The 69179-nt window shown below is 34.4% G+C and overlaps 8 protein-coding genes and 1 long non-coding RNA gene across 32 annotated transcripts; 8 read left to right on the top strand and 1 right to left on the bottom strand.

The window, feature by feature from the left end:
- The first annotated feature begins 13734 nt into the window (after positions 1-13734).
- LOC130725649 (uncharacterized) lies at positions 13735-14696 on the top strand. Its single transcript, XM_057576861.1, has 3 exons — positions 13735-14214; positions 14280-14436; positions 14548-14696. The coding sequence occupies exons 1-3, from the start codon at positions 13735-13737 to the stop codon at positions 14694-14696; spliced, it is 786 nt and encodes a 261-aa protein (XP_057432844.1).
- Positions 14697-20203: 5507 nt separating this feature from the next.
- On the top strand, positions 20204-23345 carry LOC130723701 (uncharacterized). Of its 12 annotated transcripts, none has more exons than XM_057574821.1 (7): positions 20209-20916; positions 21805-21871; positions 21969-21999; positions 22088-22243; positions 22326-22389; positions 22775-22872; positions 22988-23345. In XM_057574821.1, exons 1-7 carry the CDS (start codon positions 20808-20810, stop codon positions 23048-23050), a joined length of 588 nt encoding a protein of 195 aa, XP_057430804.1. In that variant the 5' UTR covers positions 20209-20807; the 3' UTR covers positions 23051-23345. The 12 variants fall into 12 exon arrangements, 8 of the variants coding, with proteins under 8 accessions (XP_057430803.1, XP_057430808.1, XP_057430802.1 ...); XM_057574823.1 differs by lacking the exon at positions 21969-21999 and having other exon boundaries at positions 20213-20741; positions 20823-20916; XM_057574824.1 differs by lacking the exon at positions 21969-21999 and having other exon boundaries at positions 20218-20741; positions 20823-20916; positions 22088-22228.
- Positions 23346-25983: 2638 nt separating this feature from the next.
- LOC130723211 (uncharacterized) lies at positions 25984-30291 on the top strand. 2 transcript variants are annotated; one of them, XR_009014223.1, is made up of 6 exons: positions 25984-26234; positions 26311-26416; positions 26525-26721; positions 26813-26879; positions 26962-27055; positions 27168-30291. It is a non-coding gene; the product is annotated as an uncharacterized LOC130723211 (long non-coding RNA). The 2 variants fall into 2 exon arrangements; XR_009014224.1 differs by having other exon boundaries at positions 25996-26234; positions 26362-26416.
- A 6138-nt stretch (positions 30292-36429) lies between these two features.
- On the top strand, positions 36430-41449 carry LOC130722543 (LRR receptor-like serine/threonine-protein kinase GHR1). Of its 4 annotated transcripts, XM_057573296.1 has the most exons (6): positions 36430-36564; positions 36681-36744; positions 36851-36966; positions 37051-38411; positions 38548-40092; positions 40588-41449. In XM_057573296.1, the coding sequence occupies exons 4-6, from the start codon at positions 37349-37351 to the stop codon at positions 41166-41168; spliced, it is 3189 nt and encodes a 1062-aa protein (XP_057429279.1). In that variant the 5' UTR covers positions 36430-36564; positions 36681-36744; positions 36851-36966; positions 37051-37348; the 3' UTR covers positions 41169-41449. The 4 variants fall into 4 exon arrangements, with proteins under 4 accessions (XP_057429279.1, XP_057429281.1, XP_057429278.1 ...); XM_057573298.1 differs by lacking the exon at positions 36430-36564 and having other exon boundaries at positions 36577-36744; positions 36857-36966; XM_057573295.1 differs by lacking the exon at positions 36430-36564 and having other exon boundaries at positions 36577-36744.
- Positions 41450-44048: 2599 nt separating this feature from the next.
- LOC130723315 (uncharacterized) lies at positions 44049-47796 on the top strand. The gene is made up of 3 exons (XM_057574312.1): positions 44049-44186; positions 45179-47280; positions 47516-47796. The coding sequence occupies exon 2, from the start codon at positions 45242-45244 to the stop codon at positions 47267-47269; it is 2028 nt and encodes a 675-aa protein (XP_057430295.1). The 5' UTR covers positions 44049-44186; positions 45179-45241; the 3' UTR covers positions 47270-47280; positions 47516-47796.
- Positions 47797-49383: 1587 nt separating this feature from the next.
- On the top strand, positions 49384-50274 carry LOC130725648 (glutathione S-transferase T3-like). The gene has a single exon (XM_057576860.1). It carries the CDS (start codon positions 49384-49386, stop codon positions 50272-50274), a length of 891 nt encoding a protein of 296 aa, XP_057432843.1.
- Positions 50275-51804: 1530 nt separating this feature from the next.
- LOC130726830 (putative disease resistance RPP13-like protein 1) lies at positions 51805-59065 on the top strand. Of its 8 annotated transcripts, none has more exons than XM_057578135.1 (10): positions 51805-55674; positions 56091-56145; positions 56242-56297; positions 56540-56615; positions 56721-56773; positions 56954-57028; positions 57233-57340; positions 57982-58201; positions 58340-58494; positions 58589-59065. In XM_057578135.1, exon 1 carries the CDS (start codon positions 51933-51935, stop codon positions 55650-55652), a length of 3720 nt encoding a protein of 1239 aa, XP_057434118.1. In that variant the 5' UTR covers positions 51805-51932; the 3' UTR covers positions 55653-55674; positions 56091-56145; positions 56242-56297; positions 56540-56615; positions 56721-56773; positions 56954-57028; positions 57233-57340; positions 57982-58201; positions 58340-58494; positions 58589-59065. The 8 variants fall into 8 exon arrangements, with proteins under 8 accessions (XP_057434118.1, XP_057434120.1, XP_057434116.1 ...); XM_057578137.1 differs by having other exon boundaries at positions 56721-56787; positions 58612-59065; XM_057578133.1 differs by having other exon boundaries at positions 56721-56787.
- On the bottom strand, positions 58986-63761 carry LOC130726831 (probable 3-hydroxyisobutyrate dehydrogenase, mitochondrial). Of its 2 annotated transcripts, none has more exons than XM_057578141.1 (10): positions 63576-63761; positions 63089-63177; positions 62730-62844; positions 61990-62140; positions 61413-61495; positions 60920-61039; positions 60700-60842; positions 60118-60202; positions 59604-59683; positions 58986-59125 (listed from the first exon to the last, which is right to left on the bottom strand). In XM_057578141.1, the coding sequence occupies exons 1-10, from the start codon at positions 63681-63683 to the stop codon at positions 59029-59031; spliced, it is 1071 nt and encodes a 356-aa protein (XP_057434124.1). In that variant the 5' UTR covers positions 63684-63761; the 3' UTR covers positions 58986-59028. The 2 variants fall into 2 exon arrangements, with proteins under 2 accessions (XP_057434124.1, XP_057434125.1); XM_057578142.1 differs by having other exon boundaries at positions 60944-61039; positions 63576-63759.
- Positions 63762-66440: 2679 nt separating this feature from the next.
- On the top strand, positions 66441-67657 carry LOC130726447 (auxin-responsive protein SAUR36-like). Its single transcript, XM_057577706.1, has one exon. It carries the CDS (start codon positions 66962-66964, stop codon positions 67430-67432), a length of 471 nt encoding a protein of 156 aa, XP_057433689.1. The 5' UTR covers positions 66441-66961; the 3' UTR covers positions 67433-67657.
- Positions 67658-69179: the final 1522 nt, after the last annotated feature.

Here is a 69179-nt window from a genome sequence, read left to right as displayed (position 1 = left end):
AAAAAAAATAGTGGAGCAAACAATTGTAATTGTGTTGTAAAAATGCCTTGATGTCCCGGGCTCGAATGCTGGCAATGGAAAAAGAAGAAGAAGCTGGAACAATTAAAAATTGCCACAATTAGGACTAGAACATTGGACCTCAAAGTTAAAGCAGGCATATGTCAACGGTCAACACCAATGAGCCTACATTCACTTCGGATAATGTATTGGAGAATTAAATATATAACGTGTGACAATTCGCAGCATTTATTCCATTACTTAGAGTCTTAGACTATCTTTAATGGTGTTGAAAGGGGGTGTTTAGTGTTGAAAGAGGTAAATAATGGTGTTGAATTGAAGTGTTGAAAGTTGAAAGGGGGAGGAGAGAGGAGTTGAAAAAATTCAACATAGTTGAAACCTGCGTGTGGGACCCAGTGGAGAGAGAGAGGGGCTGCAGATCAACACGTGGCTCCGTTTGATTGGTCCGGGCGATTTTCGTTTATCCTAATCTTTCCAACTCAATTATTTCATTCAAAAAAAAATTTAAAAAATATAATTTTTTTACCAAAATTCATGATTTTTTTTTCTCTATAAATAAAGACTTGGTTCGTTTGATTTGGACAGAGAAAAAAAAACCAAGTTTTCCATCATCTTATTCATCTTATTATCTTTCTATTATCCTCTTTGCTTTGAAATAAAATATATTATTGTGTGCTTAGTTTCTTTTCTTCCATTTGAAGTTAATAAAATAAAATAAATTATTGTGTATATTTAAAAAAAAATTGTTAAGTGTTTTAATTTAATTTACGTTAAAAAAATATTACGTTAATTTAATTTAATTTTAAAAAAAAATTAAATTAAATCGATAATATTTTTTTAATTTAATTTTTATCGAAAATTTTAATTTTATGAAATCATAAAAAGAAAAATATAAAATTAAATCAAAATATGAAATAAAAAAAGTGGTGGGGTAGGGGGTAGGGTGTTGAATGAAAAACCATTGGAGTGGGTAAAAGTTGAATGAAGTGTTGAACTGGAAAGAGAAGGTGATGTGGAGTGTTGGGAAGAGAAAAAGTGGAGTGTTGAGGGTGTTGAATGTTGAAACCATTGGAGATGGTATTATGTTTAAGAATATTTAACAATTGTTTACGCCAATGCCATTTAAAAAAAAAACAAATTATAGAATTCTTAAATGGTTAGGTAAAAAAAATTAGTATGGGAGCACATGTTATGAAAAGCCTTTATGGAGCCTGTGAAAAATTTAAAAGGGCAACTACCACTAGGACAACATTAACTTTGTTTTACGTTCAAAATAACATTAACTTTGTTTTAAACATCGAAGCATTAAATATATACTTTTTACATTTCTTGAGATTTTTCGCGAATTTCACATATATGTCACCATGTTTGCGGTACTGTAAGTGAAAAACGCGTAATTCACAAATAATGCGAATTCCACCTATGTCCAACATATCATCATAATTTCTAATCAAAAGGTGCTTGAATCTCACATTAGTTCCCAACTATTTTTGCCAATTGTGAGTACCCCATCCACATCAGCTCCAACGTGTACAAAACTACCTGTTTTGCAAATTAAATTTTTTTTCACCCTTTTTTGCTAATTATTCTTTTTTACATGAAAAAAAAAATTTGAATAGCCTCACTTTATACCGTTAGTGTCTTTTTTTTAGAGGATCATTAGTGTCTAGAAATGTTTTTTTTATATATATTTACCTGACCACATAATTCTTTTTTATATAAACCATATATGTATGTTGGGGAGACATATCACTACTAAAAAAGTGCAAATTAGTGACGGATTAAAGTTCGTAACTAATAGTTACGACTTTAGTGACGGATTTGGTAAAAATGTGACGGAATTAATTTTCAGATATTTAGTAACGAACTTAGTGACAGAAATTTCAATCACTAAATATTTCATCACTAATCCTCAAAAAGTAGGATACTGGGCACCACTTATATACATAAATGTGTGCGTGCGTTCTACGTGCGTGTGCGTGCTATACCGCTTACAGGTATGTGTTCATTGTGGTGTTTATCTTGAACTATTTATGTGTTTGTTAATTTAATTCTTTCGGTTTTCAAATTAATTTTATAAAGACTCAGTTTTTAGAGTTCGCTTTAGGCCTCAGTTATTGTAGTGAGTATTGGTTAAACTTAATATTTTTCCCTACAAAATAAAAAATTGTATTTGCTTATTTTTTTTAAGAAATGTTTCGTATGCTCAAGTTATATATTTCACTATTCCTTAACTCCAAATTAAACTTATATTTCATATGCTTATGTAATTACTACAAATGATCATAAGTCAGTTTGAGAAAGAAAGTGAGATTGTTGAGTACTGACGTGCGCTCTTGTGCATTATATCTGGCATGAAAGTCTGATGGTAATAAATGAAGATTGAGAAATAGTTATATAACGTTTTGAGAAGTGTACCTGTAAGAAATGGTTGACAGCCTTTCGAACCACATAAGGTTCATGAGGTGTTAACTGAATTTTGAGAAAAAGAAAAAGGAAGCAGCAACTAAGAAAAGGTGAAGTTACATATATAGAATTGATAAAGTGGAAGATTATTGGAGTTTCAGGCAAAGCTGGTAGGGTGGCTAATCTGTTATGGATCGCTGTAGTGGTGGTTATCCTTTATTAGTCATGCTATTAATTCACTTTATTAGTCATACTATTAATTCATTTTTCTGCTTTCTAAAAATTTAATTCATTTTTCTTACTTAACCTCTTCATCTTTCTTAGGCTCATAGCCTTATAATGCATCAGAAAGAATGTTGGAGGAAAGTAAGTGTGGTAAGAATGAAGATGATTTGCAAGAGGTGAGAAAGTGCTGATATGTCAGAAGTGGGTTACATATATAATGCTATATATAATCTAAGTTCTGAGCTGCTGCCAATGGAAGGTCTGATATGTGAAGAAGGTATTTGCTTTGCTCCATTGTTTTATCTTCCAGGCGTGGGATTTTATACTACAGGCAGGGTGGATACTTTTGTGATTTTCAATTGGAATTTCGTTGAAGGTGTTGTAGTATGGTTAATTTAGAACTAGTCCTTTATCTTACATACTGTTTGTAGTTTAGTCCTTGTCCATTGTTTATTTAATAGGCCTCTATGGAGATTACATTTACATTTTGACTCTAGAGTTGGTAAATCCTTTATTAGTCATGCTATTAATTCACTTTATTAGTCATACTATTAATTCATTTTTCTGCTTTCTAAAAAATTAATTCATTTTTCTTACTTAACCTCTTCATTTTTCTTACAAACTTAAGAACTAAGACTACTGCAGTAAATAGAAACTAGAAGCAAAGGCTAGGAAAAGCACAAGCAATCAGAATCTGCAGGTGCAGTCCACGCAAATATCTATAACCTACTACAAAAGTAAAACTCAAACTAAAAGGGAGAAGACTACTACATATATCAATATATAGCCTAAAGCTATTAGAGATAATACTTTGAGCACAGCAGTCCACGCATTCAATCAATCTCCACTCTATTTTTTCTAATTCAATCATGAATCATGACTCATTTGAAGTAAAGATGACATCCTCTTTACTGATAATAATTTCACTGTGAGATGTAAGTAAGTGCAGCGTACCCATCAATATTGAATAAGACTCACAGGCCAGATCAAGTTCTTCTGATATGCAATTTATTGGTAACAAAACCAGTTATTGAACAATAAGTGGAATAAAGAGTTCATAGTAGATTGTTGTTTCTAAAAAAAGGCTTTAAAAAAATTATATTGGAAAGTTTTAACAATTAATCAAACTTATAAACACATTCATTTTTTCGAGTGCAGTGACTAATCTCTTTGTCCGCCGTAAAAGACCTTTTTTGGCGTAGTAATGATTAATTTTTGTAGAAATTAGCATAATTTAGTCCTTTTTTGTTTTGTTTAATTATTTCCTTGTTTTTAAACAGAAAAAAGGGCTACATAAATTGAGTAACCAGTGTATCATACTATCACTTAGCATATTGTCATCAGCCACCATTTGTCGATGTTAATCTCTTTATCAAATTATCACACATAGCATATTAAAAAAATTGAAAATAATCAATTTGTCAATGTTAATGCATTTTATTTCTTTTTTGATTATGTGAATTATTTTTTGTAAGTTTCTTTTAGACACTTAATTTTAGAACTTATTCATTTTATTTATCAATCAACAATCTAAAATAAAATAAAAATTATAAATCTAAGATGTGGGAGAAAAATTAAAAATAAAATTTTATTTTTAAAGAAACATCAAATTAACAAATGTGTGCGTGCGTGCTACACCGCTTACAAGTATGTGTTCATTGTGGTATTTATCTTGAACTATTTATGTGTTTGTTAATTTGATTCTTTCGGTTTTCAAATTAATTTTATAAAGGCCCAATTTTTAGAGTTCGCTTTAGACCTCAATATTGGTTGAGACAGCCCTGAGTTGGAGATGGAACTTTATTTGGAGAACGGAGATGTTTGATTGGGAAAATTAGATCTCTTGAATTCACAAGTTTATTTGCAAATTATAAAGAAACTTGCGTGTTTTCGAGGCTTCTTTTAAGGTTGACAAATACTTGAATTCATAATATTTTTTTTGCGAATTGCTGCCTGTATGGACATGACAACTTCCTAATTAGAGACTGTAAGACCCAAGATTTTAAGCTTAGAATAAGTGGAAGAGATTTCCATTTACGATTAGGGTTGATGTAATGTGAAGGGAAACCTGAACGAAAGTTTATTAAATGAAATAAATTTATGAAGGAGAAAGTTTAGGAAAAGTCAAAGGATTACACCATGATCGATAAAAGTTATAGTACGATCGTTGTACGCTTAAACCTAGGTCAGAAACCCTAGTATATAGCTAATTTTCACTTTTAGGCACGACGGAAGTTAATTCCAAAAATCTTCAGAGAAATGTTAGAACTTCTCTTTTTTCCATATATCACAATCGTTTCGAGGCGAAACTCTAGGATCTACGAACGTCCGATTCCAATCATCGGAAGTTTGCCGAAACCGAATCCCTGGTATTTCAAAACCCTAGAATTTCTCGACAATGAAGACTTTATCTATTCAGAGCTTCAAATGAATATTCCACACGCGTACACCCATTTCTCTTGATGATTTCAATCTTTCTTCCGAAGGAAGTTTTCTATTCCGACATTCGATGCAAAAAGCAACTTATCGGGTAAAATAGTTTTACACCGACTATGCATCTGTTGCCAAAAATATAAGGAGACTTCATTTTAGTTTTGGAATTCTTTCGCCAAAACATATCTTAGAATTCATGAAGAATGACGCCGGAAAAATCAGATTCGCGAAACTTTCATTTCGCCGCGAATTTCCATCTTCTACATATAGCAAGAAAGGTGAGAAAATTTACAAGAACTCCTCCATTTCTCTCCCAAACCCGCGAGCTCCATTGAAGAGGAAGGAAGAAGAGTTTTTCTTCATCTCTTGCTTGATCGTCGATTAATCAGTTGCTGCTTCAAGGTTTCGAGGTATAGTCGCTAATCCTTACCTCTGATCGCTTTTTCCATAGCTTTTCTGTAGAGTTTTCTGAGCGGATAGTTTATGGGTTTTTGCAAAACTATCCTGAATCTTTCATTTCTGATTCTAAACCTCTTCTATATGTGCCCAAGATCACTTCTGCCGGATTAGATTTTCCGTTATGTCGCCGGATTTTCCGTTATGTCGCCGGAATCAATTTTAGCCTTAAATACCCATTTTTGGAGTTTTTGAGGTAAAGCTTCAACCTTTAGGCTAAAAACTATCGCCTTAGCTTAGTGTTAGTAGGATTAGTTGTCATAAACGTCGTTAGTAACGGCCCTGCAAAATTTGGTTTTGGGATTTCAGTTTTGAAATTTCTAAGTTAAAAATCATGACCAAAATACCCCTGCGACAGTTTTTGATCCGATAATTTTTCCGAGTTCAGAATACCCTTAGTTACGGCTAATGAAAGCATAGGAACCAAGTTTGATCGAAGAAAAATCGAGCCCCACAATTGTGAAAAGTGGCCGAGCCCTATAGGGGAGGAGGGGTAAAATTCCTTTTCTGAAAACTTGTCCTTTCGCGCTAGATTATCGTACCTCGGAGTATGAACTACTTCGTGTAACCTTAGTGAGCATTGATAGCTTAGTTTCCGATAGATTTTGATAGAATTCTGTGGTTTTACTTTAAAGGTTCTTTTGAAGAATTTCCTGAAGATCAAGGAGCTCATTGTGAAGGAACGTTTGAGGAGAACGCTGGAATAACTAGAGGTAAGGGCAACTTACCTTACTAGCTAATGCTTTAGGTGTCGACGCATTCGACTTGATTTACTGTTTATGCACTTGTTTGTGTATGATTGGGAAAATGTTTTCTGAGGCTTCGGCTGACAATGTAGATGATTCATCTACTGAATGTTTTTGGAGATTGACTTACATGCTATGTGCTATGTGGGTAATCTAGGATGTGTGGTGCATGCCTTATATGCTAAGTGCTATGTGGTTATTGCTTATTATGCTGATATATGACATGTTGATTGATGGTGCTGAGTTATTTATGCTTTAGCAATGAAATCTGAGTTTCTGAATAGTGAGAATAGCGGGCAGGTCATGCCGATTTTATTTTGAGAGTTTTGGGGAAAGTTTGATAGGACGAATGAGATTCGGGCCTTGTTATGGTGTTTTATGGATCGAGACATTCTCTGGAGTCATTTGGGGATTTGGAGATCCCGAGAACTTATAAGAATTGCGATAAGGCTAAAAGGATATTATTTTGTGAAGAAAACTCATAAGACCTTAAACAACCTCTAAATCTTTAAGTAATGATAATAATCTCGAAGGAAGCTTAGGAGTCGAATCTTAGTTTTGGAAAAACGAGAAGTGTCGTCGGATCCAAGTGTTGAGATATTGAGAGGTTTTGAGTATGTTGATACTCTTGTGCTCTGGGAGCAGTTGTGTTGTTGGGCTATCTGAGAGATAAGCCGGGAAACGGGTAGTTTCCGAGCATGTTGATGCTCTTTGCTCGTTGAGCAGTGTTGACCATCGGATAGAGATGAGTCGGATGATTCGAGGAATCATCATGAGTTAAGTTTATACCTTCGGGTACAGTTTATGCCTTCGGGTACAGTTTATACCTTCGGGTACAGTTTATGCCTTCGGGTACAGTTTATGCCTTCGGGTACAGTTTATACCTTCGGGTACAGTTTATACCTTCGGGTACAGTTTATGCCTTCGGGTACAGTTTATACCTTCGGGTACAGTTTATGCCTTCGGGTACAGTTTATACCTTCGGGTACAGTTTATGCCTTCGGGTACAGTTTATACCTTCGGGTACAGTTTATACCTTCGGGTACCGTTTATGCCTTCGGGTACAGTTTATACCTTCGGGTACAGTTTATACCTTCGGGTACCGTTTATGCCTTCGGGTACAGTTTATACCTTCGGGTACCGTTTATGCCTTCGGGTACAGTTTATGCCTTCGGGTACAGTTTATACCTTCGGGTACAGTTTATACCTTCGGGTAATTCGGACATCGACAGGGGATATGATCGACCGTGAGGTTAGGATCGACCTGTTGATTGTCGGGCATAGCGGAGGGAAAAGTCGACCCGCAGGGTTAGGACTGATCCGGCTATGTCAAGGTTGTAAGTGACACTCCGGGGTTATGGTCGACACAATGCCAGTGTTAGGACCAACTCAAACGTGCCCAGCCTATTCTTTCTGGAACCGTCAAGAGTGACGTTGCATTGACATATCATGCACTCTAATTGTATCGTTATGTGTTTTGATAAGTTGATGTTGATAAACATCGTTATGTGTTTTGATGAGTTGATGTTGATAAACATCGTTATGTGTTTTGATGAGTAGATGTTGATAGATATCGTTATGTGCTTTGATGATGGAATTGTACTAGAGATTTGATAACATGCTATGTTTAAACCTTAGGGTAGACAATGCAGAACTTATATGTATGTAGACAACATATATATATATATATATACCCCTTATACTTTATCTGGTGTATTGTATTCTCTATCCTATATTCCGTAAGTTGACCCTTGCACGTGCTACCTGTGTTTGGGGGGCTATGTATGCCCTTTTTGTCAGATGTCGTTGGTGGATTCTTCCGTGATTCCTCGTCGTTCGGGGAAGACCCGGAGCGAAATGACTACTATTGAGCCTTCGACGTGGACCCGGACTTCATGCATGACCAGATGGGAGTCGATGATGGAAGTATGGGGGATGGGTGATTAGAGTCTATTAAGGTTGGGTGTTAGTGTCCTAGCTCTGACTTATTCTTATTTTTGAGGGCTTGTGTTGCTGACACTTGACCTAACATTTTGGGATTGTACATTTTGCCTACGGGCGTTACACTTTTCTACTTTCCGTCACTGGAGGTTACTCGTGACGAGGTCGCTACTTACAGCGGGGAATGTTATATGTATTGTGTATTAGTTCTGTTACCTTTCGCATTTGGGTTTTATTTAATTCAGTTTTGTCTTAGTTATTATCAAAAAAAAAATATATTCACGTTTTTCCGCATTAAGTTTACTTTCGGTTACTAAAGTGACGCCACCGAAATCGGGGTGTTACAGAGACTTTCAAAAAAGAAAAAAAAAAACTTCCTAATTAGAGGTGGCAGTGACTGTTAGTGGGGTTCGCAATAATTTCTGCGAATTGAAAAAAGTTATATATTTGTTTCTCCGCCAACATAAATTAAATGTATGGTTGCACAGTGGTATTAAAATACTTAACCAACTTGGAAGTCTCAGGTTCTATTCCAACAGGCATCCATAATATATACATTCAGGGGTTTTTCTAGGTCCAATCATCGCCTACATGACATCTCATGATTGGCTAATTCCATTAAAAATCATACATGGCAATCATTCCTCCTTTCCTCTTAATGTACATCATTCTCCTTAACCTACACCCCTCTCTATTTAAACGCTTATGTAAGACTCTTATTCTTCATTCATCTCTCCATTATTTGGATTTCTCCTAAACCTACACTGTTCCTTCACCATCTCGTGCGTTTTTTGTTTTTAGCCTTCCTACATGGCTTCAAGATCTCCTTTCGTTGTTCTTCATGACTTTACAAAGGTATCTACTTTTTCTCAAATCAAATCAATTTTTCATGTCTTTGGTGTGTGTTATTGTAATCTAATCTCAATCCTTCAATATTCATGTTTTATTAACCCTAATATTGTTTTTAGCCTTGATACTTGAAGGATATATTATTATTATTGATCCCGTGAGTGTTCATAGCACAATTGAATTTCACCATCAAAATGGTGAATGCCGCTTGACTAATGGTTGGATAGGTCTACGATGGCTATACAACTTTGATACCCTAAACTGTTGGTTTCTTTTCAAAAAAATGGAAAATGTTAACATTTTTTATGTTTCAATTTGGAAAGAAGATTTTACTCAGATCAAGTATCGATGTCTCTCTATGGTTACACATGAACACGGCCTTGAGTTCTCGCGGGTTTTGGTCCCGGTCATTGATACTAGGGATCGTCCATATTTTTGGAAAAATAGATTTGGATCTCAAGTGGTTGTTTTTTACGAACGGAAACATCCACAGTTGGTACTGGCCCTCACTGCATGTCAATGTGCACAATACGAATTGGTTAGTTTAATTTTCGTATTCCTTTATTTTTTTAACTCCAATGTGTTTTATTATGATTTTTACAATTTCATAATTGTTTTCACATTTTTTTTTCAGCTATTACCTTCTCAGATCGTTCCATTCTTTTTAAGTTTTGGAACATCTCCGGTACAACTTCATACTGGTGTAATAGATGACATCCCCTGCAACTTGCTTTCGTCAAAACCTACTGATGCGCGTATAGGATCTGGTTGGAGAAAATTCTGTAAATTAATGAAAATTAGAGGGGGTGAATGAGTTTGTTTTAGGTTTGAAAGAATAGCAAATATAATTATTGAAGTTAAGGTGGTGTATGAAAATATTTAGTAAGTTGTTATTCATTCCAAAATTTAATCAGTTGTTGTTTTTTCTTGGGTATCTTTTCGTTGTTTTGTTTTTCTCAATCTAAATGAGAGGATTGTTCTCATGATTTACTTTATTTATCAAATAAAAACCAAGATTAATTGTTATTTTTTCATTATGGAATTGTTCTCATGATTTACTTTTTTTTCCTTTGTTTTACACGTACAATTTTTTCCTTGCCTTCATCACTAAAATCATAAAAGACATTAAATGCTTTATGAAATAAATGTTATTTTTGTTTTTTTTTTAATAAGGAAATTTAAAATAATTTAATAAATTTTAATGCATTGACTATTTATTTATGGAAAATATTCTCGAAATTAATTATTTATTTCCTTCCATTTCCTTATATAAACCACTTAATTATATTAATTTCCTTATTTAAAATCATAAAAGACATTAAATGCTTTATGAAATAAATGTTATTTTCGTTTTTTAAATAGGAAATTTAAAATAATTTAATAAATTTTAATGTATTGACTATTTATTTATGGAAAATATTCTCGAAATTAATTATTTATTTCCTTCAATTTCCTTGTATAAACCACTTAATTATATTAATTTCCTTATTTAAAATCATAAAAGATATTAAATGCTTTATGAAATAAATGCTATTTTCATTTTTTTTTAAATACGAAATTTAAAATAATTTAATAAATTTTAATGCATTGACTATTTATATATGGAAAATATTCTAAAAATTAATTATTTATTTCCTTCAATTTCCTTATATAAACCACTTAATTATATTAATTTCCTTATTTAAAATCATAAAATACATTAAATGTTTTATGAAACAAATGATATTTTCGTTTTTTTTTAAATAGGAAATTTAAAATGATTTAATAAATTTTAATGCATCGACTATTTATTTATGGAAAATATTCTCAAAATTAATTAATTATTTCCTTCAATTTCCTTATATAAACCACTTAATTATATTAATTTCCTTATTTAAAATCATAAAATACATTAAATGCTTTATGAAATAAATGCTATTTTCGTTTTTTTTTTTGACAACTTAAAATAAATAAATAAATTTCAATGCATTGACTATTCATTTAAGGAAAATATTTTCGAAATTAATTGTTTATTTCCTTCAATTTCCTTATACAAACCACTTAATTATATTAATTTCCTTATTTAAAATCATAAAAGACAATAAATGCTTTATAAAATAAATGCTATTTTCGTTTTTTAAAATAAGGAAATTTAAAATAATTAAATAAATTTTAATGCATTAACTATTTATTTATGGAAATTATTTTCTAAATTAATTATGTATTTCCTTCAATTTCCTTATATAAACCACTTAATTATATTAATTTCCTTATTTAAAATCATAAAAGACATCAATTTTTTTATGAAATAAATGCTATTTTCGTTTTTTTAATAAAGAAAATAAAAATAATTAAATAAAATTTAATGCATAGAATATTTATTTGAGGAAAATATTTACTAAATTAATTATTTATTTCCTTTAATTTCCTTATATAAACCACTTAATTATATGCATTTCCTTATTTAAAATCATAAAAGACATTAAATGTTTTATGGAATAAATGTTATTTTCGTTTTTTTTTCAAATAAGGAAATTTAAAATAATTAAATAAATTTTAATGCATTGACTATTTATTTAAGGAAAATATTTTCGAAATTAATTGTTTATTTCCTTCAATTTCCTTATATAAACCACTAAATTATATTAATTTCCTTATTTAAAATCATAAAAGACATTAAATGCTTTTTGAAATAAATGTTATTTTCATTTTTTTAAATAAAGAAATTTAAAATAATAAAATAAATTTTAATGCATTAACTATTTATTTGGGGAAAATATTTTCGAAATTAACTATTAAATTCCTTCAATTTCCTTATATAAACCACTTAATTATATTAATTTTCTTATTTAAAATCATAAAAGACATTAAAGAACTTTATTCATGCTTTTCAAAAAAAAAGGAACTTTATTCATGTGTAATTAATTTAAAATGGTGTTTATAATTGATCGTTATTTAATGTTAGTAAAAACATTAATGTTAGTCAACGAAATTACGTATACATTAAATTAATTTGATTTACAACATTCAAATTTTAGTCAATGATAGAAAACATTAATACCACTATTTAATGCTTTTAACATTCCTTAATTATTAGTCAATGAACAATAAAAACATTAGCTAAAAAAAATATGTTCCTTAAATATAAATGTATTTTACACACCTATTTGACTTTTTAAAAAAACATTAATGTTAGTCAATGATCAAAAAATTAATTTCGATTATCCTGTTACGTTTTAAGAAAAAAAAAACGATTTTAAATATCATTTTTAATGATTTAAATTCAAAATTATAAATACAATATAACTCCTTTATTCATGTGTAATTAATTTAAAATGATGTTTATTGTCATTTAATGTTATTAAATACATTACTGTTAGTCAATGAAATTACATATACGTTACATTAATTTGATTTACAAGATTCTAATTTTTGTCAATGATAAAAAACATTAATACACTTATTTAATGGTTTTAAAAATATTAATTATTAGTCAATACATAATACTCCCTCCGTTGCTATATAACTGACATTTTAAGGTTGTTGCACAAGTATTAAGAAATAATAATTAATGTTTTTGTTTTATTAAAAGTATTATTTAACTTTCTATTATACCCTTTATCTCTCTTATTAATTATAACATTTCAATCTTCCTACCACCAATAAATGAAGGGCACAATTGGTAAAGTATAATTAATGCTCTCTTGAACTTTGTAAAGTGACAGATAATTAGGAACAAAATTCAGCTAAAAATAGTTTCAGTGATTTAGGAACAGAGGGAGTACAGACATTGACAACAAATTTTCGTTCATTAAAAAGAAACGTATTTTCCACACCTATTTATTGTGTTTAAAATACATTAATGTTAGGCAATGATCATAACTTTAATTTCGAATATTCTTTAACGCTTTGAAAAAAGGTTTTAAAACTCAAATTTTAATGATTTTAATTCAAAATTATTAATACATATATACTGTTATATTCTTTTCGTTTTAAAAAACCGCGTTATTTCCTTTTTTATAAATATTACCCTTTTTAATACTCACGTTCATGTCCTTTTTTTATAAATATTACCATATTTAAAACCTTAGGGACGGTCTTTTAAAAACTTTAATTTTTATTCATTGATTATTTTTAGACTGTGCAAAAAAGAGTAAAAACTATATCCTATTCATTACAAAATAACAATTTTAATTATACTATTAATTTTTTACTACATTACTTCTTACTGTACTAATATTTACACGCAGCTACTAATTTTAAAATGAATAAATGATAAATTTCAAATTTTATGGGGTATTAAAAATCAACTTTGATGATTTTTTCAGGACTAAATATTGAAGATGATCAGTTACAAAATTTGTGTTTGGCTGAGATAGAGAAAATACTTCAAAGAAATGGCAAATCTCTAAAGGAACATAGTTGTCTGCCCTATCCAATTTTTCATGATGTGAAACAGTTTCAAAACAAGTTCATAGTAGATGAGCTTAATTACAACAAAAAAGAAATGACAAATAAACATGCATCCTATCTAACAAAGATGACAGCAGAACAGAAGGGTGTATATGACAACATAATACAATCAGTGTTGTCTGATAGTGGCAGATTTTTCTTTTAGTATGGATTAGGAGGAACTGGCAAAAATTTTGTCTGGAATACATTATCTGCAGCCATCCGTTCAATGGGTATGATTGTTATGAATGTTGCTTCAAGTGGTATAGCTTCTTTGTTGTTGCCAGGTCGTAGAACAGCACATTCCAGATTTTGCATTCCATTGCAAACCGATGAAACAACTACTTGCAACATCAAACAAGGTAGTTTAAGGGAAAATTTACTGATCTGTGCCAAGATCTTATGGGATGAAGCTCCTATGTTAAATAAGAATTGTTTTCAGGCACTTGATAGGACTTTGCGCGATATCATGAGACAAGAAGATGAAAGCAACATGGACAAACCATTTGGCGGTAAAGTTGTAGTTCTTGGTGGTGACTTCAGACAAATTCTTCCAGTCATTCCAAAAGGTGGAAGACAAGGCATTGTATCTGTTACAGTAAATTCTTCTGATCTTTTGAAATACTGTAAATCTTTAAAGCTCACTAAAAACATGAGATTACGCACAACAAGTTCACCAGAGCTTGCAACAGAAGATCTTTTGATTATGGTGATTTCGAATCAAATGAGCGTGGTGAATCAGATATTGAAATTCTTGAAGATCTTTTGATACAGGATAGTGAAAATCCACTTCTTGACCTGGTTGATTTTGCATATCCCAATTTGGTGCAGAACATGAAGACTGAGAAGTTTTTTGAAGAACGATGCATATTGTGTCCTACATTGGAATGTGTTGATAAGGTTAATTATTTTATGCTTGATTTACTACCAGGTAATACAACAGAGTACTTAATCTCAGATAGCACTTGAAAATCTGACGAGGACACTGAACTACAATCAGAGTGGTTTACTACATAATTCTTAAATGATATTACATGCTCAGGAATACCAAATCACAAAATTATATTGAAGGAAGGTGCTCTGATAATGCTATTAAGAAATACAGATCAAGCAACCGGTTTATGCAATGGAACGCGGCTAATAGTGGCTGATCTTGGAACAAATGTTATAAAGGTCACTGTAATAACATGAACCAACATTGGAGAAGACATTTTCATTCCAAGAATGGACATGGTTCCATCTGTCTCAGGTTACCCGTTTAAGTTTGAAAGACGTCAATTTCCGATCAGTCTATCCAAAATAATTCTGAATTTTATGAAATTTGTATGACGGTAAAATTTATGAGGCATCAAAAATTTATTGGTTTTCTTTATACGTTTTGCTTCTTTACTAATTGTCCAAAAATATTGTTGAACAATCGTATTTAAACATATTACACTACGAATTTAATAATAAATAAATAAATTAAAGGAGTGATTAAAAATCATAAATTCTCACATTATAAATTAATAAACGCATTTTGATGACTTTTTCCTACATTCACTTTTATTCCTTAAATAGTCACACACATTTATGTGTTTTAGTCATGCATTTAATGATTTTTTTCTGCATTAACTTCAAGTCAATAAATAATCAAGCGCATTTATGATATTTAGCATTTAAAAAATTAAAATTTAAATAAAGGTCTTTTTCAACCTTTAATGCGTAAAAAAATTATATTTATTAAAAAATACCAAATTTATTGCATTAATAACGTGATAAAGTACATTAAATTCAAAATAACAAAATAGTCTAACTGCCTTAATTACATTAAATTATTTTTAACGAATATTCCTTAAAAATATCTTTCCTTAAATAACTTTCCTTGATAAAGTACATTTTTTAAGGAATATTTTTAACAAATATTCCTTAAAACCGTTGACTGCTATTTAGGAAAATCGAATTAAAATACTTTTAAATTATAATTAAAAAAACAAAATTAATAACATTGATTTAATTTCAAAATTCATCCATCACAATTAAGTACATTAATTACATCGATTTATTTTTAAAAAGTCAAACAACAACTTAGTAATAATTCCTTAATTACAATTACTTGATTATATACATTAATTATACAAAATTATGTGCGTTAATTAAGTAAATAAAACCTACATACATAAATTAAAAATTCGGATCAAGTAAAAAATTGAATAACGCATTAAATTTTTTAAAAAACTCAACTTAGACTAATAAAAATTCAAGCTTCAACAAAAAATAATAATAAATCAAAACAAAATCAATTAGGAATCACATAAGAGCAATAAGTCTATATATATATATATATATATATATATATATATATATATGTATAAGTATATATGAAAAATTATACTAAGTATAACTCAATATATATATATATATATATATTGAGTATATAGAATGAGTATAGAATATATATATAAAGAAATTAAAAAAATGATTATAGGATCTGCTTTCTTTTTCATTTTGAATCAAAGGAAAGAAAGCGTGGAGCTGAAATAACTCACTTAGAATCCCTTTTAAAGGATTACGTGGTACGATTGAATCAAACAAGCCCTTATGGAATAAATATTCTGCCGCCTGTGAACCTTCGGGTAGGCCCACTAAAGGCACAAAAATAGAAGGTAAGTTTGTCATAAAATGGGTGCCTCGGTTTAATATTTGTACCTGTTATTTTGAATAAATTTTTGTTAATGGAAAAAGAATGATAGGAGAGAACTCTGCTAGGGCTCCTGTTATCCACCGAGAGAAAAGCCCTGGACGGCGGTCTCAGATATGGGAGCGGCGGAGGGAGGCAACATTAGGATCTTTTTCTGTTTTTGTGGATGGCTTGAGTGACGGTGTCACAAGGTCTAAGGTTGTGGCTATTTTTGCAAAAGCGGGTGGACTGAGACATGTTTATGTTCAGAATCGTAAGAAGGTTGGAAGGCGCTTGAGGTTTGGTTTTCTTCGATATAACACCAATGTAGAGGCTGAGAGTGCTATTCGAATGTACAATGGTCTGAGATTAGAAGGAGCTTATCTGGTTGTGAAGAAAGCAAAATACCAAGCAATCGAGAGGAATGATGAGGCACCTAAGCTTCAACAACATGCAAGAAAGAACTATGTAGTACGAGGGAAGGTATGGAGACCAAAAAGAAAGGGAGAAGAGATGGTGAGAACCCCTGGAGATGATGAAATAAACACCAACTTGATGTATTCTATGACGGAGGAGGAGAAGCTATGGCTCGAGAAATGCGCCTGTGTGACTATGTACAATGTTCAAACCATGGAAGTTGTTCATGATGGCCTCATTATGCAGGGATTAACGAACTTCAAGATGAAACATATGGGTGCGCGGGATGTTCTGCTTGAGTTTGAGTCTAGAGAGGACATGATCTTTACTTTGAAAGAAGCTTCAGGCGTCTTAGACTTGTTCTTCGAGTGGTACAATCCGTGCACAAGTATATCAGTGGGCAGATCCTTCTTGGTTTGGGTGAGGGTGTTGAAGGTCCCGTTAGGAGCATGGAACACTAGCTTTTTTGCGGCCATTGGAAAATGTTTTGGGAAGTTTTGTCTGTGTTGATGGGATAACATCGCGAAAGGAACGGTTGGATTTTGCTCGTGTTTTGGTGGATACCACAAATCCGTTAATAGAGCAGCAAACCATGGACGTCAAGGTGGACGGAAGTATGTGCCGAGTGCTGATTGAGAAGGAATTCTCAGTATATCACGACTGGACGGGGCTCAAGCAAGATTCGAAAGCGCCAGTTAAGACTCAATCAGACGCAGATCCAGAAGAGGCACTGTATGAGGATGGGGAGATGGCCAAGGACGGGGAACAACACAAGCAATGACGGATGCACGTATATCATTATGGGGGCAAATGCCCACACGAAAATTTTGACATAGTAGTAGTAATATATACTAATATATCTAGAATTTGACCTCATTGCCCCATAGATAGTATAACTTCTCTTCTTTTACAGTTTTAATTGCCCCCACTGCCCCACACATAATCCACATATATCTATAGTAAGTTTATTGATTGATAGATAAAGTTTGTTTCACACTTCATTTCCACTTGCAGTCATAACAGATAAGAAAAAATGAAGAAACAAGAGATATAAAAAAGGAAAGAAAAGAAATATAAGAGAAAAGAGTAGGTAAAAATTAAATGAAAAGAAAATGTAGATGTGAATGAATCAAGAAACAAAGCATATTGCAAATGCAAGACCAGGAGTTTCAAAGCATATTGTTTCAAAGCATATTGCAAATGCAAGACCAGGAGTAGTTCTGATTCAAGAAACAAAGTTAGGATCAGATAGAGAGAAAATGATTGATTCGTGGGCAAAAGCATTGGGGATGCAGTATTGTTTGGTCCCTGCAACGGGGTCGGCTGGTGGTCTGCTTAATCTCTGGCGCGAAAATGTTCTGGAGGTAATTCAGGTGATCACAGAAGAATCCCACTCGGCAAAGCCTCGGTTCTAGGGTGCTTCCAGGAAGCTCACAATATGAGACTACTTGTCGCCACCATCTCCGTCGATCGTATGAGTTTGCTTCAGGCGGACGCCGCTGATTTGATCAAAGACGCTTCGCTTAACGACTGGGTCAGCCTTCAGGTCTTGTGAGATGTCGGAGCTAAGATCCGGGTCATGCATTTCGATTCTCCTGGTGTTCAGGTAATCTGTCTGTCTCTCTCTCAATCTTCATCTTTTTCAAATTAGGTCTTTCAAATTTTGGCCAAAAGATTAACGATGTTGAATTATTCAACTGTACAGGTCTCTATGGATTGTGCTATAGTGATCAGTCCAAGAAAGCAATCTCTCACTTACAAGCAGTGTGAATTCGCTTGATTGTTTAGCTCTACGCACCTTATCAGGAGTGTGACGTGTCAGCTTTGCGAGGTTTATGTCTCCTCAAAGTAATGCCTTAATGTACCTTGCTTTTAGTATTTCTTTACTAGTACGTAAGAGGAGATGTAACCATATCCATATGAGTTGTATGAGTTTATTAAAAAATAAATTTTAATTTCAATTATAATTTAGTAAACTGTATACAACAATGAAGTGTATAAATCTGTTGTGAATATATGCTATGGCTATGGCTCTTTAATGGGCTCTAGTTTATATTTTTCATCTTTTGAAATTTCTTTCTAATTTTAATATGAAAATGTTTGTATGGTATAGAAATATTATTAAGCCCGTGGCAAACTGTCGGCATCCCTGGTTGGCATGGCCATTGTGTTGAAACAATACCATTATACCATTATGGCCAGGGTTAAAATGCTGGCAAGAGCTAGGAAGAAGGGTACAGAATAATACAATGAGGTATTTTACAATACCTTTCTTTTTTTTTTGAAAAAAGACGAAATAGTAATTTTTAATTGTTCATATATAATTTATTATACGAAACTTTCAAAATCAAAATAAGAAAGTACAATTGAAAGTTGAGAGTCCTTGTGGAATGTGGATGATGTTTCCATGTCCAGGTTACATAACTTATTTTTGTAGTTGACGGACTCTAGCCAATTTGTGCCACCTCCAGCCAATGGTTCTACAGGTTCCTTCGGGACCTCCATCTTCCGCCTTTGGGCTACCTCTTCTGAAGATTTATAATACAAGTCACAATCATGAAAGTATGTTTTTATGAAGCGTGCTAGAAGAACTACGTCACGCTAGCCTCTCACCATTAAGGCAAAACAAGCAATATTGAAATGTGCTTGCGAGATGGAGTTCTTCATAGGCGTATGGTTTTATTGGTGGTTTATATGTTGTTTTCACTGCTCTTTTGACAAGTTTACTATGTTAGCTATATATAACATGCTCGCTGGGATTGTATTGTGCATCCGTCTGAATTTTGTCTTCTTTTTTAGTATCGTTTGCCTTTACTTTTTACCTTAATCTCACATACATTTGTGAGTGAGATTTATAGTGCCTTTGGGCATAAGTGATCGTTTGATTATTGATGCCTTAGCGGCATTCAAGTCCTATTATTATATGAAGAAGAAGATCATAGTAAGAGAGACCATGGCACTTAAATTAAATACGTCTAATTCCAACGATAGAGTGGAGTTTGACAATGTCTTCCGGATAATTTGATCAATTTGATCATGAAGTGTGTCAGAATAATTACCTTTTTTATCATGAAGAACGAGTAACTTTATTCCAATTTTGTCCGTCTCGAGGTTGAGACAAGATGATAATATGAATATTTTTCACGGTCTATGGTTGAATAAGCTACTATTATAAACTCTATTATAGACTTTATGAAGATGCTTCCGAACAAAAAGTCAATCTTAACAAGTCACAACTCTCTTTAAAGTATATAAGAGGTTTATCTTACTATTATCTGAATTTTCTTTCGTTTATAATGAGTGGTAAAGATATATTAATGCTTTAACAACAAAAATAAAATAATCATAAAATGTAAAAAATCCCACATGACTTATTTAAAATGAGAACAACTTAAAAAACACATCTATCTATAATCTATCTATCTATCTATAATCTATAATCTATCTATCTATCTATAATCTATCTATCTATCTATCTATCTATAATCTATCTATCTATAATCCATAATCTATAATCTATATAAAAGCAGAGTTTCTGCGGTCTTGAGGGCAAAAAAGTCGTTCAACAATTTATTTATTCTAAAAACTATGGAAGTTGGGCATGGATATTTTGGTAAAAAAAACATTTTATTTCCCATAGATTCAATCTCAGCCGTTTGATTGACAAAGATTTGGGTTTTTAATTCCATCCGTTTCACTTTTCCATTCCATCTGAAACACATTTCATTTCACCTCTCTCGCGTTATTCTTCCGTTTCTTTTCTCACCCCTTTTTCATTCGGATCCTTCTCCTTCTCTGAAGCTCCATAACAAAAAAACATACGACTAAGATTCACCAGAGCAGAGCCGTGCGAGAGAGAGAGAGGGTCCAACCGAAGAGATGAGGTCGTGCGGCACTGGGTGAGACAGCGGAGGAGCTCCGATCTGGTGCGACCCGCCGCTGTTTCGACGGCAAAAGTTGGTGTGCTTGGTATGTAGAAAAAGGAATGAACGAACGAAATGGAAGATAGGAATGCTCACACCTGCGATGAAGATGGCGTTGCTGTGAACAGTCTGCAGAGAGGGTGCGAAATTGAATGAGTGTGCAGAGAGGGTGAGAAACGTGAAAGACATAAATCAAATTGGAAATTGGAGAGTTCCTATGGTTTTTTGTTTCGGACGGTGCGTTTTGTTTTCCCCCAATCTCTGCAATGTCCCTTCTCTTCCTTTTTCTCAGTTCTGTCGCTTATGGTGCAATTTCAGTTCTGTCGCTTATGTTACGGGCACCACTGCTTCCGCCTTGGATTTTTTGCTCCTCCACTGTTGTGCGCCTTGGCTGGGTTCATCTGTGTGTTAGGTTTATTTCTCTTTAACTTTTTGATTGTTCTTCTGTGATTATCTTCTTCCTCCTGATACATATTTTCCTTAGTTTAGGAGCCTTAGGTGGACTTCTCATTTCCGCGGTGAAGGTTCATTTGTTCATCTCAAATTTGTTTATTTGATTCATCTGAACTGTCACCCATGCTTGCATTTTGGGTTTGAATTGAATGGATGTTTTATGCTTTTGTGTTTTTCTATTTTTGGGGTTTACTCAAGCTATAAACACAATTCGTTAGCTGATGCATAAGTTTGAAGGAAGAAATAATATGACCTGCATGTTTGATGGATTCTTTTGTTTCAAAAATTTCGATTCAAATCCCTTAATGTCCTCAATCAACCATCCTTTTCTCCAAACATTTTATTTTTTCCGCATAGATCAACTCACACTGTTGCCTTGATTTTTCTCTTCGCATCTATTAATTTCTTTCATTTATAATTATGTGGCTATGTTGGCTGAAAATATGGTTTGATTCCTTCATAGCAAAGCCAAGCTCTCCCAGGTCTGACAATGACCGGAAGTGGAAGGAGTAAGGTATAGGGGTTTTTGCCCGATGATGGGAGGTAGTTGCATGATTGAAAATTTTCTTCAAATTTTCTGAAGCAGTCAAGTTCACTTCTTCCTGTATTGGTTAAATTCAAGTTTTTTCATTTTTAATTTTATCTTTCTTCCCAATTCAATTTCTTATTTATTCTTGAATTTATTTGAAATCTGATCATGTGTGTGGAACAGGCATATATGTTAAACAACTTCTTATATTCTCAGTTCAATTTTTTTAATTGTGATTGTTGTTTCTTTCTCCTTTAAAATTGGATTTCATGTGTTAGAAAACCTCACACTAATTCGAGTGATTATTTCTTTTCGTAGTGTGTTCTGTGACAGCAACGCAAGAGGTATCACCACAGCTTTTCCTGTTAAGTGCCTCTTCTGTAAGGTTTGTTGTTGCAGACCAAGCTTCCTTTACAGTTTACATTTCTGATGGCATCCATTGCTTCTTGATTTGTCATTACCTTGAATAATTTAATATACAGATGTAAGAAGTGCAAAAATATGGTCCATAAGGTGTGTGCATAGTTCATTATTTGTCAAATCTTACCTTCCATAACCCATCACTGGCTAATATAACAAACTCTGCATCATCATCTATCAGCTCCACTACCATATATATGGTTCTGAGCTCAAGTGTTTCTTTAGGCTCAAGTGTGGTTTTGAGCTCAGTTTCAACATATGCTCTCTTCACTACATCTCCAAGTTCAGTCCAAGAGTCAGGCTACATTATGAAAAAAGAAAGGTACTAATACCTGAGGTATAGTTTTCTGCATTATTAATTCATCTTCACTTCAATTCTTTTTCCTGCAAGCAACACACTCATTTCAAAAGTTTCACAGATGAAGACTCAACAAACACCAGCAATTTATCCACCCATGTTAGCTTCGGGACTATTTAAGCAAGGTACTAATAGCTCTACCCATATTTGTTGTTATTATAGTTTCAGTTTTCTAATTGCCATTTTCAAATTTTGGAAAGTATGAAAAAGTATAAGTTGAAATTGTCTAACACTGTTCTGTCATCTTCTATGTCTCTGTAGCATTTTGATTAACTACAATTGAATCACTTTTGCTGGTCCGGGGTTGACCAAGTTCAAGTCATGGCTATTTGGGCCTACGGTTTATTTGGTGTTGAACTATTCTCATTGTAGTGTGGTTCTAAATATGTCTCAGATTTTTTTATAATGGCAAAGTTGTGAAGTTCTAAATATCTTTCTCTATTAATTATATTCCCTTTCAGCTATATTTAAAGACTTGATAGTATCATTTTCATTTTTATCTTATTCTAGGAAACCCAGTCGAGAAAGTGACTTTGAATCTGCTACTATACAGAGACAAGCCAGCAGTCGCCATTGTCATGAAAGAAAAGAAAAGGGATGCTTCTAAGGTAACATGAACTTGCCACTTCTTTCAAGTACAGTTGTTTATTGTATTTCATATTGGCTTAGGATGTGCTATTATTGGTTCTCCATTTAAATAGACTCAAACTTTCAATCAAATAGAGGTACTCAAACTTTCAATTAAGAATGGGAAGAACATGTGAATTTCGCCTCTGCATTGGCTAGCAATTCATTCCAAGAATAGCTTCCTTCAACTACTCTCAGAACCGAGGGAAGTGGAACTATTATGCTCAAAACTACCAGCAATCCAATAGCACTTTCTCATGATGGTGCAAATACTAAAGGGTTCAAAGTTTGATAACATTTCTTTGCTTTTTTCTGTCCCTCTTTTCTTTTTAAGTTGGGAGCTAGGTCTATGTAAATCACATTCCTTTTTCATTGCAAATGAATTGCACCTGATGCAGATTTCAGTTTGGATTTCTATTTGTTAGTTAGCTTATGAAGGAAATATTCTTTGTCATTTGTATATTTATTTTCTAGCCAATTTTGCATATTTCTATCCCTCCTTCTTCAATATATAAGTTGCCTTTCATTATTTCTTAGTTTTTATTATTTATTTGTCTTGATGCTAAAGATAAGTTTTTATTCATTGTTTTTCTTTATCAAATAATGGCTGAATTAAAAGTTATGTGCACATGTAAATTAATTTTTTATTGGTAACATAAATAATGCATTTAAAAGTTAGTGGTGAACCTTTTTCAATTCCTTAGCTTATATTAATTGCTATTAAAAACGGCTAATGGTTGAAATTTGAAATAAAATTGTAACTGAAAGTCAAATGTTAATTAGCCTACTTAACTTTTGTTTTGAGTAAGTGAAAAAATAATTAAGATTCTAATAAATTTTATATGAATGTCATTAACATTCAAATTCCTCAATGAGTAGTTTTTTTTCCTATTTTATTATTTAGAACACAATCCCCATAAGTTCAATCATTATAATATTTATGAACTTAATATGATTGATATACCCCAGTGTATTATTAACGGATCACAATCCAAGAAAATGAAAATATCAGGTGCACTTTGAGTGGATCAGTCTCTCTAAATCCCAATCTAAATTTCAATCTTGGAAATATCGAGTGCATTTTTTTTAAATATTTATAGTTCATTTTTATTTTTTAAATTAAATTTTTGTTGTATTTTATTTTCTTCAATTCACAAATGAAATGAAATAGGATGTTAAGATTTTTTATTTTATAAATTATAATCTATATAATAATAGAAAGTATATGTGAAAGGTTTTTATGTCATTATTAGGCACTCCAAAGTTGGTTTTATTTGTAATATTTAATGTTATAACTTTTTTTTTCCGAAAACTGTAACTATGACACCCTTTCATATGGGTAAACTATACAGCAAATAATATGTAACTAATATGCTTTTTAAAGACATTTTTATCAATTTATTTAGTTTAATACCTTACATTTTGATTTAACAGTTTAAGACCTCCCATTAATGTCCAGCTGCTACATCCTTATTCTATTTTAAACAAGGTTATTATTATTTAGTTCATATCAGTTATGAAATTCAATATGACACATATAAATTAGTTTGGATTTACATAATTATTAATTGAATAATAACTAATAATAATATTAGTCTTTAGCAACCCTTTCTCCTACTCTAAATTTTTTAATTCACTACCCATTAAATTAGAAATTTAATATTAATTATAGAACTCCACACGTCATGGTGAATTATTTTGGATTTATATTAATATTAATATTAATCATTAACATTACATTTGAGATATGAATGCTTAAATAAATATTGAACTTCTTTCCGATGTACAAAAAAAATATTGAACTAACCCTTTCACCTTCACCAAATTTTGTTTTTACGATCATAATTAATATTAGCTACACACTCAATAATGAGGTTAATATCAGTTACAGAATTTCATAGGACTTCATAAGTTACTTAGGAGTAATTAAAATCCATAGGACTTCATAAGTTACTTAGGAGTAATTAAAATCATGATTAATATTTTTTTTGACAGCAAACAGAGCAATTCCTTCATTAACAAGAGAACCTAGACAAATCATGAGCAAACAGAGCAATTTTTTTTGAGTACACATTGTTGAATACAAAATGAAGTGACACCCACCCAAATCCTATCTTCATGAACCAAAGAGAACCTAGACAAATCATGAGCTACCATGTTTGCACTCCTACCTACATGATTAAAAGAGAAAGATTGAAAACAAACACACCAGATAATGAGGTTACTATCAGTTACAAAATTACATTAGAAGTGATAAATTATTTTGGTTTTATATTTTTTGCTAATCAATTCTATATTTGATAGTTTAATACTTTCCATCAATATCATGCTACATGCGTCTTCTATTTTTTTTGGTACATCGGAAAGATAAATTGCACCTGCCAGGAATCGAACCTGGATCTCCCCCTACCCAACCATATGTCCTCAGCTCCTACCACACATGCGTCTTCTATTTTAAATGGGTTTAAATAATAATTTAATATTAATATTAATCTTTAAATGGTAAAGAGAGTGATTTTTTTTTCAAGAGAAAAGATATCATGTATTGAGAGAACGGGGATTGAAATCCCAGGATACAATTGTATGAAGGTTTACAATTGTAGCATGACTTACAGAAGTAACTACAAAACATAAAAGCAAGGAACAAACCTACAAAACAAGAACTACAGTGGGGTACAAGCAAACATGGTTCAATCTCTCAGAGAGTGATTTTATTATTACGCATGATATCAATGAAAAGATTGAAAACATTCTCACCGTCCCTTTTCCTTCAACTATATAAACATTAAATTAAATGGTTTTTAATTGTATTAATTTTTTTATTATTTACCTCAAAAAAAAAATTAAATGGACTTATTATTATCTATAATCTATAATCTATCTATCTATCTATCTATAATCTATCTATCTATCTATAATCTTCTATAATATATATAAAAGCAAAGTTTTGCAGCCTTAAGGGCAAAAAAGTCCTTCAGCAATTTATTCCAATATCTATGAGAGCTGGGTATGGATATTTTTGTAAAAAGTCATTTTATTTCACTCAGGTTTGATCTCAGCCGTTCATTCATATCAATTTCATTCCTTCTTTCATTCAATAGATTTATTAAATTAGTGAAATGCTTTTCAGTTTCAAAACTGTAAACAGACGCTTCCCCTTTCACCTTACCTTCTACCTTTTCTCCTTCTCTCAGCCGTTTCTAGGTTTCAAGTCGTTTAAAACCTTCTCTCAGACACACTGCTTTTCCGTGTTTGCCACTGATTTCAGCACCTCCTCGACACCCTCCCTCGCCCTTCCACCGCTGTCTGGAAAACCTTCATCATGGGCTTCATCTGCGACCAGGTGTGTATTTCATCTCTGGTGGTGTTGTGCTGTTAATTTAGAAAGAAATTATCTGATTTCGTTTGTGATATGGTAGGATTCAGAACTGATATCGTTTCCCTTTTTTTCTCTGATCGTGATGGAGAAGATTGTTGAGGTTTGGCAATCAGGTTAGAACTAGATTGCTGAGGTTTGGCAATCAGGTTAGAACTGTTTCTTCTCTTCACTAATTCGTATAGCTTTTGCTACAAACGCTCTCTGTGTTTCTTTTCCCTTCGTACACTGGAACTCATACTGCATTTCTTCTACAGGTTTGAACGATGATGTTTTCTGCTCTTTGTCAATTCATTTTCATTTTTTCCGTTCAGAACCTATTTGATTAGGTCTTCAAGGGCTTCCTTCCGATGAGAACGACGATCTGCACCCAAAAGTTATGAATTGTCGTTTTGCTTACCCATAGAGAGAGGGAGAGTGGGCGATAGAGCGACGGTGGCAACAGTCCACCAAGGTATTATCCCTTCTTTCTCTGGATCCCGACATGTCATCTCACTTTCTGAATTACACTTTTATTTTTTCTTTGCATTTAATCATGCTTGCAGACTCTGCTCTCACCGAAGGACGCCGTGGTTTGCTTGATTTGGCTTTTATTTTCATATTTAAGATTAGGTATCATCTCAATGAACTTTAATAATTACCTTTATTCCTTTTCTTCTATATAAGTTTATATGCTTTTCCTTTCACTTGGCAGTATGACCCAATTGGCAACCAGCAAGAAGAATTAAGAAGAAGCACCTAACTTTGTGTAACCATGCTTCACCTATACCTCAATGGTGATTATCAAGGTAGTTCTCTATTTAATAAACACAAATTTTCTACAAAGCTATCCTTAATGTGTTACGACCAATTTTAATAAATTGTATTAACTGAAATTCCAACTGTAACATTATTTTTCAGCCTCTGCCATGTACTTTTGTTGAATGTTGATACATAAACTACTTCTAAAAGTTCCAAAGTGGGTATGGTCCCTCAATTGAAAGTTGAAAGTGCATCTCCTACCACGGGTTGTTCAGTGCACATTGTATAGTTCCTTGGCATGCAGCGATGAATTGCAAGGAATGCCTCAAGTCTGAAAGGAAAGGTGAAAAAGATTCAAATAGAAGTGGTTGTTCTTGCTTCCTCTCCTACCACGGGCTGTTCAGTTTCTGTATTTTGCTAAAGGTAACATGTAATAATTAATGAAAATATGAGTGGTTGTTCTTGCTTCCTCCATTTTCTCTTTACAGGTTGGATGCAACTTCTGCTACAACAGTGGGAAGGATTGAAGGCATGGACATATATGTGACAAACCTTAGTCCACATTAGACTTCACATGTATCATTGGAAGTCCTACCATTCAGAATTAGATTTTATTTTGAATTACTCAATTGCATTGAGGTGAGGAGATTTAAAGTTTTCTTTTGGTATGAGTTTCCAATTATTCTACACATCTTATCTCTCATGTAAATGAAAAGAAATAAAGTGTTGTTTGTAAGGATAGATTGTATGCTTTATAATAGGGATTTCAAAATAATTTAGTTGTAGTAGTTTATTTCAGCTTACTTTCATGTATTTAAGCAGAAACACCTGAGAATAGGATGGAGTAACTTTAGGGATCAAAAGCTATTTTCAAAAGTTCAAATTGATTCCACAAAAATTAGTTGTTTGCATTTGCAGACCAGGTTCCAAGTTGTTTTCCCAGCCTCCTTCCCCATAGGCATGCTAGCCATTTGCACATGTGCTTGGATTTTGTTTGTCTTTGAAAGGATGCTGCCATGGGAAGAAAAATCTCTTCCATTCCAGCATCGGGGTGGTAATGAGGATAATGGAGTTAAGTTAGTGAAACACATTTCTTTGTTGTGCTAAAAATGTATAACAATGAACAAGCATGGGGAAATTCTTATCTAATGCATGGAATGGACTTGGGAAACAAGAGTGCATATGAGCAAAACCAGGGACAACAGAGATTCAGTTTACATTCTCTAAGTAAAACCAGAGACACAACATAGATTCAGTTTGCATCTATCTATAAACTATATAAAGGAAGAGCTTTTCAGCCTAGAGGGTAAGTTTGTAATTCAATATCCTATTGCACTACAATTTAATTTCCTTTATGGGTATTTTGGTAAAGGTAAACATTATTTTCCAAAAGATGCAATCCCAGCCGTTCTTTTGATCTCTGTTGAGTTTTTGCTTGAAAAAACCCTTTGACTTTCATTCTTCACAATTGTATTCGTAACCGAGAAAATGTTTTGAGCTCTCAACACCTGCAGAACGTTTTGAGTCTCCTCATCTGCTTATCATCTTGGTTAAATAGGACTGGCTTCGTCGATTTCTCTTTCACCCTGTTTCCCCTAATTTTTTTGTCATTCCTTCACAGGTGATCACTTTCCATTTTTGTTGTTTCATCATTTTACATTTTCAATGTTTGAGCTCTCTTAATTTGATTATTTTGCATATATATAATCAAAACGTTGACTATGTGTATGATGCCTTCTAACAGTTTTGTTTGTACCCAAAAATGCTCCAATGTTCAATTTCTTATGGCATGTTTCAGTTTTCCTCAATGCCACAGAATAGCAGCAAGATGGTGCCCCGACGACCACAATTTCAGCTGCTTTAGCGGCTGCGTGACTGGTGCACTAACCTGGGATGCTACACAGCAATTAGGAGCATTCAATTTCTTATGCTTTCTTTTCTTCTCTTTGTTACCCAAGATTTACATGTTTAGCCAGATGAAGAATTTGTAAAACCTTTTGTTCATGTATTGTTATGTAGGAGGTTTGCTGCACAAATCACCATCTCAAATGAAATTGCGCTGAGGTACATCCTCTTTCTCTTTCTCATTTGGTGAAATTGAGGTACATATCCTTTACTATTAGACTAAAATATTGAGCAGCCATATTTTTAATATATAACCAAGAAAGGGTATGGAGATTATTCCATGTCCATATGTTATGATTATAGTGCCACTATCTTAGGAGAAAACTGAAACGCTGCATAGTGATTCAGATCATATGGTATTAGTTTATGTATCTGTTCTCTTTTTTTTTTTCCTTATATCTATTTTAATGTTTTATTTGTGATCATGATCCTTTTGAAGCAGTTGAATACATTGAGGATCTTCATTCTTTGTATTGGAAACTGGAGGTATCTGATTGTTATAATTTACTTCAATTGGGAAATTGATAAAAGTTTCAGGAGGGCATTGACTTCAAATGTGGGGGTAGTTTCACCAAATGAACGAGATTTAAGGAAAGGACATGGGGAGTGACACATATTGTTGCTATCTCTTAAATTTTCTTGGTCTAATGAATCTTTGTTAGTCGAACTGAGCTTATTTTCTCAAGCCTTAAGAGCAAGTTTTCTAAATCTGATGCTTATTAGATGTTTTTCCTTTGTTGACTACCCTTGCTTTTATATCCTAATTTTAACAGATACATTTATTTCATTTGTTATAAAAATTGATGTGTCTTGCTTGCTGAAATGAACTAATATAACACAGGAGAGTTCTTATTGCTTACTGATTAGAATGTGAAGATAAATTTAATAATATAGAAGTTATATTATGTCTTCAGGTTATTTCAGAGGAAAATCAACGCGCTATTGTAGTTAACTGGTGGTACTAATTTACAACACATAAGATGGATGAGAGCTGAGGTGCACTGACACTAATTTAGAGCACTGAAAAATACCTTATCTTTTGATAGCTTTTTTCGCTTTGTTGCTATGAAAATTTGAATATGATTAGTTGTAGTGCTTACCTGCTTGCTCACAATCAAAGTGTTTAATTGGGTTTTGTGATTGAATATGTTTTGGCCTTGAAGTGAGATGAGTTTTTCATATTCATAAGAATTGGGATGTGTGATGGTTTAAATGTTACATTTTCTCCTTTTTATGGTCGTGTAAAGCTGGGGATGGGGAGTGAGGAGTTGTATGGTAACATTGTGTCTCTGTATATTTATTTTTGTAGCAAACAGATGATATGAATGTACCTTAAAATGCTAGCATTTATTTGAGTGATTCAATGTTTCCGTTATCATGTACTCCTCCGTTTCAATGTAAGTGTCCACTTAGGAAAGATGCACACATATTAAGGAATGCAATTAATTTTGTTAACTTTTTAAAACATAATAATTGTTTTTCTATTTTACCCTTTAAAGTGTACTATAACTATTATCTCTCATTTATTCTTCTTATGGGGCATTATATGGAAAAACATCAATCAATGGTTGATTGGAATTTTAAGTAGACACCTCTTATGAAACACATATATTCTCTCTAAATGGACAGTTATTTTGAAACGGAGGGAGTACTATTGTAACTAAGTTGTTTATGAAAAGCCAAATCTTATTTACATAGGATATAATTTTTTGATCATAGGATTTTCAAATGTGTAAAAATGCATCTCTCTTAAAGAGGAAAATTAAATACACTTTAAGTCAATTAATGTGAGAATTTGGTCTGACCAAGGTATCTCCACAGCCGATAAAGGTATCCCCACAGCCGACAGTCGTGAGACCAACCCCTCGCCCCACAGTCAGCGCACTAAGTGGTAGGGGGCTGGCCAATGAGTTTTCTCTATTCGCAAGAGTTGGGATTCGAAGTTCGAACCATTAATGTGAGAATTTAAAGGATTGGTATTATGATAATGAAAAAAACTAAATTTAATTAAAAGGATTGCTTCCTTCTAATAACAAATTCATGGAAACATAACACACACATTCATGACCATAATGACAGTTAAAAAATCTCTCTTCCTTAATTAATAGAAAAAAACCTTTGGGTGCTGTCAACTAATTTTGTTTTTGTTTTTTTGAAAAGAACTAATTTTGTTATATGTGGTTAATTTGTGTTCATTGAAAAAATTAGTGGATAATATCAATTAGGAATACCAAAAAAATTTATACTGTCGGTGCATGATAAACTCTTTTATAATTTATAAACCACACAACACATTCATGCACATAATGACAACATAAAATTAAATTGTCTTCCATAAAAATAAATTAATGGAAAAAATCTTTGCACTACCATTATTTCAATTACATGTGATTAATATGTGTTTATTAAAAAATTAGTGGTTAATATGCGATTAATATTAGTTAGGAATTCCAACAAACATAATTAATTAGTTATGATTTATAAAATATATAAATCCGAAAAAATGAAAGTTGATTTTTTTTAAAGTAAATTTTTATTTTAATGCTGGAAATTTATTATTGTTGACTTCCAAATTAAAAAAGTATTTCTAAATGTTTAAATAAAAAGCATGAAGCGTAAAATGATTGTGCTGACATAATTCAAATTGATAAAAAAATTTGTTCAAAATGACTTACAAAATATAAAATTTATAAATAGAAAAAAATTAAATAATGCAGCATTTAGTAAAATAGGGGTAAAAACCACAAATAAATAAAATTATTGTGCTTTTACATATTTTTTGATACATCGGAACATTAACAAGAAAGAAAACAAAACTAACCATAATAGAAAGTCCCTCAGAAGAAGAACTTCAAGCTCAGGAGATGGAACTTGAACTAAAGTACAGGCAGATGTAGTAAGAGTATAAATTCACACAATAAACTTAAATGAAAATCCTCCCTTGCATCGCACGGGTCAAAGTACTAATTAATCAAGACAAAAATAATATTAATCTACCATTTAAAACAATAAGTAAAAAGATAAAAAACAAAACAACAACACAAAAAGAACAAAAACAAACATTTAATAAAAACAACAGATTTAACAAACAAAAAAAAAAACCACAAAACCCAAAAGTGAATATCCCCGTGCATCGCACGGGTAAAAAGTACTAGTTTAGTTCATATGAGTTAGGAACCCCATATGACACAAGTAATTAGTTTTGACTTCTAAAATTATTAATTAGTTATAACCATTTCACTAACTCTTTCTCATTCATATATAAACTGAGTTATTTGCATTGATTTTACAAAGACTCAAACTTTAAGTCATTTTACGGGCACATATAAGTGGGTGTATCATTTGTATAATTTACTTCTAGCCAATTTTGCATGTTTCTATCCCTCCTTCTTCAATAAAGAGTTGCCTTTCATTATTTCTTAGTTTTTATTATTTATTTATTGTCTTGATTTTTTTTTTTTGAAATTATTGTCTTGATGCTAAAGATAGGTTTTGATCTATTGTTTTTCTGTATCTAATAATGGTTGAATTATTAAAAAAAATTATGTCCACATGTAAAATAATTTTTTATCGGTAACAAAAAAAATTCATTTAAAAGTTGGTGGTTTAAAAAAATTAATGTTTTTATTAATCTTTAAAAAGTTAATATCATTGATGAATTTTTATAGCCATAGGACATGATAAAATATTTCGAATTTATAAAATATATAAATATTAAATTAAGGATAAGATGCATATTGTGATTATGATTTTAGTAAGCCATTTAATTAAATTATACTAATGAGAATTTTATTATGATTTTATTTTCACAAAATTAGTTACAGAAAAAATAGTTTTCACTGCGAACTTGGGTTGACACAAATGGTCATAGGTTTTGAGTTTAACTCTCATCTTCACATAGGTCGAGGGATTGAATCTCCATGCGTCTAATAAAATCTCAATTTGTGGGCAACCCTCATCGGGGAGATTCCCAATGCCCCTACCCTAGAGTAAACCTCGGTTGGCCTTCCCAACATGCCGCTAGCGGCATGCAATGACGGATGCACGTATATCATTATGGGGGCAAATGCCCACACGAAAAATTTTGACATAGTAGTAGTAATATATACTAATATATCTAGAATTTGACCTCATTGCCCATAGATAGTATAACTTCTCTTCTTTTACAGTTTTAATTGCCCCCACTGCCCCACACATAATCCACATATATCTATAGTAAGTTAATTGATTGATAGATAAAGTTTGTTTCACACTTCATTTCCACTTGCAGTCATAACAGATAAGAAAAAATGAAGAAACAAGAGATATAAAAAGGGAAAGAAAAGAAATATAAGAGAAAAGAGTAGGTAAAAATTAAATGAAAAGAAAATGTAGATGTGAATGAATCAAAATTGTTTTGCTTCTAATCTTACTAGAATTCTAATAAAGTAACTCATAGTTTGGATAAATCAATTTAAAATTTTAAGAAAATCAAAAGAATGAGAAATATAATTTATTTTAATTATTGTTAGTTTTGAAATATTTTTTGAACAAATACTTTAGGGATGAAGAGAATTTAATAGATTAAGGGGTGTGTCGGTGTGAGATGAGAATTTTATGGAAGGGATTTTTAGAATTTTTTGTAAAAGGGTGAATTTTTAAATCTTTTATTTTGAGTTAGAAAAATGTCAACAACAAAAAAAAAATTATTGACATTTTAAAAAATCTCTTATTTAATAGTGAGCGAGAAAAATGCCAAAAAAACCATTTAATGCTCTATTGAAATTATAAGTGGATAAATGTGATGAAATGTTTTTTTCTCTAAGTGAACAATTATTTTAAAACATATAGTAACCTTTAACTTTTCATCATACATGTGTGTTGCCCCCACAATTTAAAAGTTCTGGATCCGTCACTGGCGGCATGCACGATAGTCTAAAGGTGATTTCTTTCCATTCTACCATGTTTTTAGACAAAAAAGATTGTAGTAACTTTCCCATATAATTATTATATTAAAAAAATCAATTAATAAAAATTAAGCAAATCCAAATAAATTTATCCCATTCTACTAATTATTGTCTTCTATTTTTTATCTTATATTTCAAGAAATCACAAGGGTCAATCATAATTTCAAGTTTGATTCTCAATATATGACCTATGAAGAAGATCTTTTACAAGAAATGTGCAACGCTACATTCTCAATGTGATTATTCCAATCGAAAAAAAATATTTCAGTATCTATTTTTAGCACGTTCATGTTACAATCAATCGAGCATTTAGGAAAACAACAAAAGATAGAAAAAAAATCATAACTAAAAAAAAACATTCAATAAAAAAAACTTACAAATTTATAATTTCTTATATCTAAAATAAATTTTATTCTTTTAATCCATAAAATATCTTTAAGAAAATAACACATAATTTAAACAAATCACAAAAAAAGAAGAGAATATCCCCGTGCATCGCACGGGTAAAAAGTACTAGTTCACACCTAAAACTAAAGAGTGAAATTTATTGCATAAAAATAGATATTCCATCATTGTGTTCTCTATAGATACTTCGGTTTGATTTTTTTTAAAAGATAAAGAAATTCTTAACATCATATGATTAAATGAGTCTTGATTCGTGTACATCTAAATAGTAATATATTCATACACCATTTTTTTTTATCCCTAATTTTCTTGTCATATCAGATGAAATATTACATGTATCATTTATATTTATGATCTTCATATATCACTCTGGTGTTCTGCATTTTAATGGTGCACACAAATCATTTTTGTGAGAAAATTAGAGTGCAATGAGTATCAGGTCAAAAGCTGTAAAATTTATGCATGCGGTGAACACCCAACCTGTTTGTTTTTTCTATTCATTTGCTTGGGGAGATCAATGACTTGTCGAGTTGTGTTTGGCTTGTGGTCCTCTAGATTTCATTTTCAAACAAGTCAATCCTACTAAAATAAAATTTCAAAAACTACACTAAGATATATACACAAAATACATTTTTTTGATTGACATAGTTATCTACATTATTATTTCAAAAAATCGAATATAATCTAGAAAATAGAAGTCCCACTACAACATGATTGGAAAGGGGGAATCAGGAACCAACTTGAGCTTTGATACGTGCTATCAATTGTTCCTAGTGAGAAGAAAGAGAATTTAAACTTTGACACCACATGTCAGATGAAGATACAAAGGTAGTAGATGCACAATAGTTTACTTTTGAGTTTTTTAATGACATCGTTTAGGACTTCCAAATCAAAGGCTCATATTAAAGTTTGAGGTTGCTATTTTGCTTCTTCGAAATAATTGATTTGTCAGTAGAATTATGTTGCGGCCCTCAGCTAATAATGTTTTATGCTTAGGATGAACTTAATACATTTTGAGTTCAAATTCAAATAAGGCAATTTCACATCACCTTATTATGCTTTGCAATGAGAATATCTCATGGGTGATTTGACTATATAGAAAGAATAAGAAAAGGAAAATAATTGAAATACAAAATTAACACATTCAAAAAGTCGAGAGTCCATGCTATAGATGGTGTCTCGAGGTCCAGGCTACCAGTTCAAGTGTTAAATCATACATAATGAAGTGCACATGTTTATTACAATTTGGTGTCCTTGTGCATTTAATACACAAAATTCATTTTTTTTTATTGACATGATTATCTCCATTATTATTATTTCAGAAAATCTAATAGACTAATACTATAGTCTAGAAAATATAAATCCTACTACAACATGAGTGGAAAGAGGAGGAACCAACTTTATGTGGGAAACAATGTGTCTGTATTGTGGTTAGCTAATAGGCCTTGTTTTTGGCAATTGGCCCCATCCCCTTAACCTCTCTTCATTACTCTCTCACCAACTTCACCTCTATGTGTCTCTATTGATCAAAACAAGAAACCCTAGTCAAAGGGGCAGTGGTGGGTCCCACTACTCCTACATGGCACTGTGCCTACACGCCTTCCAACCTCTAACCCTATAGAATCTTAAACTCCATTTGATAAAATCTTTTGACGTCCACTAGGAAAAGTAATAGATTCCCTCTCTCTCTCTTTTTTGGCGGGTAAATCCCTAATTTTTTGCTGATCAAATTTTCAGACACCCCATGAAGAAAATAATATAAAAGACCTAACCTTTTTCCCACCTTTTCCTTTTTTTCCACTGAAAACCTCAAAAGCATTGTTTTTTTTTTTTATAAACATCCGGTATTCAATCACCGTTTGAATGCTGCTAAATTCGGGATTTAATCACAGTTAAGACTCTTCATCCCTCCTCAAAGTGTATTATGTGAGGATCGAACCCAAGAGCTTTTCCCACACACTCACTCAATTTGCGTTGTCAACTTAGTTTCCACCCTAAAGTAAATAACTTTGTATTTACACCTTTAACCAATTTAACAATTAGGGTTTTGTTTCAAGGTCCTCTCTTGTCACATGCCTGCTAAAAGAGTCACTAGCTAAAAAGGACAAAGGTACTGTCTTTTTAAGGTTTTGTTGGTACCCTCCATTAAAGTAATTCATGGGGTTATTTACTGTTTTAGCAATTTCATTTCTTCATTTTGGGTTGTAAAAAGATCTCCACGCTTCAATCAAAGCTTTTAGGACCAAAAAATAATTTTCATGGGTCCCTTCACCTTTATTGCAGCATGGATGTCAAATTGGGTACTCATTTCCTTTTTCTCCATGAGTTGGTTGTAGCTAAAATGCTTCTGTTTTTCTTCAGTTCTGAAGTCTAAAGGTCTAATCTTTGTGCTAATTTCCACTGTCTGCTTCAAAAGGATGATACTTGAGGGTAGGGATTTCTTCTGCAGTCTACATTGTACCTAAAAGAATTTATTTTTGGTAAGAAACATTGTGTTTATTTTGTTCAGATCTCTAAAAAATGTCTCATTTTCATTTGTTTGTTTCATTTCACTGTCATTTATGTCTTAGCTTTACTCTGTGCCAGGTACAGCTAATGGTTGTTGCTTTTCAAGCTATACTGCATTTCAAGATTATGTTTTTTTAAGGACAAGGAATCTCTTGGAGCTTCTGGTTTCCCAATATTTGGCTGTGGTTTAGCATGTAAATGTGATGAGTTTTGATTTTTTTTTTCAAATCTAGTGCTGTGTTTATCATATCTCATGAAATGCTGTCTTTTGCTTGCAGAAGTTTAGGTCACTTGTGGTTTTGAAGACAGCTCTTAGGTTCTTTGGGTTTTGACTGTAAGTAAGTCCTTCACTTAGTGTAGATTGAGGAGCTTGAGGATCCAACTCTCTTCTTTTAGGGGATTGAACTTGCTTCTATTTTAAATTGGTGGTATCTTGGGAATCTAATTTGTACTATTTGTTGGCTGGTGTCAAAGGTAGTTGATGTCCTTCTGAAGTAGAAGAGTGAGAGCTCACTTTTTGTCTTCACTTGAGTGTGAACTACACATAAGTATACCTTAATTTGTTTATAGAAGACTATGAAGCTCTTTAGGCTTTTAGTGTTATCTTTATCTTTCTTATCAGTTGTGGGGCAGCTTCCTTCCCAGGACATTCTAACATTGCTGGAATTTAAGAAATGTATCAAGCATGACCCTACTGGTTATGTCCTCAATTCCTGGAATGAGGAATCCATTGACTTTGATGGATGCCCCTCTTCATGGAATGGAGTTTTGTGTAATGGTGGTAATGTTGCTGGGGTTGTCCTTGATAACATGGGTCTCTCCGCTGATGCTGACTTAAGTGTTTTTTCAAACCTCACAAAGCTTGTGAAACTCTCCATGTCGAACAATTTCATGTCAGGAAAACTACCTGACAATGCTGCTGATTTCAAAAGCCTTGAATTCCTGGATATCTCCAATAACCTCTTTTCCTCACCTTTACCACCGGAAATTGGTAACTTTGGTAGCTTGCAGAATCTGTCATTAGCCGGGAACAACTTCTCTGGCCGAATTCCTAACTCCATTTCAGACATGGCTTCTATCAAATCTCTCGACTTGAGCCGCAACTCCTTGTCTGGAGCCCTGCCAGCATCATTGACTAAGCTGAATAATCTTGTATCTCTTAACTTGTCTCATAATGGCTTCACTGGAAAAATTCCCAAAGGTTTTGACAAGATCTCTACCCTTGAAAAGCTTGACTTGCATGGGAATATGCTTGATGGTCCTTTAGATGTTGGATTTATGTTTTTATCAAGTGTCAGCTATGTTGATTTCAGTGATAACATGCTATCAAATTCTGATTCCCGGAAGCAGGAGTTTCTACCACGAATATCGGAAAGTATTAAGCATCTGAATTTAAGCCACAACCAGCTTACTGGGTCATTGGTTGGTGGAGCTGAGCAATCCATTTTCCAAAACTTGAAGGTTTTGGACCTCAGCTACAATCAGATGAATGGAGAGTTGCCTGGGTTTGATTTTGTTTATGATCTCCAGGTCTTAAAGCTTAGCAACAACAAGTTTTCAGGATTTATTCCCAATGGCCTGCTAAAAGGAGACTCTCTGGTTTTAACTGAACTGGATTTGAGTGCCAACAATCTCTCAGGTAGATTAGCAGTTCCAATTTTTCTTTTCCTCGAAATAAAACCTGTCTTATTTTACAATGGAATTGATTATTTGTGATATTACATGAGTCCTCAGTTTTTAATTGATATTAATCTTGTAATCATCTTGTCTTTCAGGGCCTTTAGGTATGATTACATCTACAACACTTGGTGTTCTTAATCTCTCGTCAAATGGGTTCACTGGTGAGCTGCCGCCTCTGACTGGAAGCTGTGCTGTACTTGATCTGTCAAATAACAAATTTGAAGGAAATCTATCCAGGATGTTGAAATGGGGGAATATAGAATTTCTTGATCTCAGCGGGAATCATTTGACAGGGGCCATCCCTGAGGTAACTCCTCAATTTCTGAGGTTAAATTATTTGAATCTATCCCATAATTCTATTAGCAGCTCCCTCCCAAGAGTCTTAGCACAGTATCCAAAGCTTAGCGTGCTTGATATCAGTTCCAACCAGTTAGATGGTCTACTTCTAGCTGATCTGCTCGCAATGCAGACATTGCAAGAGCTCCATCTTGAAAATAACATGATCTCTGGTGGCATCAACTTATCATCTTCTTCTGGCCAATCACATCTTCAAATTCTCGATCTTTCCCACAATCAGCTTAACAGTTATTTCCCTGATGAGTTTGGGTCATTGACTGACCTGAGAGTGCTCAATATTGCTGGAAATAATTTCTCCGGTTCTCTTCCAACAAGCATTTCTGACATGAGTTTTCTTGATTCTCTCGATATATCAGAGAATCATTTTACTGGTTCTCTACCAAATAACATGCCAAAGGGACTCAAGAACTTCAATGCTTCACAAAATGATCTGTCTGGAGTTGTCCCAGAAATTCTTAGAAACTTTTCTAGTTCTTCTTTCTTTCCTGGGAATACTAAGCTACGTTTTCCAAATGGTCCTCCTGGATCAACTATTTCACCTGCTGAAAGTTCCAAGAGAAAGTCTATGACCACTGTCGTCAAAGTAATAATTATAGTATCATGTGTGGTTGCTCTCATCATATTAATCTTGCTGGCTGTCTTCATACACTACATACGCATGTCAAGATCTCCACCAGAATATGATACAAGTAAGGATATCCGTGCGCGTCCCCAACCGGTTATCTCTGGCCCAATTCGCGCTTCGGACCGGGGAGGTGCTTTGGTTGTATCAGCTGAGGACCTTGTCAGTTCACGTAAAGGGTCACCGTCAGCGGAAATCAGCCCCGATGAAAAAACAGCAGCTGTAACCGGGTTCTCACCATCAAAACACAGCCACATTTCATGGTCACCAGAATCTGGTGATTCCTATACTGCTGATAGTCTTGCAAGGTTAGATACAAGATCACCAGATAGGTTGATTGGGGAGCTACATTTTCTGGATGATACGATATCATTGACGCCCAAGGAGCTCTCAAGGGCCCCAGCTGAAGTTTTGGGCAGAAGTAGTCATGGTACTTCTTACAAAGCAACTCTGGACAATGGTATATTGTTGAGAGTGAAGTGGTTGAGAGAAGGGGTGGCTAAACAGAGGAAAGAATTTGTTAAAGAGATCAAAAAATTTGCGAACATCAGGCATCCAAATGTCGTCGGATTGAGAGGATACTATTGGGGTCCTACACAGCATGAGAAGCTTATTCTTTCAGATTACATTTCACCAGGAAGTCTTGCAAGTTTTCTTTATGGTAATGTGTTGATGTTCTTTATGATTGACTAGACTGCCTTTCTTCAATTTCAAAGTTAAATAAAGGGAGACACTCCTGGAATGGAGGTGTTGGGTAGTGAGGAACTATGAACAAGATATATAGAGGATTTGAATGATGAGATAATATGAAAGACAATAATAGTAAAAATGTCTTGAACATAGTTGTTAATTTCCAATTTGTTAACCTATCTAAATGGTCTTTTGCAATGCTTGGAAGTCTACTTACCATGATATGTAGTACTTCACCAAACATATATCTAGCTTGAAGGTCTTGTATAAATTTTATTACCTAATTTTTTATTTTCAGCCTTATTCCTTCTAATTGTATCCTGAAAGTTTTCGTATTAATTCCAATGCATATCATGTTTTGCTTGTGCAGCTAGTAGATGTTTCGGAATTATCAGCTGTTATATATTATATCTTTTGTTTTTCTTCAACATTTGATGCTTGAACTTAACCATATTTGAATTTTCAGATCGACCAGGGAGGAAAGGCCCCCTAACCTGGGCCCAAAGGCTCAAATTAGCAGTTGATGTAGCACGTGGCCTGAACTATCTCCATTTCGATCGTGCTGTTCCCCATGGGAACCTTAAAGCCACCAATGTGTTGTTAGATACACCCGATATGAATGCACGTGTCTCTGATTACTGCCTTCACCGGCTCATGACTCAAGCTGGTACCATGGAGCAGATTCTTGATGCTGGGGTCTTGGGTTACCGCGCACCAGAGCTAGCTGCTTCCAAGAAGCCAATGCCCTCCTTCAAGTCTGATGTGTATGCTTTTGGGGTGATACTTTTGGAACTTCTAACTGGAAGATGTGCTGGTGATGTGGTATCCGGTGAAGACGGAGGTGTGGATCTTACAGATTGGATAAGGTTGCGCGTATCTGAAGGTCGAGGCTCAGAATGTTTTGATGCTATCTTGATGCCAGAAATGAGCAATTCAGTTGTAGAAAAGGGGATGAAGGAGGTCCTAGGAATAGCGATTCGATGCATTCGATCAGTTTCAGAAAGACCTGGCATCAAGACTATATATGAAGATCTTTCTTCTATATAGTTTGCTCTTGCTAACAACTTGAACTCTGACATGTTATGGGAATCAATGTCTCATTGGCAACCTGTGTTTGTTCAGAGCTTGGCTTTTTAACATGTTTGTAATTGTATTGACCATTTTTTTCATGTAAAAATGGGGCATATTGGAAAAGCAGATACATGGCTAGTACATGATGGTGATGACCATCTAATTTTGTCTTAAAGTAGTATGTGTTATGAAATCTGAATCATTTTGGTTGATTTCATTCATTGCTGTACTATGGCTAGCATTACTTGTTTGCCCTACTTTTTTTTATGCCCAAATGATAGAGCTAGTGCGAGGATGGAGAAATTAGAGCATTAGTGAGCACTATAAGTTAACTCATTCTTGAGCATTGTAGTGGTACTATTAGTTGATACGTGGTTTTCATCAAGTTGAATTTTGTCCCCATTGAGTTATGTCCTTCAGGCTTTATCCCAATTTTGGGGTCATAAATTATTGTTAATTTTGTGTTAAAACTAAAAATCTTTCAGTAATGTGAAAAACAATTTGGGGCACTTCGGACCTTTTTTTTTTAAAAAAAAAGAAAGAGTTAGCAAATTAAGATCATGCTAAAGCTCCCTCCACAACTATAGGCTTTTGATTTTTGTAATCAATGGTCGTGATTAATCTTAATGTTCCATATTAAGATCGCGTAACCATGGTGATCTGAAGGGGGTCTTAACCAAATCAACTACATGAGAGGAGTCGGAGTAGCACACTACTTTCTGATACCCCAATTCCAAGCAATATGAAGCCCATGGAAGACTTCTAAAAGTTCCATGTTTATATAAAGATTAATAATGAACTCCTAAACTACTTAAAAAATAATAATTGACTCCAAAACAAATAATAATAGTGATCATGAATATAATTGCATCATGGACTAGTTCATTTTTACAACTTGAAATATTCAGCAATATATCCAAAATAGTACACAGATGAATACAAGACACAAACAACTCACAGTTCATATTAAATGGTAAATCAAATTGACAAGACTTTTGCGTCACTGTCAGCCTATTAAATTTGTGATTGAATTGTAATCGAGCGAGAAGGATGATCAAATTAACGTGTTTAGGTCAATATCTATAACTATAATATTAATTTTAAAGTATTTTCATGAAAAAAGTAACATTACCTAGATTTTTTATTCTCTATTTATTCTAAAGTTTATCATAAAATTTCCAGGTTTAAAAAACGATATTATATCAAGTTAAACTTATTTTTTCCTTCGAAAAAAGGTAATCTATTTATTTTTTTTTGTTACAGGAGGAAAAGTAACAAGAAGACACTAAGGCTAGCTAACAGAATCCAAATACAAAGAAGTTATGCAAAGGGAGGTGGATCCCTCCATGCTTGCCAAGGAGAATTATCCTTCACCGCTTGACGAGCCAGACAATCCGGAGCATTGTTGCGATCACGAGGGACATATACAAACTGAACTCGTGTAAAACTATGAATGAGAAACCTGATTCTCAAAATGGCCTCCCTATCCCAATATGTCGAAAAATCCTCATTCTGTTGTAGTACATTCACAGCTGTAAGACAATCTGAGGCACACTCAACACGCAATAGCCCAAGACTGATAGCGTGGTCCATGCCTAATTCAATAGCCAAAAGCTCCGCCAGAAAAGCGCTCCCTCCATCATAACTCGACGACACACCTGCTAGCTAACCGCTATGCGAAGTACGCAACACCGCCCCACATCCCATACGGTGCAGCCCACTGGACCAGCTCTCATTCGACGCTAGATAAATATCAACTGCAGCTGCCTCTATAATTACATCTGTGGACGACATGCTCCCTGGCTACAGACCCGCAAGATTGTGGTATTTGTTCCACTTTGCTACATCACCCAGAAGAAGCCGTAGCACTTGGTTCATGTGCCACCTCTGTCCTCCAAATATTCCGTTGTTACGCCAACGCCAAGACCACCACAGTAATGCGATACCAAGGGTGCTACGTTCATGTTGCAACAACTATGTAAACCAAGTTTCGAACTCCATATGGACAGCCAATAGCGGTAAAATCGACGCAAAGCGAGCCCACAAGCAGCGCGACTCCGAGCAACAACGGAAGAGATAATCGACGTCTTCAGCATCAGCAGTGCAGCGCGAGCACGCTGCACTTTGTGCCAGATGACAACGGTGACGTTTAGCATTAGTGGGCAAAGCATCTTTCGCAATGAGCCAAAGGAAATACCTTATTTTTTTCCGGTACCTTAGTCTTCCAAATTCACCTCCAAAGGCTATTATCTCCCAGGTCTGCTTCTGTCACCAGATCATATGTTGAGTGAGTGGTATATGACCCATCAGGGAGTAAAAGCAATTTTAATTTATTTTTTTTATTCCTATGTATCAAAAAATTAATGTGGTCATATTTAAATTTAAACCGGTCATATTTCAAAAAAAAATAACTAAACCGGTTTGAATTAGCATGAAGCAATCATAAATTTTAGATGAATTACTTCATACATTTTCTTAACCTTCGACCACATGAATCCTAGACCTAAGTTAATTAGGGATTACTACATATGATTGCAGCAGATCTTCTTTGGATTGAGCTTTGGATCGGCGACCGTTCCCCCACCATAGCCACTGTTTCGCTACCCTAGGATAGCCAGGGTTTGGAGACCTTGAAGGCTTGGGTTTGTCTGACCCAATTTTTCATGGGCTCAATGCCATGGGCTTGATTCATTTTTTCTCAAAATTTTTACCAAAAATATATATTTAACGTAATTATATATCCATAGTTTATTTATTTATTTTTAAGTTGGATAAAAAAGAAATAAAAATAAAAAAAATGAAAAATTATTAAACGATGTCGTTTGTGTTAGAACAAGAGAAATAAACACACAAGAGAAGAGGAGCTTCTATTACGAGTGAAACCCTAGTCCTCACTCTGCCGTATCCCTCCCAGTCCGAGCCGATAGCTGCCATCACCGCCGTCGCCGCCCTTTGTCTGTACTACATCGCCGGCCACCTCCGTCGTCGCCGCCGGTGAGTGTTATTGACCTCTATCTCTGAGTCCTTAGCATTTGGTTAAAATTGAATAGAAACACAAAATAGTTGAAGGTAGATACATGAGCTTTGTATTATAGGTTTATTGTGCCATTGCTTTATAGTTTATAGGCTTAAAAATAGTTGCTTTATCACTTTTATAAATTGTTCAAGCATTTGGGGTTTTTTTTAGGGTTTACTCTGTTTTAGGGATTTTGTTTGCTGTGTTCTTCAATTTCATTATCAAATCTTGAACTACTTGCTTGAATTTAGTTTGCAAACAACATTGCTAGAGCTCATTTTTTGAAAATCAAAAGATTAGATTTTAACAATTTCATCGCCCAATACATAGATAATAGATTTAATATTTTGTTAAATGTTACAAACTCAACCTTAATTTTTTAATTGGTGGTTATATAACTTATAGTTCTGCACCTCACGTTAGAGGAGCTAAATTTCATTTTCTGAGGGTTGTTAATGGCGGATAGCGCAGCGTAGCAGTAAGCCCAAAAATATTTCGAGTGCTATTGCGGTGCTATAGCGGCAAATAGTGGTGAACCCCCAGGGCGCTACGCTATAGCGCTATTGCGCCATAGCGGCGCGCTATTAACAAGCCTGGTTTCACCAACAATGTATTTTTATGTTGTTTTCACTTGGGTACTCTACATTTTCTTTAAGCATCCTGTTGGTCATTCCTTCTGATCTCTGCATTGTAGCTTAGCTGTTGTATACTTGTAATAATGCTAGTTGTTATTCACTGAACAGAAATAAATTGTATTTGATCTTAAAAAATGGAAGAGTATGTATCTATGTGGCAGAATTCTTTTAAGAAAACTTGAAACAATGCACTGCAATGGGAGAATAGAGTTAGTTTTATATTTTTTTACAGGATATTGTTCTTTCTGATGAGTTCTGCTGCTTACATTTGGTAGATTTCCTTTATTAACCTAATAGTTACTCATTGAATATTTGTATATTTCATTTATATGCAGATATATCTTCAGGGAATCTGTGTTTCAGAAGATTAACTTATTGCAGTTAGCCTTGTCTAAGAAATGGCTCTACAACTTTTTGACGGCAGTGATTCAGAGAATGATGACATCTCAAAAATCAAGATAAATGAGGAATATGCTTGTAGGTTTGAGCACAACAAGAGGCGAGAAGACCTCCAACGTTTTGAGGAATTGAAAAAGAAGGGCGTTATTGATTCAGCTTCACCCTCTAAAGATGATGATGAATTTGATTCAGAGTCATCTGATGATGATGAAATTGAGAATCATCTCAATTCTAGGAGTGACAAGGAATTCTTTGATGCCTTAGTTAAGGTGAAGAAGCAAGATCCTGTTCTTAAGCAAAAAGATGTCAAGCTTTTTGAGTCTGATCATAGCAGTGAAGATGAAAGCGATGAAAACAAAAAAAGTAAATCGAAAGACATGAAGGATAAAAAGCCAAAGCCAATGTATTTAAAGGATGTGACGGCAAGGCATTTGATTGAAGATGGACCAGATTTTGATGATGAAGAGGAGGAAATAAATGAAGAAGAGAAAGGCAAATTAGAGATTAGTAAGGATAAGAAGGCAATTCGTTTGAAGGATAAAAAGACAAAGCATTTGGTCTTGGAGGGGTCAAGTTTTGTTAATGAAGATGGGAAGAAGACTTATGGTGAAGAGCAAGAGGAGTTGAAAAAGGCTCTTCAGGAAGCAGTAGAGGGTTTGGAAGATGATGAAGAGGATTTTTTCATTACGAAGGAGAATGCAGGTGAGGAAAAAGTAGAAAGTGGTGACAAGGAATTTGAGGAGAAATTGGGAGAGTATTTTGGTGAAGATGTACAGTTGGATGAAAATTCGAGATTTCTAAAAAGCTATTTCATGAACAAGATGTGGATGGATAAGAATGGGGAGAAGTCGAATGTTGGAGAGGAGGAGTTGCAAGAGATTTCAGAGGATGAGATGGAGATTGAAAGACAGGAAGAATATGAGTACAGGTTTCAGGAAAATCCGGGAGATAGGGTGTTGGGTCATGCTCGGAAGGTGGAGGGATCAGTGAGGAAGAAGACAAATACGAGGAAAGAGCAAAGAAAGAGCAAAGAGGAGAGAATGGCAATAGCACAAAAGGAGAGGGAGGAGGAGTTGAAGCATTTGAAGAATTTGAAGAAGCAGGAGATACAGGAGAAGGTTAAGAAGATAATGAAGACTGCTGGGATTGATGATAATGATATTATCCCATTGTCTGCTGCAGAATTAGAAGAGGAATTTGACCCAGAGGAGTATGATAGAATGATGAAGAAAGCATTTGACGAGAAATATTATCATGCAGAGGATGCTAACCCTGAATTTTGTAGTGATGATGATCACATGGAGAAGCCAGATTTTGAAAAGGAGGATGAACTGCTTGGGCTTCTTAAAGGCTGGGATGCATGTGGATCTGATGATGGGTTTTTGGCTGCACGAGAAAAATCATTGAAAGAAAAGATTGAGAATACTAGTGATGATGATATCATGGAGGAAAGTGAAGATGAAAAAGAAGAGAAGGTTCCCAAGGAAGGTACTCGTAAGAGGAAGCATAAAACAGCACTTTTGGAGAAAGCAAGACAGGCAATGATGGATGAGTACTATAAGTTAGATTATGAGGACACAATTGGAGACTTGAAGACAAGATTTAAGTATGCCAAAACAAAGCCACAGAGGTTTGGCATGAATGCTGCAGAGGTATTAGTGATGGATGACAATGAATTGAATCAATATATTTCCTTGAAAAAACTTGCTCCTTACCAGGAGGAGGAATGGAAGCTTAGCAAACAAAAAAGGTATATGCTGAAGATGAGGGCTAAGGAGCACATACGCACTGCAATATTAGCTAAGAAGCAAAATAAGAAGTCGAAGGTTGATTCTGGCAAGTTAACTTCATCAAATGGTACTGCAGAGAAAGAAAAAACAAGCACAGAAGAATCAAATAGCAGTAGGGATAATCTGTCAAGGAAAGCTAGGAGAAAGCAAAACATGGCTAATGTGAAGTTACCACCCTCGAGACTTCTAGCATATGGAAAGATACCCTCAAAATCTAAGCGTGGAGGCAAGCACTAGTGCCGCAGCAGGTAATTCCTTTACTGCAAGGTTGTCTACTGAACATTTTTAAATATGTCCGCAAAATTGGTTGGTTTAGTAAACTTTTTTTTCCTACCCAAGAAGGCAGTTTCTCTAAATTAATGCGATAATATTCTGTCACAGTTTTAAGTGATATTGTAGAAAGGCTTTTTCCTGAAAAATTGTTTTTCTTTTAATCTTTCTTCCAATCTGCTTGTAACATATTTAAGGTGTTATGCTTTGCAGAAGGAACCAGCTATAACCAAGGAACTTCAATTTAAGAAGAGTATTGGAACATGATATTCCAAAATACAATGTAGTGTGGATGTGTTGGCCCAAGTTTTTCATAGTGGGAAGTTTTGCTTGCCTTCGTAGTTTTGTCCATTGAATACATTATTCCTGTGGAATTTGTCAGTCATAGTGACCGGCAATTCAGTTTTGACCAAAATTTGTGCTTGTGTTTTCATTATTGCATTTCGATACACTTCTCATTAAAAAATAAAACTGAGAACCAAGTTTTTGCTTTTCATTGGGCCCAATTGATGGTCTTTTCATACAAGAGAATAATTATATTCAATATAGCCTAATAGGGAAGGGATCAAGTCATTGGAGTAGGTTTGTGAAGTTTTAATCTATGCTCGTCTCTCGTGACCTTCCGGATTTCCTTCCCAAAATTATTGTACTAGACGTTCACTTTCTAGAGGTTTGTAGCAGAAAAAATTCAAAGCCAATAATACTATTGTCAGAAAAAATAGGGTCACACTGTGTGTAAACGCTTCATTATTGATTAAAAAATCTGCTATTTTATCGATGAATCATATATATAATGTGATATAAATAAAGGTAAATTACTCAAAACTTGCACGAATCTTCAGCATCCTCCTATATTGAGACCATGGAGAGAGTGGAAAAGAGAGTCGTTATAATTAATACGACTTAATTATATTGCCCTTAGAGCAACTCCAACGGGAGTTGCTTAGCATGGTTGCTAAAACTAAGGAACGTTCTTTATTTTTCTGCTCCATTGGAGCTTGCTGAGGTGGCGTTGCTTAGAGCTCAAAGCTAAGCAACGCTCCTTAGCTAAGCAACGCTCCTTAGCTTGCTGAGGGCAGTAAAAAATGGTTTTTTCTCTTTCCATTCAGCAACAGAAAATCGTTAAAAGGGGAGGGAAGAACCGATCAATGGATAAGCAGAAGCAACAATACAAAGCAACCCAGAAAAGAGATGAACACAGATTAAACAATTAAAATAGAACAAGCAGAGATACAACAATACAAAGCAACCCAGAAAAGAGATGAACACAGATTAAACAATTAAAATACACATTTTTGAAACAAATCAAAAAATTACACAAGGATCTCCGATCTGTAACCTTGCATGTCCTCTGAACCTCTGAAACTTGCATGTCCTCCGATCTCAACCGCCGATCTCAACCGCATGTCCTCCGCATGTCCTCCGATTGTGTCTCTCACCGCATGTCCTCCGATCTGAAACTTGCACGGGCTTCGATTGAGAGTGAGAGAGAACGAGAGAGAGCGAGAGAGAGCAACATGGGTGATCTGGGTTTCAGCAACATCTGGGCTTCGATTGAGTGAGGGGAAGCTTCGATTGAGTGAGAGGAAGCTTCGATTGAGTGAGAGGGAGCAAGAAAGAAAGAGGGTTGAGTGTGTGAGGAAGCTTCGAGAAAGTGGGTCTGAGACGGCGGTGAGGGAGTGAGCTTCGAGGAAGAGGGTCTGAGACGGCGGTGAGAGAGTGAGAGAGAGAAAGAGGGTTTCAGAGAATTTGGGTTTCATGGTCAAGAGTGGAGAAGCTTCGAGAATGAGAGGGTGATGTCGTTTTGGCCTTTTGGGTGAGTGAGAATGAGAGGGTGATGTCGTTTCAGAGAAAGAGTGCTGTCGTTTTGGTCCTTTTTTTTATGGGTCGTCGTTTTGGTCCATAAAATGTGACCGTTGGGGCCCAAATGCAAGAATTTTTTAATTAATTGACATTTCTTTTTTAATTAATTCATTCTTAATTAAATGCCAATATATCTTGGTATAAATAAGATGTTTGTACCAGTTTTTTTTACTTGCATTTTTTCACTTTCACACAATTTCATTCTTCCCACATACTCCATGGATCCTTCTTTTCAAGCTTACTTTGAGTACTTGAAAAATCAATCTTCTTCTACTCTTGAAAATTCTTCAAATTCACAAACCTCAATGTATCAAACACCTCCATATCAAGTCTCACAACAACCTCCTTCAAACCAAGTCTCACAACAACCACCTCCATACCAAGTCTCACAACAACCACCTCCATACCAAGTCTCACAACAACCACCTCCAAACCAAGTCTCACAACAACCACCAATCTTTTACCAAAACCAACCACATTATGCCGGTAACAATTCTCCAAATCCACAATATGTAGTGTATCAACAACAACCATTCATTTACCAACCACATGCTGGAGATGGTTCCCAAAATCCAACTCATTTTGTGCATCCATCACCACCACCACCAAACTCCTATAGCCCTCAAATTAGTAGCAGTAGTGAAAAAGTACCTGAAACACAATTTGAAGGTATGCCCGATGAGCTTGATGAGACTACTTTCCCTGCTAAAGGAGATGGCCAGAAAACCAAACAACAACGCTTGAAATGGTGCGAAAACGACGATATAATTCTTCTCCAGACATGGCTCAACATTTCAAAGGATTCGGTAACAGGAACTGATCAAAAGGCTGAAGCTTTTTGGCGGAGGGTTGAACATCAATACAACAAGTACCGCAAAGTAGGTTCTCCTGAGAGGAAATGGTCTCAACTGAAGTCTCGCTATCATACATTGAGTAAAGCGGTCTCAATTTTTGTTGGTTGCTACAAGAAAGTTACCAACCCTCCGAAGAGCGGCTACTCTGAGAGAGATATCATGGCTGATGCATGTTCATTGTATAATGCAATGGAAAAGACTAAAACATTCAATTTTGAGCATGCATGGCGGGTGTTGAAAGATGAACCCAAGTGAAAAGGAGAAGCAATGCCAATCTATTCTCAGCAGTCTCAACATTCTACCGATGGGGTGCACACATCAATCGATGGTTCAGGACATGAGGCAGTACAAATATATTCCTGCCCACCGGGGCAGAAAGATATGAAGGCAAAGGCAAAGGCTAAGGCAAAGGCAAAGGCTACAACGACTTCCAACAATGAAGAAAGGATGGTAGATGCATAATCTCTTGCCAAGGGAAGAGAGGAAAGGATGGCAAGACTTGAGCGTTTAAAGAAGAATGACCAGCTGAAGATGTTAAATGATATCCTTCTCCAAGACACATCTAACATGAATGAGGAACAATTAGCAGATTTTAAGAACATATGTGTGTACACTAGGCGCCAATTAGAGGACTTGTTTAAGGAATAATTGTTATATTTCTATTTCTTATTTTGTTTTAGTTAATATTATAATGTAATGTTTCTAATTCTTATTGTATTTTAATTAGCCAATATTGTAGTGTTATGCTTTTTATTGTATTTTAATTATAATTGGAGTTACAATTACCCTGGGTTTTACAAAAAGTTAATTGCTGGCACCAGTTATTGTTACTCTTTTTATTGTATTTTAGCCAAGGAGTTACAATTGGTTCTAATATTTAATGAGCATGCATGTAATTGCTGGCACCAGTTATTTGAGTTCACCTTGCCTAGGGTAATTGTATTTTTAGTCAAGACTTGAGCGTTACAATAAGCCATGTATTGTTAAAAGCCAATTTTTATTATGTTTCTTATTATTGTTTTTAAAATGTAATCAGCTAACTTGCACGAGCAGGAACCAATGTTGATAGGAATGGAGTTATTGATTTTCATTAAATAGCATTTGTTGGCCAACAAGAAAAATAAATGTAGTTATCACTGCACAGATTGCAAGAAAAATAAATGTAGCAACCCAACAAGCAACCATGCATTCGAGATGCTCTTATGTGATATCTTTCAAGATCAAGATATGAGATGTATATATAACATCAAGTCACGGTGAGAGAAAGAAGATCACTTTGCATTTCTCTTTGTCATTGTTTAATGTTTATGAAACTTGGATTTAATTACTATTGTACGTTTGTCACTGAACAATAATGTTCATTTTTCTGTTGTTTAATGCCGCCACTAGACATTACTTTCATATTGTTCATTCTTCCATATTTTTGGATTTTTGTCCGTGTCTTTCTCGTTAAGTTATATACAAATTACAACTTAGCCTTAAATCTATAAGTTAGGAAGTTTCTGATATATAGTAAAATCTCATAGGAATAGAAAAATGTTATCCCATACGGAAGAAGACAAGAAGCCATTTTCGAAAATCGAGTTGTGAAGGTGGTTGGCCGGCCATGAAGAGTTAGTTTAAACATTTTGATTAAGGTGCTAGGTGAGCTGTCATTTATATATAATTATCGATGAGAAGAAGTCTTTCATATGCATTTAGTCATTGTTTAATATTTATTGACTGACTTGGATGAAATTAAATTCTAACTGTGACTCAATAATGCCAGTATCTTATTGTGTAAACGAATGGTGGGGTTTTGAAAGATATATACTTAACTGTGTACTCACAAACTTAACTTGAAATTCCTTATCTTTCTTACTGAATTTCTCTCTACTCATCTATCCTATTCCTACACTTCCTGTGTTGAGATCATGGCGGCAGTTGTGGGTGAAGCTTTTCTCTCTGCTTTTATTGAAGTTGTTATAGACAAGCTTGCTTCTCCTGAGTTTGTTAACTTCATCCGAGGGAAGAAGCTTGATGATAATTTGCTCCAACGGCTGAAGAACACTCTGTATGCTGTTGAAGCAGTGCTGAATGATGCTGAGCAGAAACAGATCAAGGACTCTGCAGTGAACAAGTGGCTCGATGACCTCAAAGATGCTGTCTATGTTGCTGATGACTTTCTGGATCATGTTGCTACTAAAGCTGCCACTCAAAAGAAGGAGGTAAGCAACTTCTTCTCTCGCTACTTCAATTTTCAAGACAGGGACATGGTTAATAAGTTGGAAGACATAGTTGAAAGACTGGAATCTATTTTCAAACTCAAAGACATTCTTGGTCTTAAAGAGGTTGCCAAGGAGAATTATTCATGGAGACTCCCATCTTCCCCTCTTGAAGACGGATCTAATATCTATGGCAGGGATCAAGACAAAGAAGCTATCCTCAAATTATTGCTAGATGATGATATGAGTGATGGTAAAGTAGGTGTGATCCCTATTGTTGGTATGGGTGGAGTGGGAAAAACAACTTTAACCCAAGTGGTCTATAATGATGAAAATTTAAAGCAGGAATTTGATTTGCAAGCATGGGTTTGTGTTTCTGATGAGTTTGATATTCTCAAGGTTACTAAGACTATCACACAGGCAATTACCAAAAGTAATTGTGGTCTGAACGATATAAGTTTACTCCATCTTGAATTGAAAGAGAAGTTGATGGGGAGGAAATTCTTAATAGTTTTGGATGACGTTTGGTTGGAGGATTATGTTACTTGGAATTTTCTTATAAAACCTCTTCAATTTGGGACTAAGGGAAGCAAGATTCTCGTGACGACACGTAGCGAAAAAGTTGCTTCCCTAATCCAAACTTCCCAAGGTTATCGTCTAAAGCAATTGTTGGATGAAGATTGTTGGTTAGTCTTTGCGAACCATGCATGTTTTTCATCAGCATCTAATGGGAACACAACTCTTGAAAAAATTGGCAGACAAATTGTTAAAAAGTGTGATGGGTCACCTTTAGCAGCGCAATCACTTGGAGGCTTATTGCGAGGTAAAAATGATATAAAAGACTGGAATAATATATTGAACTCCAACATTTGGGAACTTTCTGAAAATGAGAGCAAGATTATTCCAGCACTGAGAATTAGTTATCATTATTTACCTCCATTTTTGAAACGTTGCTTTGTTTATTGTTCATTGTATCCTAAGGATTATGAATTTGAAAAAGATGAGTTAATCTTGTTGTGGATGGCGGAAGATCTTTTACCGCCTTCAAAAAGTGGAAAGACTTTAGAAGAAGTCGGTTGTGAGTATTTTGATGATTTGGTAGCGAGATCATTTTTTCTTCGATGTCGCCGCGGTAGTTATTTTATGATGCATGATCTTGTGCATGATTTAGCGATCCTACTCGGTGGAGAATTCTACTTCAGATCCGAAGAACTTGGGAAAGAATCTAAAATTTGTATGAAGACTCGTCATTTGTCATTAAGTGGGTTCAGTGGTATAATCTCTGAAAATTTTGATTTCTTTGGCAGAGTTAAATACTTGAGGACACTCTTACCAATTTATTTCAAATATTCTCCATTCAACCGTGAAAAAGCAGCATGCGTCATTATGTCCAATCTGAAGTACTTAAGAGTCCTGTCATTTAGTATGTTTCCGGATGTTGAAGCATTACCAGATTCAATTGGTGAGTTGATTCATTTGAGATATTTGGACCTCTCTCACACAAGCATAAAGACATTACCAGAGTCATTGTGTAATTTATACAATCTACAAACGTTGAAATTGTTTTGGTGTTCATTGCTGACTATGTTACCTGATGGCATGCAAAATCTTGTAAATTTGCGTCATCTTGATATTCGTCTTACTAAAATAAAAGAGATGCCCAAAGGATTGACTGGATTAAAAAATTTGCAATATTTAAGTGACTTTATTGTGGGCGAGCATGAAGGGCAGAGGATCAAAGAATTGGGAAAGCTTTCAAATTTACATGGATCACTTGCAATTTTCAATTTGCAGAATGTTGCCAATGGTTATGAAGCGTTGGAGGCAAAGGTAGCGGATAAGAAAAACCTCGATGAGTTACACCTGCTTTGGTCTCTTGAGAGCAATTTTACAGATTCTGTAACTGAAATGGACATTCTTGACAAGTTACAACCTCACCAAGACCTGAAGCGTATATGGATATCTGGGTACAGGGGCACTAAATTTCCAGAATGGGTTGGACATTCTTCCTACCACAACATGACTTTGCTATCTCTATCTGATTGTATGAATTGTTGTATGCTTCCTTCACTTGGACAACTGCCCTCTCTCAGGGAACTATCTATTATCCGATTGAAGGGGTTGGAGACTGTTGGTGTTGAATTTTTGAAGAGCGACGATTCCTTTTCAGGGACACCTTTTCCCTCCCTTCAATCTCTGTATTTCCGTGACATGCCATGTTGGGAGGTGTGGCGTCCCTTTGAATCAAATGCCTTTCCTCAACTAAAGCAGCTCAAAATAATCAGCTGTCCCAGATTAAGGGGAGATTTGCCAAATAACCTTCCAGCTTTGGAATCACTTGAAATTAGCAGATGTGAGCAGCTTGCTTCCTCTCTTCCAAGGGCTCCTGCCATCCGCCGTTTAGAGATATATGAAAGCAATAAAGTATCATTGCGGGAGATACCCCTTTCGGTGGAAGATCTACGAATCGAAGGAAGCGAGGTGGTGGAGTCCATGTTTGAGGCAATCACCATCACCCAACCAACTTCTCTTCAATTTTTAGAAATAAAGAATTGTTCATCTGTCAGATCATTCCCGGGAGATTGTTTACCTGCATCACTGAAGAACTTGCGTATCCAGGATTTCAGGAAGCTAGAATTTCCAAAGCAGCAGCACGAGTTACTTCAGTCGCTGTATATAAATAGTAGCTGTGATTCTCTCACATCCCTCCTGTTGGAGACCTTTCCAAATCTCCATTCTCTCACGATCAAAAACCTTGAAAATCTGGAAAGTCTTTCTCTTTCAGTACAGGACGCTGCTCTCACAGATTTCGTCATAGATGGCTGCCCCAAATTTGTATCATTCCCAAATGAAGGATTGTCTGCGCCTGCAATGACTAAATTCTCTGTCTCTGATTGCAACAAGTTAAAGTCATTACCTTATCACATGAGTACTCTTCTCCCAAAGTTAGAATCTCTCGTGATAGACAATTGCCCAGAAGTTGAGTTATTTCCTAGTATGCCGCCTAGCTTGAGATCACTTGTGATCAAGAACTGTGAGAAATTGATGAGGAGTCCATTCCTAGCTTCGGTGGACATGCTCACGCATCTTACCATTGGAGGTCCATGTGACGGTGTCAAGTCCTTCCCGGAAGTGGGTTTGGTGTTGCTGCCTCCCTCCCTTACTTCCCTGGAGTTGGTGAAATTGACAAATATGGAGATGTTGGAGTGCAAGGGGCTTCTCCATCTCACCTCCCTGCAACAATTAACAATTAAGTGCTGTCCGAAGCTGGAGAATGTGGCGGGAGAAAGGCTGCCTGCCTCTCTAATTAAACTTGAAATCACTGAGTGTCCTCTATTGGAAGAACGGTGCAAAATGAAGCACCCGGAAATTTGGCCCAAAATTTCCCACATCCGAGGAATTAAGATTAATGGTAGATGGATTCCTTGAGCTAAACTAGGATTATCAACAGGTAATTACTCAATCTCAAGTAATCACCACTTGCCCAATTTCATTCACTTTCTTCACCAACTTTTTCCATTACTCTTTCAACTGGAAAAGAATTATCTTCTACCAACCCATTTATTTAACTCATTGCAAAAGAAAAACATTTCAAGATTTTGAATCAAGGATGAATTTCGTTTCTATTCTATTGTGTTATAGATTTCCTTTCATAATCACATAGATCACACTCCAATTTTTACAGTTAAATTGATATTTTTGACAAATTGTGAATAGTTCGCAATTTTTTTTTTCTATGAAGCATTTTTGTATTGTAGGCCAGTAATAAAAATTAGTACAAGAAAAGAATCTCACTATAGAAGATATAGTTACAACTTAAAAGGATGATAAGAAAGTTAAGTTAATGTTTTTTCCCATGTATTACAGATATTGAAGCGGCTAACTCCCTCGGTCAATATATTTGGAATATCAGTACAATCATGTGAGTTCGTAAACTTCCTTTCTAACATAATAGTTTTACTGACACATATCATGGAAGGGATGTTTGCTTTGCTAAACTTGTTAAGGTTGCTCGCAGATTGATTTCTTGAGCTAAACTAGGATTATCAACAGGAAATGGTTCTGCTCTATCTAGTAAATGACACTTGCCCAACTTCATTCATTTTCTGCACCAACTTTTTCCATTACTCTCTTAATTGTGAAAAAATTATCATCTACCATCCCATTTATTTAACCTACTGCAAAAGAAAAATGTTTCATGATTTCTGAGTCATGTACATGTTTCCTTTCTTCTGCTTAATTCATTTAATTTTTTTATGCCAGTGATCCCAGTCTTACTATGAAAAGAACTTAAAGTCTTTTCCTGTCATTTTCAGTTTGTTGTTCTGGTCCGCGCACCGTTAAACTTCCCTGTCACAAGACTTACAGCAAATCTTTAATTTAACATTTGAGGTAAAGATTATCCAAGCTGAGATCTCTTAATACTTTTGAGCAGAAGTTAGAGTGATAAGTATGATAAAAAGAAGTCTTAAAAAGTTGGTGTTTTCTGTTTTACAGACATTGGAGTGGATAGTTCCTTTCTTGTTGATCATGATGGGAATGTCAGTCATGTTAGTACAATCATGTTAGTGGCTTTGATTATCCAATGGTGGCTTTGATTTTTACAATCATAGTTCTTAAACTTCCCTTCTGATGTAATTTGAATATTTATTGTCCACTTCATGGACGAGGATGGTGCTTTCACTAAATGGATTATTTGCATCTTACTTGTTGTCAATTTTTTGTTGTAGAGTTGAAAGATTAATAGAGAAGGAGTTGGCATCAAAAATCAAAATTTTAACTGAGAAGGCTGCAATTATTGTGTGGTTAGTTCCTTTTTTCCATGGTTAAAATCTTCAATTTTTAGGACCAATTAAAGAAAGGGATGTTGTAGATGCCTGAAAGTAATTTTTTGTAGAATGGTTTGGTAGTTGGTCTTTCGTTTCAGCTCCTTTTTAATAAAAAAGAGTTGTTTTAATTTCACAAATTTTACTACTTAAGTGTGTGATTATATGTTCTTTGACTTACAGTGTAGCCTCTTAGACTTCAGAGCTGATATATGAGGTGCTCCTTCGGCTAACTTCCTTGTTGACTGTGCTTGGAGTGTCAATCATGCTGAATTTCGTTTGCACAATCATGTGAGTACTTAAACCTCCCTTCTAATGTTATAGATAGTTTTACTGGCACAGTTCTTCAGGGAGGGAATGGTTCTTTCACTATACTGAAGAGTGGGACTGTTCATGGTTCTCTGAGAACCGAAGCTAACCAAGAACCGAACCGAAAACCGAACCGTTTAAGAACCGAACCGAACTCGAACCTAAATTGAAAAACCGGTTCGGTAACCGAACCAAAATATCAACTACCAATTCAGGTTCGGTTCGGTTCGAACCATAGTATATCGGTTCGGTTCGGTTCGGTTCGAACCATCTATAAATATGCATATTTTACCGAACTGGTTAACCAAAATTTGTAACCGGTTCGGTTCGGTTCGAACCATACTATATCGGTTCGGTTCGGTTCTCTCGAACCAAAATTTTGGTTCAGGTTCGGTTCGGATCGGTTCAAGCAAAGAACCGAACCATGAACAGTCCTACTAGTGAAGAGATGGATTTCTTCAATAGGTAATTATTCTGCTGTACCTGAAGTAGCAGAATGTCAATAACAGCAAATTTGTGTTATAAATTTTTGTAACTGCTTTCTTTACAGTAAACATTTGTGTATATTTAATTCAAGCAAAACTTCTGAGAAATTAACTTATGGTCTTTTCTGTTGTATACAGTTTGGTGTACATCGTTATATGGTCTCACTCCCACCATTAAACTGAGCAGTCATAGTAAATGTGTTTTAACATTTTGAATAAAGATTATTCAAGCAGAGATCTCATTGTGTTAAGGAGATATGTGGACTTTAAAAAAAACCTGTTTAACAAACATTGAAGTGGCTCCTTTGTTGATTATGCTGGGAATATCAATCATGCTTGCTTTGGTTACTACAATCACGTGAGTTCTTTAAAATCCTTCTAATGTTATAGATGTAGCTAATTCGCTGGCATATTTCTTCATAGAGGGGATATTGCTTTCACTAAACTGATTATTTCCTTCTAATGCTATACACTTTGTTATCATTTTTTTTTGTAGAGTTGAAAGATTTCTGGAGAAGGAAGTGGGTATCAAATGTCCAAACTTCAACCGTAAAGGCTCTGGTTATTGTGCTTTTACTTCCAGATTTCACTGCCTGCCCCAGATTTGCTTGAAAGATTGAAACAACTACTAATCTGAAAATCCAATGGAAGGTTTGTTGGCATTGTTAATTCAGCAACCAAAATTCTCTGGTTTGTAGTCTTCTATGAAGTTTATATTAAAGATAAATTCTACTTGTTAATGCAGTTAAACCATGGCTTATTTGACAGTCTTGTAGACATCAGAATGCTTTTGATGATCTTTACTACTTGAGGCACCATAATTTTGGTTCTCAAAGAATCAATAGCTCAAGCCAGCAGAGAATGAGGCTACCAGATTTCTAAATCAGAAAACTTAATCTTGTGAACTTTTACAGGAAGATCAACAAGTACATTCAAAAAAAAAATCTTGTGAAACAAGCAAAAGTATTGCTGAAGATCAACAAGTACATAATCTTGTGAAAGGCACCCCTTCATCTCCAACAATTTGTTTTTGATTCTCGAGATTTTACCAATTTATGAAAATGAAGGTGATATATTATGGAAGCTCATGACTATTATTATATGACAAATTATTACAATGCTTGTTATTACAATGTCTACAATTTACAATGATTGTAACCATATATATGGCACCAACATTTTAATTTAGTGGTCAACAATCTCATCTGTTCCTGAGTAGTAATGACGAAATGCGCATGAAAAGTCTTTGGCTTCATGGCCACCATTGCATAGCTCTGTGTATCTGCGCAAAACAAAGTTCATTGGTAAACAATCTTGAAGTACTCTGTATAATGAGGACAGCCAAAATATGACACATAACCAAAGAAAATCCTTTCCCTTGTTTTTCTTAAAGGAGTTCAAGCTATTAGTAAAGTTCTTGTAGGATATTATGTATTACCAAAGAGGCGCATCACCCGAATCAAAATTGCCAACCTTCTTGCAAAGATAAGAAAAAATGATACAAGAAAAATAAAGTATAATTTGACTGTTTAAAAGTTAATCCTAAATCAAGTGAAACTATTTTTTTATACCAACTTGCTGATAAGACATGACATGAAACAAGTATTTTTGCAACTTAAATGTCATGCCATTACAAGCATGTGTAATGTAATTATAGTTTCAAGTATTATGGTCCAGAAGCAAAACAGTTTTCACAATGGATTAATAATAGCAAGAGACTTGTCATGACATTAATAGGTTTTGCAAGAAGAGGCACTTACATCTTTTGTGCTTCCGATGTTAGTGGGTATTTACATCCAGCCAGCTCAGCTGATTCTACTGCTAAGTTTAAGTCTTTAGCCTGGAGGAAACATGCAATTAATTTAGCTTATTCTTAACAACCTAAAATTCAATTGTTAACAAAAATATATTAGAGAAAAATATACTTCACAGTTCACATTCAATGTAGACACAACTTTGTTTTTGAAAGAAAAAAAAAATCCTACACTTCTTATTGTAAGTTTTGTATATTTTTGTGGAAATAGAGTCCAACAATAAGTTTCAAAAAAAAGACACATGAAATATGCAATGGACAACTAGGAACAAAGTGAAAATGGTAAACAAATGGAGATGAACAGCAAGTAAATTGGAGATTGCAAAAGCTCTTAAGAAGAAATTGTGCACCAATGAAAAAAGATCTTGCACTTCCCAGGCTTTAGCTCAATAAGATAGATGAGAAAGTACAACCCTTTTAAGGCAGACATATGTGAGTTGAGTTAAAGCTCAGTTAGTTACCATAAGCTTGGATGCAAATCCTCCATTATAATCCCTTGAAGATGGCACCCCTTCCATCAGCCCAGGAACCGGGTTGTAAGCATCACTGTAATAATGAAATATTGCCCGTTAATTTTATGTGTAAATACCACAACTTTAAACTTCTGCAAAATTCCTTAAAGATTGTGTAAGTTATACAGAAGCTGAAAAAGAAGTCTTGTTTTTGTTATCAGATGATAACTAAAAGGGTCTCGGAATATTATAAGACAGCAGATAAGGACAGTAATTTTTTAGGAAAAACTAATGAATGAATAAGGATTTAATGACTTTTTGGAATGCCACTTGCAGTGGAAGCAGTTTAGGCAACTAGTTATGTGTCGGACACAATGTACTTTAACATTATGGCATTTGAAACTTAATGGTAGTTTGTACCGTATTAGCGAGAAAATATACTCCTATTGTCCTACCTGTTCCACTATAGCCACTATTAGTTCTAAGACTTCAGATGAATCCTTGGCACCACATTTTGTTAAAGATGCAGACAAAATCCACTATAGCCCTGAAGCTTATTTCATGATGAATTGAGAGAGAAGAACCACATACCTACTCCAACAGCGAGCACTGGAGCAGTTAAATACCTTTGTCAAGGTGCTGGGAGAAACACCTAGAGATTGGCCCAGAGCAAGGGCTTCTGATATTCCCAGCATGCTAACAGCCAAAGCCAAATTATTACAGATTTTTGCTGCCTAATAACAAAACCCAAGACAAAATATAATTATGTGACCTACAGTTACATAGGCTACGGGGGTACTAGTAACCCTACCCAAATTATAAGTATGAAACTTACAGAACCACTTCCTGCTCCACCACAATATATTGTACTTTTACCCATTGAAGAGAATAAGGGTTTTGCAGCAAGATATGCTTCCTCAGAGCCACCTACCTGGGAAATTTCATGTTTTGTTCATTAAATTAATTTAGTCCTCCAATGTCTATTTTTCGACATCAAAATAGTCCAAAAGTAACTGAAAGCTGGGATCAGATTGATATCATTCAATGACCATAGATAATTGAGAGCCAATATGATCTCACTTGTTTTTCAACTACCATATTGATGCTCCAAAAATCTTTCTAGGGCCAAATCGGGAGTTTATTCTAAAAAGTACTATTCCCAATAAGAATCGAAAGGAATAGTTATACAGAGTTCTTCTGGTTTTCAGAATAAAATGCACGGCCTTTAAACCTAAAATTATCACCAAAGGCATATTCTAATTTGGGTGTGCTTTCAATAGGCTAGAATAAAAGAGAAGAAATACCATAAAAGTAAGTGTACCAGCTTCTGCTGCAATCACACTTCCAGATACAGGAGCATCCAACTTGACAGGTATTTCCCAATCACCTGCATATTGTATGATCATTCAGTAACACAACATTTTTTTTTTCAGTAACACAACATTGAAAAGAGTAAATCAGTCATCATACTAAATAATTAGAAGCAATTGATAGACCAGCAGGATTTTATGATGGCTCCTCTACCCATCCATAAAGAAAAATAGAATAAAACAACTTTATTGAAATATTTGAAGGGTAGTTAATATATAAATTGCAGAATTGAGTTGACTACTTTGTGATTTTCACAAATAAGCATGACAAGTGTTAAAGATATCTCATGAAGATAGTGCAAGTTGCCCTTATGTTTTATACAAAGTACAAACTATCAATCCGTGAATTGCATACTGCATAGAATTCCCAGGGAATTTCCCATGCACAGCAATTTAGTTATGAATGAATATGAAAAAAAAAATTCTAAGGTGATGGAAAGAATAACAAATTCATAGACGGCAATTCAAGTTAAAATATAGTTTACTTGGCTAACATTTTACTTTATGTTACCTTTCTTTTCTTTTAGAATATAATTAGATATTGTAGCAGAAAGGTTTCTTGATGTTTGTGGATCAATAGTGGATGCATCTATCAATAACCATGGCCTTAGGAGTTTTCCACCATGAAGCAAACCATTTGGTCCAGTGTAAACATCAATCACCTACTTAAATTAAATAAGGATGTTATCCTGACATCAAACATGGTCATATTATAATATTTGAAGCAGTAACACAAGGCATTCAAACCTGTAAAATGCTAGATGAGCTATTTAAGTACACATCTTAGTGAACTGTAAAGCTAAATACGGGTTTACAGTTTTGGGCCAGTTAAATATAGATGTGACAAGATACATAACCACAATCATAATTTGATATAACCCTTGACTATTAAACAAGTTCATTTCCATGTCTCCAACCATAGATAATAAATCTTTGTAAGGTAACATGTTACCTATTTCAAATAGGAAGAATTTATGAGCATGAAAAATATGTCAGGTTTCATCATGTTACAGAATTAGAAGCCTTTATTTTTGTATAAGAGAGAGAAGAACAGGTCAATCTAACATTTTTATGTCCTTTTTCTTAACCATATGCAAAGTCAACAATAATACTATTATCTTAGCTGGTTAACCAAAAATTGAAATCATAGCGCAAAGATTAAGTAGTTGCTGCAGGGCTATAGAGTTAACTAAAGCAGATGATGTAATCCATTCACAAGAAAGAAACTATCACTAGAACAGCTATACTCACATGGGCAGAAGAAGGTAACATTGTAATTACAACATCGCTCGCTTCTGAAACTTCATAAGGTGTTTCCTTCGTGGAAACTCCCATCTGAGAGAACTTATTGAGAACATCAGAGTTTCTGCCAAATTTTTACAAATCCCAATCAGCATCACATTCTTCTTAAATTAACAAAAAGAAATTAACTATGCAATTAACTCAGACTCCACATACGAAACACATTTTCACGCGATACCTCAATATCCTACAAATCGCCTCTTCCAAAGAAATGAGAATTCAGTACTCTCTCAAAACGATAAAATTCGGAACTCAGCACTCAATAAATAAAAGGCATGGTAAGATCAAGAAAGTGTTTAAAACATTACAGGTCATGAACTGTAAGTCTGAATCCAGCTTTCATCAGATTATTCGCCATTCGGGATCCCATGTTTCCAAGACCAATGAATCCAACATTCTGTAGTGCATCACATTATCAGTTAGAAGAATAAAGTATAAATTTACAAAACAAGCATCAAGTTAACATGATGAATTATAGCTAATGAACCTATAAAAAACAGTTAATGATGTTTTAAACATTCAACTTTCAGCTCATAAAGGCAAAACCTAACACCTAAAATACTCAACTTTGAGATAAACATAGAGAAAAACACCCCAAGAGAAAAATAAAAAGCAACACAACTCACTGGTATGATCAAGGCTAAAAATTCTGTGAACTACCCAGATAAGAATTAGCATGAAAGATGCAAGCTTTGCATGTTTTAGAAGATAAGAAGCAGTGTTCACCAAAAAAAAAAAAAACAGTATGTTAAGGCAAGTAGACTCAGAGAACGGGGATAGTGAGTGATTACAGACCTGCAAGTGATGAGGGGGAGCCTGGGAAGAAGAGAAAGAACGAAGTTGGAAGGTTTGAGAATTGCATTTGGCAAGAGAAAGCAGAGATCTCAACCTGCAAATCGCCATGGCTATCCTTTCTCTCTTTCTTTTTTTAGTTCATCTTTTGTGTTTTTGTAAGCTCATCATGTCACCTTTTTCATCATGAACTAAAATTAATTTTATACATATACATTTTTTTTTCATCTCATTTTCACGCAATTTTTTTATAGCGGAGATAGAATATAATTATTTTAATTAAAATAGGAGATGATTGCTATGGTTATGTACTAGTTAAGAATTTAAAAAAAGTTCAGTTTTTTTATTCCTATAAATATAGCAAATATTAGTTTTAATCTTTGAAAAAATAAATTTCTTTGTTTTTAATCTTTGAAAATATACACTGTATTTATTTTTAAGAAATATGGTTACATTGTGCTTACGTCGTCACACATGGGCGAGCATCATTATCCAAGAAACTCATTAGAGTTTCTAATTTAAATTTTGGTAATGCCACGTCATTTAAACCACTTTAATAAACTCTACTCACTTTTTACTCCAATCCAGAAATTCTAAAAAGTTTCTTAAATGGATCCCACAATATACCCCACTACTTTCTTGTAAATCCAGTTACCTATTTATTTGCTTTTTTATTTGTTTTTTATTTATTTTTTAATCATTAAATTTAGAAGAGAAACTTTGAGCAAAGTTTCTAGAGAAACTTTGGAGCAAAGTTGCTTGCCACGTGGAGAAACTTAATTTTCTGCAACGGTTAAAAAACTTTACTTCAGATGACATGTCATAAAGAAACTCACAAAGTTTCTTTGTTGCTGATGCTCTTATTGTGATTTAGCATTGTGTAACTCACTTTTAACACAACTCATTACAACATGATTTGGTACATGAGAACAGCTCATTACAACATGGATTTGGTACATGAGAGGCTCATGGAGGAATTAAAGTTTGAAAGTTTCTTCTCCACATTCCTTCCAAGTTCGAACTTATTGTTCATGTACCCCTTTTCTACTTCAACCCATGTCCATTATCATCTTCCTTTTCGTTTTACATTCGTTGTGGCGGTGTGTAATTGAATAAGACAGCCTGGATGGCGCTAATGAGTAAATGACTCCTCACGCCTTTGTCTTCTTCACCCTCGGCCGGCCGAGTGGAAGAAAAATAAGCAGATTCATAGAAGAAGAGGTTCTATGATGAAGCTTGGGGGAATAAGAAAAATGAGTTCAATAAAAATTAAAGTCGAAAACGTCAAAATGAGAGAGAAATTAAGTTTTTTAATTTAAAATTTAAAAAATAAGTTGCATAAATATTTTTTATGCTTAATACATCAGAAGACCCCTGTAATTGTAAAGGGAATCAAATCCAGGGCTTGGAAAAATTTTGCATCAAATTGGGTCCCTAGATTTTTTTTTAAATTCAATTAAGGTCAAAGTGTGTCAGCCTTTAATTTTATCCCAGTCATCAATTCCACGTGGCTTTTATAATTTTTTTTAGGCTTAAATACTCTATTGGTCCCTGAAATTGTAAAGGGAATCAAATCTGATCCTTGTAAAATTTTCGCATCAAATTGGGTCCCTAATATTTTTTTTTTAATCTAATTGGGTTCAAAGTGTGACTGAGTCTGATGTGTCTTAGTTTTTACACTGTCATCATTGACAGGTGGCTTTTATCTTTTTTTTTTAATACAAACTAATTCCAACTCATTAAAAAAACTTAATCTAAAAAAAAAAACTAAACCTAATCTGAAAACCTAATTTAACCTAATTTAAGAACATCTATTTTCCTTTCCACGCCCTTCACCACCAACCCAGCAAACCAGATGAAGAACAAGAGCAAGACCCTCACTCTCTGCTCAAACAAGACCCAATCGAGATATGGGTTAAAACCTTCTCCTCCCCCAAAAACACCTCCTTCCCCAACCTCACCGGCTTCCTCGCCGTCTTCGTCGCCTGGTTCTTCCTCTTCTTCTTTCGCGACCGCCCTGTCGTAGTCCGCTCCCGCATCGTCGACCACCGTTTCCTCCTCATCGCGCTCTCGGTAGTCACAGTTGTTGCGCTCGTCCTCACCGAGATCTGGCTCAGCGTCCTCATGTCGCTCCTCGTCGGCGCCGCGGTGGTCTGGCTGCACGCGGTTTTCCGGAGCACTAAGGATTTGTACGTGGATGAGTTAGATGTTTCCAATGGAGGGTTGATTTCGGTTGTTTGCGAAATAGACTGGTGTTTTCTAACAAAAATCTAGATTGGGACAACTTATTGAGCTTAATTCAAGGGAAAACTTTCTATCGCTCTTAACTTGTTTGTGGTTGTGCCAATGTTTCATTTTTTTACTGTTTCCTAGATCTGATCCTTCTTTCTCTTCACTGTAATTTTTTCACAATGGAATTTTGCAATTTTGCATAATAGAAGAGGAAGGGGGATTTATCTTAAGGGGTTTGGGGTTATTTAGGTATTTAGGGATTTTAATTTAGTTTGGTGTTTAGGTTAGTTAGTGATTTGAAGATGAATGAGGATGAAGAGGAGGATAAATTTATGGGTTCTTAAATTTCTGGATTTGAAGATGAATGAGAATAAAGATTTGAAGATGAATGAGAATAAAGATGAATGAAGATGTTTAAGTGGTGAATTTCTGGTTTTGAAGATGAATGATGATGAAGATGTTTAAGTGGTGAGATTTTTTTTTCGGATTAGGTTAGGTTTTTTTTAGATTAGATTAGGTTTTTTTTTAATGTTATGAGTTGGAATTAAAAAAAAATTAAGAATTCAAATTTTTCAATTTAAAAAAAATTAAAATGCCATGTGGAAAAGCTGAGTAGGCTAAAAATCGAGCCACATCAGCTGTTGGCACACTTTGTCCTTAATTGGATTAAAAAAAAAAATTAGGGATCCAATTTGATGCGAAAATTTTAAAGGGACCAAATTTGATTCCCTTTACAATTATAGGGACTAATTGAACCTTTAAGCCTTTTTTTTAATTAAAAAAAAAATTTATATTTTTAATTCCAACTCAATTATTTAATCAGATTTTTTTTTTACTAAAACTTAATAAAAAAACCTAATCTAATAATCCTTAACTAAACAATCTAACTAATCCCCTTTGAGACCCATAAAAAAAAATTGGGATCTCTTGAGGTTTCTGAATGAAAAATCACTTCTGAGGTTTCATTCACAACCAAGCCAAACATGCCCTTAGGCTTTACCTCTCTCTGAGATTTATTTCATTTCACCCACCGCAGATCCATGGCACCTGTCATAAGCCTCACCACATGTTAGCAAAACCCCTCCTCCTTCTTTAACCTTCTAGAACCATTTCTCAGACAGAAACCTTAGCAGCTTCACTGTTTTCTGCAAAACATCATGCGATTCAAACTCGGCAAGCGCGTGACCCGGCACAAAATGGATCTTCAAGAGGTTCAATACCCGACCCGGATAACACCGATTGAATCCAACCCCGGCGAGAATCGGCAACGGAAGCACCATGGCGAAGCTTCTCACGTGGGGTCGGAGGCTGACCAAAGGAGCAAAGTCACTCTGCGCGAGAAACGGGTCAGGTTACATTCCGGTAGGATCCGACCCGGATCAGGGAAAGACTTGGCGGTGTACGTGGGGCAGAAAGACGGCGAGTTTCACCGCGTTCTGGTGTCGGTGGTGTACTGCAACCACCCTTTGTTCGGGGATTTGTTGAGGGAAGCGGAGAGGGAGTACGGGTTTCACCACCCGGGTGGGATCACGATTCCTTGCCGGGTCACCGAGTTTGAACGCGTGAAGACCCGAATTGAGTCCGGGTCGGGTGTCCGTGGCGGTTTGGTGCGGCGGCGATGTTGTTGACCGTGGATGGGTATGTGGTGATGTTGACGAAGATATATATGTTAGAGTTGATGGCGACTGAGGAATTCTTTTGGATCTTTTGTTGTTTTTCTGGATTAGATTGTAGTTGGATTAGAATTTAGAACACCTTGTGTAAATGGAATTTTGGATGTAAAGTATGAATAGATATTTCATTTTCAACTTTTTCAAAAAAAATAAATAATAATCTAAATAATTTATTAGTTAGATTATTAGATCGTTTAGTTAAGGATTATTAGATTAGGTTTTTTATTTTTTTTTTCTGATTAAATAATTGAGTTGGAATTTAAAATATTTTTTTAATTAAAAAAATTATAAAAGCCACATGGAATTGATGACTGGGATAAAATTGAAAGCTGGCACACTTTGGCCTTAAATGAATTAAAAAAATAAATTCTAGGGACCCAATTTGATGCAATATTTTTCCAGGCCCTGGATTTGATTCCCTTTACAATTACAAGGGCCTTATGATGTATTAAGCCTATTTTTTATTTTAAGTTGGTTTTAACTTTTAATGGAGTCGAGGTTTTTTGTCATAGTAAAAACGTGTTGTTTACTTCTTCACAAAATTCAATTCAGTTAAAGTATTATGTATAGCGAATAAAAATATTTTCACTTGCCAGTTCAGGTGGTTATTGAGAAAGTTTATGCTAATGTTCCTCCTTCATTGGATGGCCCATGTTTGGAAGGGGATGATGTTGTGGTGCTTTTAGGAATGGCTTCACCGGAAACGCGTGACAGCAACACGAATGTGAAGTGGTGTGCACCGCCAGTGGGAAGGATTAAGATTAATATCGATGTGTTCCCCTAAAAAAAAGATTAATATCGATGCGTCGGTTCGGAGTAATCAAGGTACAAGTTTTGGTATGGTAGCCCAGAACTGTCGGGGTGAGGTACTAGCCGTTGCAACAGAGGTGCCTAAGGAGTTGTCCCCTCTGCTGGCCGAGGCTTTATGTTGCAGATGGGCCTTGGGTTTGGCTCGTGAACTTGGCTTTGGAAGGATTATTGTGGAGACTGCTTGTTTACTCCTTTATAAAGCATGGATGGTTAAGTTACATAAACCATCATATCTCCCGTCTATAGTGTAGGATTGTTTGCATATTGGTGAGAGTTTTCTTATTCTTAATCTTGTTCATGGTAGGAGGCAAGGTAATGCCATTGCGGATTTTCTAGCTAAGTGATTGTTTAGTTCTCTCAGTCATGTGAGGATTGAGGACTACCCACTGGAAGTCATTCGGTTTTTAATTTATGATGTACCTACATTTATCCTAGATTAATATATGAGAAGTTGAATGTAAAAAATATATATATTTTCACTTGTAATTTTTTTGACAGTCACATGTAATCTATCATTATATTATAATATTCTAAAATTCTAATTGTGTATTTGTGTGGGTAGGCACTGAAATATTTTCTTGTGTCATCTTGCAAGTGAAGAATGCTAGGTTATTGAACAAAAAAAAAAGAATGCTGGGTGAATATTCATCTATCATATCGATGAACAAATTAATCCTTCTAGATGTCAAATGTCCAAATAAGGATAGCCTAGAATCAAAATGGTAGATGAGATAATCTACTAGTATAATAAAAGAGGGTTGACTTTTAATTTTATATTCAAAAGAGTATTTTGCTAACATATTTTATTAATACACTCTTTTCTCCTTTCATCATACTCACATTTATATTTTCAAAAATAAAAACTCACAGTTATAAATTGATTCACATTCAA

The sequence above is a fragment of the Lotus japonicus genome, chromosome 6 (genome assembly GCF_012489685.1).
Source record: "Lotus japonicus ecotype B-129 chromosome 6, LjGifu_v1.2".
In the NCBI taxonomy this organism is placed as follows: Eukaryota; Viridiplantae; Streptophyta; class Magnoliopsida; order Fabales; family Fabaceae; genus Lotus; species Lotus japonicus.
This window is presented reverse-complemented; position numbering and strand designations above follow the sequence as displayed.

What these genes read in the sequence shown, in the direction of transcription:
- LOC130726447 (XM_057577706.1), top strand. Translation starts at nt 66,962, where the DNA reads ATGCGATTCAAACTCGGCAAGCGCGTGACCCGGCACAAAATGGATCTT.
- LOC130725649 (XM_057576861.1), top strand. Translation starts at nt 13,735, where the DNA reads ATGGGTATGATTGTTATGAATGTTGCTTCAAGTGGTATAGCTTCTTTG. An exon ending in CAGAAGATCTTTTGATTATG is followed by an intron (nt 14,215 to 14,279) that starts GTGATTTCGAAT and finishes CTTTTGATACAG; the next exon opens with GATAGTGAAAATCCACTTCT. An exon ending in TATGCTTGATTTACTACCAG is followed by an intron (nt 14,437 to 14,547) that starts GTAATACAACAG and finishes TTACATGCTCAG; the next exon opens with GAATACCAAATCACAAAATT.
- LOC130726830 (XM_057578140.1), top strand. Translation starts at nt 51,933, where the DNA reads ATGGCGGCAGTTGTGGGTGAAGCTTTTCTCTCTGCTTTTATTGAAGTT.
- LOC130723701 (XM_057574820.1), top strand. Translation starts at nt 20,771, where the DNA reads ATGTCCCTTCTCTTCCTTTTTCTCAGTTCTGTCGCTTATGGTGCAATT. An exon ending in TTAAGTGCCTCTTCTGTAAG is followed by an intron (nt 21,872 to 22,087) that starts GTTTGTTGTTGC and finishes ATCATCTATCAG; the next exon opens with CTCCACTACCATATATATGG. An exon ending in GAAAGGTACTAATACCTGAG is followed by an intron (nt 22,244 to 22,325) that starts GTATAGTTTTCT and finishes AAAGTTTCACAG; the next exon opens with ATGAAGACTCAACAAACACC.
- LOC130722543 (XM_057573296.1), top strand. Translation starts at nt 37,349, where the DNA reads ATGAAGCTCTTTAGGCTTTTAGTGTTATCTTTATCTTTCTTATCAGTT. An exon ending in GAGTGCCAACAATCTCTCAG is followed by an intron (nt 38,412 to 38,547) that starts GTAGATTAGCAG and finishes CTTGTCTTTCAG; the next exon opens with GGCCTTTAGGTATGATTACA. An exon ending in TCTTGCAAGTTTTCTTTATG is followed by an intron (nt 40,093 to 40,587) that starts GTAATGTGTTGA and finishes TTGAATTTTCAG; the next exon opens with ATCGACCAGGGAGGAAAGGC.
- LOC130726831 (XM_057578141.1), bottom strand. Translation starts at nt 63,683, where the DNA reads ATGGCGATTTGCAGGTTGAGATCTCTGCTTTCTCTTGCCAAATGCAAT. An exon ending in TGTTACCTTCTTCTGCCCAT is followed by an intron (nt 62,141 to 62,729) that starts GTGAGTATAGCT and finishes TAATTTAAGTAG; the next exon opens with GTGATTGATGTTTACACTGG. An exon ending in ACATCGGAAGCACAAAAGAT is followed by an intron (nt 59,126 to 59,603) that starts GTAAGTGCCTCT and finishes TGTTTTGCGCAG; the next exon opens with ATACACAGAGCTATGCAATG.
- LOC130723315 (XM_057574312.1), top strand. Translation starts at nt 45,242, where the DNA reads ATGGCTCTACAACTTTTTGACGGCAGTGATTCAGAGAATGATGACATC.
- LOC130725648 (XM_057576860.1), top strand. Translation starts at nt 49,384, where the DNA reads ATGGATCCTTCTTTTCAAGCTTACTTTGAGTACTTGAAAAATCAATCT.